This window comes from Triticum aestivum, chromosome 6D (assembly GCF_018294505.1).
Source record: "Triticum aestivum cultivar Chinese Spring chromosome 6D, IWGSC CS RefSeq v2.1, whole genome shotgun sequence".
In the NCBI taxonomy this organism is placed as follows: domain Eukaryota; kingdom Viridiplantae; phylum Streptophyta; class Magnoliopsida; order Poales; family Poaceae; genus Triticum; species Triticum aestivum.
In genome coordinates, this window is record NC_057811.1 from 108,129,024 (window position 1) to 108,201,112 (window position 72,089).

At 45.8% G+C, this 72,089-nt stretch overlaps 2 pseudogenes across 1 annotated transcript; one reads left to right on the plus strand and one right to left on the minus strand.

The window, feature by feature from the left end:
* Positions 1–3,391: 3,391 nt before the first annotated feature.
* On the minus strand, positions 3,392–14,391 carry LOC123143906 (protein PECTIC ARABINOGALACTAN SYNTHESIS-RELATED-like; annotated as a pseudogene).
* Positions 14,392–21,011: 6,620 nt separating this feature from the next.
* On the plus strand, positions 21,012–25,307 carry LOC123143907 (putative linoleate 9S-lipoxygenase 3; annotated as a pseudogene). The gene is made up of 3 exons (XR_006471135.1): positions 21,012–21,252; positions 22,162–22,463; positions 22,888–25,307. The product of XR_006471135.1 is annotated as a putative linoleate 9S-lipoxygenase 3 (transcript).
* Positions 25,308–72,089: the final 46,782 nt, after the last annotated feature.

A 72,089-nucleotide genomic window follows, 5' to 3' on the forward strand; every position in this document is an offset into this window, starting at 1 on the left:
TCACCGGCATGACACCATGATCTCCATCATCATGATCTCCATCATTGTGTCTTCATGAAGTTGTCACGCCAACGATTACTTCTACTTCTATGGCTAACGCGCTTAGCAATAAAGTAAAGTAATTTACATGGCGTTATTCAATGACACGCAGGTCATACAAAAAATAAAGACAACTCCTATGGCTCCTGCCGATTGTCATACTCATCGACATGCAAGTCGTGATTCCTATTACAAGAATATGATCAATCTCATACATCACATATATCATTCATCACATCTTCTGGCCATATCACATCACATAGCACATGCTGCACAAACAAGTTAGACGTCCTCTAATTGTTGTTGCAAGTTTTTACGTGGCTTGTATAGGTTTCTAGCAAGAACGTTTCTTACCTACGTAAAACCACAACGTGATATGCCAATTTCTATTTACCTTTCATAAGGACCCTTTTCATCGAATCCGTTCCGACTAAAGTGGGAGAGACAGACACCCGCTAGCCACCTTATGCAACTAGTGCATGTCAGTCGGTGGAACCTGTCTCACGTAAGCGTACGTGTAAGGTCGGTCCGGGCCGCTTCATCCCACAATGCCGCCGAAACAAGATAAGACTAGTAGCGGCAAGAAGAATTGGCAACATCTACGCCCACAACTACTTTGTGTTCTACTCGTGCATAGAAACTACGCATAGACCTAGCTCATGATGCCACTGATGGGGAACGTAGCAGAAATTCAAAATTTTCTACGCATCACCAAGATCAATCTATGGAGTAACCTAGCAACGAGGGGAAGGGGAGTGCATCTACATACCCTTGTAGATCGCGATGCGGAAGCGTTGCAAGAATGCGGATGAGGGAGTCGTACTCGTAGCGATTCAGATCGCGGTTGATTCCGATCTAAGCGCCGAACCACGGCGCCTCCGCGTTCAACACACGTGCAGCCCGGTGACGTCTCCCACGCCTTGATCCAGCAAGGAGAGAGGGAGAGGTTGGGGAAGACTCCATCCAGCAGCAACACGACGGCGTGGTGGTGATGGAGGAGCGTGGCAATCCCGCAGGGCTTCGCCAAGCACCGCGGGAGAGGAGGAGGAGGGAGAGGGGTATGGCTGCGCCGAAAGAGAGACGTTCTCATGTGTCTTGGGCAGCCCAAACCTCAACTATATATAGGGGGGGAGGGGGCTGCGCCCCCCTCTAGGGTTCCCACCCCAAGAGGAGGCGGCCAGCCCTAGATCCCATCCAAGGGGGGCGGCCAAGGGGAGGAGAGGGGGGGCGCCACTAGGGTGGGCCTTAAGGCCCATCTGGACCTAGGGTTTGCCCCCTCCCACTCTCCCATGCGCCTTGGGCCTTGGTGGGGGGGCGCACCAGCCCACCTGGGGCTGGTCCCCTCCCACACTTGGCCCACGCAGCCTCCTGGGGCTGGTGGCCCCACTTGGTGGACCCCCGGGACCCTCCCGGTGGTCCCGGTACATTACCGATATCACCCGAAACTTTTCCGGTGACCAAAACAGGACTTCCCATATATAAATCTTTACCTCCGGACCATTCCGGAACTCCTCGTGACGTCCAGGATCTCATCCGGGACTCCGAACAACATTCGGTAACCACGTACATGCTTTCCCTATAACCCTAGCGTCATCGAACCTTAAGCGTGTAGACCCTACGGGTTCGGGAACCATGCAGACATGACCGAGACGTTCTCCGGTCAATAACCAACAGCGGGATCTGGATACCCATGTTGGCTCCCACATGTTCCACGATGATCTCATCGGATGAACCACGATGTCGGGGATTCAATCAATCCCGTATACAATTCCCTTTGTCTATCGGTATGTTACTTGCCCGAGATTCGATCGTCGGTATCCCTATACCTTGTTCAATCTCGTTACCGGCAAGTCTCTTTACTCGTTCCGTAACTCACATCATCCTGTGATCAACTCCTTGGTCACACTGTGCACATTATGATGATGTCCTATCGAGTGGGCCCAGAGATATCTCTCCGTTTACACGGAGTGACAAATCCCAGTCTCGATTCGCGCCAACCCAACAGACACTTTCGGAGATACCTGTAGTGCACCTTTATAGCCACCCAGTTACGTTGTGACGTTTGGTACACCCAAAGCATTCCTACGGTATCCGGGAGTTGCACAATCTCATGGTCTAAGGAAATGATACTTGACATTAGAAAAGCTCTTAGCAAACGAACTACACGATCTTGTGCTAGGCTTAGGATTGGGTCTTGTCCATCACATCATTCTCCTAATGATGTGATCCCGTTATCAACGACATCCAATGTCCATGGTCAGGAAACCGTAACCATCTATTGATCAACGAGCTAGTCAACTAGAGGCTTACTAGGGACATGGTGTTGTCTATGTATCCACACGTGTATCTGAGTTTCCTATCAATACAATTCTAGCATGGATAATAAACGATTATCATGAACAAGGAAATATAATAATAACCAATTTATTATTGCCTCTAGGGCATATTTCCAACACGATCATCATAAGACGCAAAGATCGTCTCACCACCATTCTCAACGATTTCGCACTGGGATAGCGCCAGGGCCTTCCGCCGACGCCTGTCCAACCACTCCGCGCGACGCCTTTGCGTCTCCTCCTTGCGGCGCCTAGCCCAGTAGGCTTGCTCGTAGGTGACGTCCTCCGGGTGGCGCTGGCGCCACTCCGCCATGACCCGCTCGCCCTCATGGGCGACGAGGAGGCGGTTCTGCCGCTCAGCGTGATACGTACGGTCTTGTGCCGTGCGAAGACGAGGCGGCGGGGCGACGTCCAGCGCCTGCTGCAGCGTGTGGACGTCGTGGAAGTTCATCTGCTGCCGCGGCCTGCCTAGGCGCCACGCCGCCGCGTCGTACGCGCGAGCGGCCTCGTGCGCCGTCTCGAAGGTGCCGAGGCCGAGCCGGAGTTGGCCGGACCGTATCTCGGAGTAGAACCCGCCGTTGGGGCGCTGGTGGACGCCGCGGTAGCCCGACGCTCCTCGGCGGCGCGGCGACATGGTGGCGGGGCGCTGGAGCGGTGGCGCGCGTGGCAGCGGAAGCAACCGAGGAAGCGGTGGAGGCGCGCGTGGCAGCGGAAGAGGAAGAGAAGGATATGGAATAGGCGCGTGGCGAGCGCCGCATTTTATAGGCGCGCCGGAAGCGGTGCGCCAAAAAAAGCGCGCGACCTGCCGCCTTTTCTCGCGCGCGCGCAAACCGTTCCCCCGCGCGCGACTTTCCCGCCACCGCTGGAGCGCGCCGAAACGCCCCGCGCGCGCAAAAGACTCGGTTTACGGCGCGTGCACCTTTTGGCGCGGCTGTTGGAGATGCTCTAACTACCACTAAACACAATCAAAAGGAAATGAAGGAAAAATGAGAGCTAGCTAGCTCAATAATGCGACAACTGATCAATCAGCCAAGATGAAATATCTGTTTCGACAAATCGTGCCTCTGCGCCGTGCGTGAAAGCACCAATCTAGCCGGTGAACCAATACTGAATTCTGATCATCTATAACACACCAAAAACCTTAGATAGCCAAGGCCGCATGAGCACTTACTGCTAGTAGTATGTCACATCAACAAAATCGGGAGGACATCAAGGGAAGCAGTTAGCAGTGGCTGTCACACGTCAGCCGCTACTCGGTCTGTCTCATGCTCTGCACATGCAGGGGGTGAGGGGGTTCTCCCAGAGGTCGTAGTCGGGGAAGGTAGGCTCAGGGAGGCCGGCGCAGGCCTGGTGCCAGATGACGACGTCCTCAGCGAAGGAGGCCCAGGCCAGGTACGGGTCGCCGAGGGGCCTGGACATGAGCCCCTTGTCGGGCTTGATGGACTTGAGCCGGTGGCGCAAGCTGGCACACCAGGAAGTCCAGCGCCGCCAGGCTCGTCACGTGCTTCCGGAAGTGCTCCATCTCCGCCATGCTCGGCAGCTCCTACTTGGTCACCTGCAAACAGTATATATGCAAAGTTTATGTCTATCGCGGCAAATGCATTCAGGGAGAAGAAGAACAGGAAATGAATAAGTCTGTTTTGCCCCTCCTCGTGTCCAGAAGTGGATCCCCGCTTCGAAACCGGGCATTTAGCACAGCTAGACTCTTGATTTCTAGACTCGGGCAATAACTGTAGGACAATAGTCGGGCAATACTCACCGAGTTGGGGAGCATGTTCCTGAGCGGAGCCATCCTGTTTTTGCCGCCGTACACTTGCCCTGATGCAACGTATATCTGGGTTTCCCTTGTGTATCCCAGTGCTCGCAGGGTCACAGCTATCTCACCAGGCTCAAGGGGGCAACACGTTCTTTTCTCTTTTGCAGTGCTAATGGCCACAGGTGAGATCCATTCTGTGTGCGCATAACAACATTGAAAACTGTTAGAAAGCTATGTTGTGGGCATCACTTCGAAGTTCGATGAGATAACTGCAATTTCATAACTGTTTAAAAAACAAAAATTGAGATGACCTTAAAGCGCCGTGGCCATTCTTTCTGTCTATAAGCTGCCATCATCACTTTCTCATCACGTGTTCCAGCAAAATCACAAAAGGACAAGCCCACCATTCCTTTCTCATATCTCAGATGAAGGGCCCTTTAGAAGAAGTGGCAATTACTTGATCATGCATCAAATAAGCATTCCCTAAGCAATGAACTCCAAAGAGACTGAACAGAAGATATTCACTGTAGCTTACATGTATGGATTCCCGCTGCTAGTTCGGTTCCTCATCTTTGTTGCCAGCTTATCAGCCATTTCTTCAATATCAGGTAAGAACTTTAAGGTGTGATAATTAACTCTGCATCTTAGTCAGTTAATCTCCATCGGAACATTGTCATACCTGAAATTGAAGGTTTGCATTATATTTATTTCTACTGCTCCATGCACATTAGAGATTTTGTACAACGTAACTTTTACAGCACAAACTAAAAAAACAACAACATTGTTCTCCATACTGTAGCATGGAAGCAGATTGGGCATTTTAGTTAAGACAACAAATGTATAAATAATACCACAATATAGTTGCATTCAACTGTTGACTTACCCCAACCTCTCGACAAATGGCTTAGTAGACATTATTGTCTTCTCTTTAATCCTTGGAAGTACATTATCAATGTAAAACTGTGCAGATGAATACTTTGGGATGTTCTTTACAGTACGCTGTCATAGACCACATTGCAATACTGTTATATGCAGAACATATTAACACAATGTAGTAGTCATTTGATCCCTAACACATGCCATAAGCAGAAGAGATATTTATATTGAGACAAGAAAGAAAACGAAAAGACAGGTTTACCATGGTGAACATAAGATAAGGTGAGACTGCAGGTAGTGAAAAGAAGTAACAGTGACAAGGTGAGACTGCAGGTAGCAATCCCTGAATCTACATTTAACTTCATAAGGAAACCCCAAAAATAGTGTATTTCAAGTATCTCTCATCGAAAAGCAAAAAAGGAAATGTATGTACACCTGATTCAATTTAATAGGCTTTAAAACTTCCATTCTATGCGGATAGTGGTTAATTTAAGCATTTAATCTCTCAGTCCAGTTGTATTAATTTTGAGACAGAAGCAAGGATGGCCTTCAGGATAAACTGCTTCAGATCAGCAGTATACCTATGATGATGGACCTCAGTCTAAGGGCGGGCGTCAGCCTACTTTCTAACAAAAAAGTATAGCTATGAAGACAACACACAAGATTTACAGTACATCAAGATGGATGTAATTTTAGACTTCCCCATACCCATTGAGATAAATTCAACGGAATTTAAAAAAATGCCACTGATGACAGAAAATACCAAAATTTTCAATGCCACTAGTATATGCGAGTTGCTGTAACGTCAATTTCAGAAAGGTAGTTGTAGTGGCCACTTTGATTCACAAGATTCCAAAACACACACGGATAGGAAATTTTAGGATTGCAATGTCACGCCTTGAATCCTCTAGGATTGATTGCACCAAAGGAAACCATATGTTTTTTTTTTGGAAGAAGTACGTACTACTCAAGGAAATAATCCTATGAAATAGACTCTGAAATGAGTTCATAGGAAAAAATCATATGGATTACAAACCTAAAATCAAACAACCCACATAGGAAAAATCTAAAGATTGCAATCCTCCAAAATTCATACAAAAATCCTTCGAATCATATATGCCCTAAGACTTAAGGCGGGGAGTAAAAGAAAATGCATAACCTACTTTATACTGGTGAAGAGTTCATCTTTTCCTGTGAACCAGTCAGGGATGTCTCGGACAATTCATGCGTCGTCCTTCAGATAGTTTATAAAATGATCCACATCAAAGATATCTTCAAATTTACTGCAGAGAAAATAAATGTCGTTAACAATTTAAATACAATGGCAAACATCATTTAAACATAGTTGAATCAGGTGATGCTGCAACTAAGAGAATTATGACTGCATTATATCCAATATCAATTAGTTCATTATTCGAAACCAAGTATGGGAGTAAGACACTTTAAACCTACAAAACATGATATTGTAAATTTTCCAGTTTATAGAATTCGTATTGAAACTCCACCCAAATAGTATATTCTGTTTCTACTCCCTCTGTCCCGAATTAGTTGACTCAGATTTGTCTAGATACGGATGTATCTAGACATTGTAGTCACTAATTCACCAGTGTAGCATCAAGGAGGATTTGCCCCTGATTAGGATATCCTATAACAATACAATCATAGTTAAGCATGAAGAAGAACAGTGACTTCTGTGAGCAGGTATTTTGATCATTCCAGGAGTAGTATAAGAAGAAAATTATCCTTAAGATGAACCCGATACTCAGACCAGAAGCATATTGGTGTCACATGCCTGCAGAAAAACTGACTGGTTCTGCTAGAATAACCATAGTCCATTTTCGAAAAATTCTAGTAGGACACTATCCTCAGTTAACTGACAATTTCATTAGAATATCTTTGAAGCGAATTTTGCAAGTAGGACTATCAATTAAAGAACAATATACCAGCAGGGGAATAGACAAGTAGAAGAAGTAACAAGAGAAAGTAGCACTTACGTCTGGTCATTCCATATTTGGTCTTGCTTCAGAACTGGCAAAATAAGTGTTGCTTCCATTGTCTTAGCAATTGCAACAGCATTACATATCTGCAGAAACACCAAAGGTTCGAAAGTAACAGATGGGCCTATGTTATAACTGAAACTCAATGTCAGCTTAGGAAATTTGTTACCACTGCCTACTGCTTAAGAAAATGGCATGATCTTCTTAGGCAGGTACTCCCTCTGTAAAGAAATATAGTGATCTAAACGCTCTTATATTTCTTTACAGAGGGAGTAATAAATAAGTATTAAACAAAAGGAGGATCTAATTTTATTTCTTAAATAAGCAACAGAAGATCATTGCAGAAACATGCTATAAAAAGGAATTATGACAAATATATTGAATGTATAGGCTGATTACGTTTAAGCAACAACCACCATCATAGGAAAAACAATTCTCATGTAACAGCGAGATTCGGAGACTCGGAAGTCGGAACTATGCTTAAGCAGAGAAAACCATTGCACCACTGAAACAAATATTTAACAATCACACAAAATAAGGTGAGGAAGGCTGAAATAAAAGGAGTGCATACATACAGCTATTCGTTGCTGGTTCAGTCCACCCTCAGCATGAATAAAAAAATACCCAGAGGTTTTGTTCTCACTTCTCAGGTGGGACGTCTGCGCTATATACAATGATATAATTATTATCACTTATCACTTATCAGAGCCAAATCATGAAAGGAAACAAATGATTGATGTAAAAGGCAGAAGTTGATTTTTTTTTACCAAAAAGTTGACATATATAACAGAGGGTGCACATCTCTCCACTGACTGAGGTATACTTTCTTGCAGCGAAACACTATGGTTCTACGGGGAAATATCACAAAAACATGGCTAGAATATGTCATAAGAACTTGCATTGCACCTTACATAGAAAGTATTCCTGCTCTGACTCACATTGCTAACAGAAGTATATGAATGAGAAGTGCATTACAATTTTAACCCCACATTAATGTTGGCAATATTTCATAGCATTAAGATGGATTCAGTTCCCATATGTAAGTCATAAATCTGCAACCTTATATGGAAACGGAAGTATGGAACTATGGGACACAATTCGACTCTCAAAGAACACCGTAGTTCAGGTTTAAGCCACCCCAACAAAGTTCACACATCACAGTAATCACTAAACATACCAAGAGTTAAAATAATTGCCATAAATCTAGGTTATATGGTAAGGAATAAGTGACCTCGCAGTGACTGAGTACAGCAAGGCTAAAAGTGAATGGTGCAGCATATGCTACATTTTTTGTCTTTCAAGTAATGTCAATGCTGGACTTGCCAGAGGGCTCATCGCTTGGACGCTCAGCGCAGGGCTTCCAGGACGCGGTGACAACACGTGGGTTCTCCCACAGTGAGAGAGGCTCCTTCATCTGTGCCCAATACAATTGAATTCATCAGAACAGTGTTGTATTCTCTGGATCGGTTAGGGTTAAGGATTCACGGTGGTCTTTACCTTCTCCTTAGATCAATGAGCTCGATGGGGTGGTCATGGTGGATGGCGGCGGTGGTGATGACAGATCATGGGCGAAGTGGTGGCGGCGCTTCCCATCAGCACTGCACTAACCCTAGATCGGTAGGGGTGTAGGTGGGTTGTACGACGTCGTGACGAACCTCGTGATGCGAGCCGCCGGCCCCCACTTCTTTATATATAGTGCAGGTGACAGGGGCCCGTCACCCATAGTGGGTCGAGCGCCCCCGATCAGGGCGCGGATCTAAGGGCCCGGTGGGCCGTTGGGCCCACACGGTGGAGATCATCCTAACATTCTCCCCCTTGATCTCAACTTTTACTTTTGACCTTATACTTTTATTTTACTCGTTTCATAACAGATCAATACATAGAACATGTTTCATCGTCACAGCTCAATTGCCGATAGAATCAGACAGCCACAATGTACCTCTCTGTTTTGAAACAAATTCTTTAACCTTGGGCCCTTTTATTGTCCGGAAATGTTAGACTATACCATAAAACCCATGTCGACTGTGTGTTGTCCGAACACACTGGGCGGTAAGCCTTTAATAAGCAGATCTGCAAACACTTGTCTGTTGCTTTTATGCTTCAAGCATTTCTACATAATTCCGGACTTTCTCCTTTACAACGCTTAACTCTGTGTCAGTGTGTTTGGCATCAACACTTGACTCGTTGTCATAGGAGCGAAAAACTTAAAATGGTTATCGTCGTTGTCAACCATTACCAACTCCGGATACAGGTCTCCTTAACCATTTTGCCTGTCCCTCAGCCTCATATCAAGCTATAACATATCTTTGCATCACATTGATGATAATTGTTTCTTTCTTTGGAGCTTTTCCACACAAAAACCTCCAAGTATGAAAGTTAGCGACAATTGTGGATTTCGCTATACATTTCACAAGTCCTGTCTTTGTACTCACAATCTTTTGAGAGCACTTATTTCTTTCAGCATGAGGCCGATATCTTTGACTCCATTCCAGTGATCTATATATGGACTGGACATTGCCAAAACAACCCAGATACGTGAACTGTGTCAGGGTAATGTATTGAGCTTCCAACAACTGAAGCATATGGTACAATATCCGTTTTCAATCTTTTCTCATCAACTCTTGGAACACCATAGTTTTTAGTTCCATTACCCTTGACTATAAGAACAAGCGTAGGTTTTCTCGCATGCATACTTTAGAGACCTTTCTTAGCATGTCCATTCGACATCCCTAATACCCCCTTTTATTCCTTTCTTCGTGAATCTCGATACTTATAACGAGAGACACTCTACCGAGAACATTCTTTTGAACTTTGAGGACAAGAACTTCTTTTCTCCTCCTGCAGTAGGTTGACATCACCACTAGCAAGTAGGATGTCATCCACATGCACAGGATTAGGAAATGAATTTCCCATTCTATAACTTTGCACGAATACAATTGTCCTCTCATTTTCTTTAACCCAAAATAACATATGATTCTTTTAACTTTAAATGCCACTGTCTAGAGACTTGCTCTAGTCCATAAAAGACTTCTTGAAGCAGTATCCCTTGTGTTCTTTACTTTCATCTGATGTAACTCAGATCATGCACAAAACTTTCGATTTAAGTCGTGCTTTACACCTTTACATATTTTCTTTGGAGTCACATTGACCTTGTAGACCCTTTACAGCCTACTGTTTTGGCTCCATTGGAAATTACTTATGAGTCTCAAAACTCGATTGAGCGCTTTAAATGAGGTGGGATCAACCTCCATTTGAATTTCACTAACATAGACTTTATAGTAATCAGAAGTATCTGATTTTCTCATTCCTTAAGACCATCTGTGTCTCAGGTACTAGCACTTCTTTCATATGGGGCTGTTGTTGCTCTGTCATTGCCAAGAGGCAAATTAATTCTATAGTCTTTGGTATTTTCATACCATGCTCCCCCAGATTTACTCCATCTTCACTAAAATGGGGTATCTTTAAACTTTATTATTTGGGTTTATTCTGTTAAAACTTTCTTCTTTATGGCACTTTTAAGCACCGTCTTAGTATTCCTTAGTCTACTGTTGAAACTATAAAAGATCCAGGAATACGACTATTTCTGTTCTTTAGGGGTATTATTATGACTGTCGTACTCCCCCAGACGATCACATTCTTCATTAATGGATCACTTTAGATGCATAATATGCATCACATTATCTAAAGTATAGGGGAGTTTCATCATTCTTAATTTGTCTAATATTTCTTTCTCCCCCTCGAAATGTGGCAAGAAATTTTCTGCCACAATTTCGAAAACCATTCATGACTTTTGTGAATTGAGGAAACTCAATTATCTATTTCATTCATCTGATTACTTCATGCGAAATGAAGTTACCTGTTAACTGGTATGTGAGTACTTTTTCCTCATTCCATTTCAGAAACTCAAAAGAGTTCTTTATTATTAGTACTTTTGCAAGTCACACTTGCATATCAATCTTATCTTTAGGTTCATCTCTCACTTTTATTCTCTTTGGATTTATTGAATGCTTAATGACCGTTACACATAAGGTGTATGGTCGATACTAGGAAAGCATAATAGCTACTCCATACTTTTCTCCCAGAGTGGGACACATTAAACGCACATGAGTCGTCATATCTTTGTCCTGTCATACAGGATAAGTTCTTTGCCAAAATTTCTCCTGCCATATAGGATTTTTGACATAATACTATGTCAACTTTACCCAGCGACGCAGGTATTTCCCAGACTTTTCCCGCCATGCGGGTTTTATCATAATCATCTTTTCCGCTATGCGGGTAATTCCCTGTAAGGAACATAAATGCCAGAATTGGCTCTTTTGACTGCATATTCAATCATCAAATTCAGAAATAGATCCGAATGCTCTTTGACACACATGCTTGATCCGACGTTGGCCAAATATTAAACACGCATGTTGATTGTTTTATCTCAAATCATGTTGACTGAAATCTTCTTCATATAGAATACATGAAAGCCATTCGTCAACCAAGACTCTCAATGATCTATCTGTTTTCTTTTCTTGGATTAATATCCAAGAATTCTTTTCTTTTGAAGCCATTCTTTAGAGAGAACATACTCCCTCACGTTATGACCTTTCTTGGTCATCTTTCGGGTCACAAGTACCCAGCCATTGGCTTTCACGAATGAAAGCATGTAAAACTTTTAGTCTGAGAAAACTTAGCCAATATTCAACAATAATGAGCATAAAAAATAACCCCATGTTGGTCTGGTTAAAAAAAATGCACATTAGACTTTGAAAAACTTTCTTTTATATTCTAAATCACCGTTGGGCAGAATTAGAATAAAACATCATCCTTCTACATTAATTCCATATCACCGTTGGGCGGAAATGGAAATAATGCATATAACTCATAAATAATGTGATGATAAAATTTCTATTAAGCGACTTTGCTAAGAAAATAATCATCATTATCAACTTTATTGCAGCGGAAAACTTTTAATATACATTTCTCAATCTTTATCAAATGCTCTGAAAATTGGTCACTTTGATACAAAAATTATCAGAGATTTGAACTTTTAACTATAAGACTCATTGAATTATAATATTGTCATCATCAACGTTGGTCAGAAAATAGCAATACCATAATTAAACTTTAATCAAATATCTTTCTACTGTCATAGCAGAAGCTATCTGAATCTGATTTCACCCACAAGTGAAAAAACTTCTCTCAAAAAACTGTTCATCCAATTAAATTTTCCCGTTGGTTCCAATTTAATTGGAGGATAATACTTTTTCTTTCTTTGTAAAAGAGTACTATTAATTATTTACGCAGCGGAAAAACATGAATAAAAAAATCATGAACTTTTTACTTTTTACAGAAACTTTTCTTTCACCGAATAAAAAATCATGAACTTGTTTAGTTCTACTGAAACTTTTACTTTATATAATACATGAACTTTTCTTTTTCTGAAAATTTTCTATTTTCATTTTCAGAACTTTTTCTGTTTACTTTTTTTAATTTCTAAACAAAAAAATTCTCTGAATAATTTGAATAGAAAAACTGTATTATATTTGTCCAAAAAACTGGACAAAATAAAGAAAAAACAAGGGATACTGAAAATGCTGTGCGCGTGCCGTTCGGGTCACTTCTGACCGAAAACGGCCCAAAGGCCCGCAGCGAGCCGTCCGAGCTGCGGCCTGTTCGACGGACCAAAAGGCCCATCAGTGCTTTCGGCCCACTGGCCCAGAGGCTGAGCTAGGGTTTTGCTCGTGGCCGTTCGATCTGATCGGACGGTCCGGCGCCCTTTTAGCTCGATCAAAACAGCCTACGCCACACAGATCTGGGAAAAACCTAATCCTTTCGTCTCTCCCCGTTCCCCTTGTCATCTCCGTCCCTCGCACGGGCTGCGCCCGGCCACCGGTGAGGCTTCTGCCGGCCGCCGGCGACGGCGTCCAAAGCCACTGCACCACGCAAGCCACCTCTTTTCCTTGCCTTTCCTTTTCATTTTCTCCACCTACTGTGGCAGAAAGAACGAGGCCCAGCTGCGCCCGCTCTCCCTGCGCCGTCTCTGTCCCGCAGCAGGGTTTCGGGCTTCGCCGGCCGCCGGCGACGGCGACGAACCGCCGCTGCGCGCGAGCCCCTTTCCTTTCCCCCTTTTCTCCTTCCACCTCACGCCTCCTGTTAGAGAGAGAGAGCCGCGAGCAGAGTCAAACTCTGCTCCCCCTGTGCGTTCGACGGTGGAGCACCCGTTGCGGCGGCGTCCGTTGCCATCCCCTTCGCCGGTGGCGCGTTCCCCTCGTGGTGAGCGCGCCGCCGTCGAGCGGTTTGGCGAGCGGCGCCCTTTGCCCCTCTCGGGGTGGTGTTCTTCTTCCCGAATCCTCGGCATGCCGATGCGACTCGGGATCGAGAGGAATGGCGCGGCCTTGCGGCGGCGCTTCTTTGTCCGTTGAGGAATTTTTCTTTGCCCTGTCTAGGGTTCTTGGGAGGAGGGAGGGATCTTTCTTTCTCTGTTTGTTCTTTGTACCGAAAATCTTAGCCTAGCATGGCCTGATACCATTGTTGTATTCTCTGGATCGGTTAGGGTTAAGGATTCACGGTGGTTTTTACCTTCTCCTTAGATCAATGAACCCGATGGGGTGGTCATGGTGGATGGCGGCGGTGGTGATGACAGATCGTGGGCGAAGTGGTGGCGGCGCTTCCCATCAGCACTGCACTAACCCTAGATCGGTAGGGGTGTAGGTGGGTTGTACGGCGTCGTGGCGAACCTCGTGATGCGAGCCGCCGGCCCCCACTTCTTTATATATAGTGCAGGTGACAGGGGCCCGTCACCCATAGTGGGTCGAGCGCCCCCGATCAGGGCGCGGATCTAAGGGCCCGGTGGGCCGTTGGGCCCACACGGTGGAGATCATCCTAACAAACAGAAGTTTCTCACGTGAACACGAATCGCCGAGATCAGGAGCACTTCACCTGAGGGCAATGCAGCGTGATCCCCTCCTTCTGGCACAAGAAGGGCACGTTCTAGGATAAACAAACAAAAATGTAAGTGCTAGGTTGGGATTCTGAAGAAACCGAGTGTAGAGGGAGGAGCAGGAACTCACGAAGCGGGACCAGAGGGAGGGCGCGGAGAAGAGGGCCGCGAGCAGGAGGAGCGCGAGGACGGCGAGCAAGATCCGGTAGGAGAGGGAGGCGGTGGGGGGCCTGGGGTCCTCGAGGGCGAGGAGGGAGCGGAGGGGAGACGGAAGGAGCTGCTTGTGGTGATGGTGGTGCGGGAGGAGAGGTGAGGAGCGGTGGGCGCCCTTGCCGTCGTCGTTGTCGTCGCGGCCGCGGGCGGCGGAGGTGGAAGCGAATGGGGAGGATGCGGCGGACGCGTCGGAGTCGCGCTTTGCTGGGGAGTTGGATGCGCCGTCGATTGCCGAAGCTCCGCCATCGCTTCCGCCGGCGGCGCGGTGCGAGACGAGAGTGGGAGTGTAGCACCTGTTTCACCGTGCAGTCTCAGGACGTCGCTTTCGGTGCGGGACGGTTTGTGCGAATGCATCTGAGTCGATCTCGTCCTTCGATTCTCGATCCGACGGCGACTTGGGCACACATCGTGGAAACCTTCGCTTCCGTTTGCATATAAAAAGAAATCCCCTTGGATTTTGAGTCCAATTTTTGTGTTTGGTCTAAGAAATCCCTTGTATGGGATGTGGAGTATCTGCTCGTAAGCTCATATGCTTTTTGATAAACAGTAATTTTAGAAAGAAAAAACTGGCGAACATTAACAAATGTTTCGGGTGCTTGCAAAGTTTCACCAGGAAATCACATTCTTGAAAGTCATGGCTGAAAAAGCAAAATAAATGCTCTGAAAATGAAAACTCTCAACGCATTTTGGAGCCTCGATTTTATTATGCCACGACTTCCACAAATGCAATTCCATAATGAAACCTTACAAGCATTCCAAAATTTTCTTAATATTTGTCCCAAAAATCCTTTTTTTTCTTCTAATGTTTTCTTTTTATTTTACTATCCATATCAGGAGCATTTGAGCTCGAGCTGAGAAAGGGATTTTGTCGTATTCTATATCACATAAGAAGTTCATCCTCATTATCTTATTTATCTTAACATACAACCTATCCACTTCATCATATATGTCTCATACTCCCTTTGGTCCTTTTTACTCCGCGTATTAGATTTGTGTCAAGTCAAACTTTACAAAGTGTGACCAAATATAAATTAAAAAATATCAACATCTACAATACCAAATATATAATCTATAAAACTACATTTCGTAATGAGTCTAACAATATTGATTGACTTTTGTGGATGTTGATACTTTTCTGTACAAGTTTGGTCAAAGTACACATACTTTGATTTCGGACAAAACTTATATGCAAACTAAAAATGACCGGAGGGAGTACGAGATATATATGATGAAGTGGATAGGCTTTGTGAATCGCCCAGGTTTTTTTAGACCTCCGGTTTTGGACGCCAAATCTCCACCCTTGAGAAGCCCGATATATTTCTGTGACACCCCAAAATTTTGACCTTGATTTATTGATTTAAATTTTTTGCCAGAAAATAAAACTTTTCCATTTGTCAAGATTTACCTTTTTGTTATGGTGGATTTTTACCTCTAGTGGGAAAACCTTCAAAAAAGGTAGTGTTGGACTTTATGCCCTCTTTATAAAACAATTCTTTAACAGTGGGTTTAATTGCAAGATTTGTTTTCTCAGAGCTTTATTCTTTTAAAATGATTTCTTTTGAATTTGGAGCCTGTTTTGCACTACAACCATTTGACAAATGCTTTTAAAATTTCCACCAAAATTTGGGGATGTCATGTGATGTTTCCACATCACTTTTATGCAAAAATACCTTTTGACCATTGGAGATTTTGAGCTCTACACCAACTTTTCCAATCTGGTCCAGTAGGCACTTTTGCACTACAACCCATTTAAATATTTCTTTAAAAATTCTTCCAAGTGTTTGGAGATGTCAGTGGATGCATACAATTCATCTTCATGCAAAAGCCCAGTGTTGTTCTTTGAAAAATTTGAGTGAATCAACCTCTTTTTCATTCTGGTCCAGTTTGGTGTTTTGTACTGCAACCCTATTTTATTTTGCTCTGGTGCCCATGACCCTTTTTCCTACTTGTAGCCCTCCCTTCAAAACCCTTAAGTCCAGGAGAGTGGACTCATTGGAGGTTTTTAAGTGCATGCAATAAACCCTTTTCTTTCTGTCCAAAACTGGAGTTTTGCAAAACTTGCACTAACAAGTTTCTGGTTTTGCACATATGATCTTGCCTTCATCATCTGCATCTAAAGAGACCTTGATCTGGAGATTTTGGCCACTCCAAGAGTTGCCTAAGTGCACTTGGCATTCTGTCGAGCAATTGGTGTGCACAGTCAGCTTTGGGCATGTTTCCTAGTTTGCACTGTGAACTTGCTCCAATGACCCAGCAACCATGTCCACTAAACTCCTAGCTGCCTCTATCCTAGTCCTGTTATTTGCCAGCCCCACCCTCGCGCTCTAGACCGCCCTGGCATTTCGTCGAGCGGGTTCCGTGCGTGCTCTGGGCGCGCCCAGAGCGCACGTTTTGCACGCGCGCGCACTGAGCCGCCGTGCCGCACTGCCGCACTCGACGCGGCCCGTCCCTGGCCCCTGCTCCACCGCTGAACCGCGCACTAGCTCGCCCCCTCTCCACGCCATCTCTGGCGCCCTGCAGCGCCGCTGGCAGAGCCCTTGGCGGCACGCCGGCGTCGGCAGCGGCCTCTGCCATGTTCGGCACCGCCCAAACCACACCAGCGCGCCAGCTGCCCCTGTGAATAGCTCGATCTTATCCCGAAGCTCGTCGGCACGCGCTCGTCGCCGCCACGTCGCCCTGCAGCTACAGCACGGCTGTCGCCGGCGATCTTATCTTCAGCCGCCGCGGTCCAACCTCGAGCTCCTATTTAAAGGGTCCCCGAACTCGTTCAAGACCTCAGGCGACCTCAGACCCTCCCCGTAGAGCTTCCCTAGCAGTGGATTGACGGGAGAAGACCGTCTTCACCAACTCCGGCCAGTTCGGCCGCCGCCAAACTCTGGTGCAATACGTCGCAGCCAGCCACTCTTTCGCTCAACCAACGCCACCAGTAACTTCCCCTGGTCCTTGCGAAGCTGCCCATCTGCCCAACCTCGATCGGAGACCACCGGAGCCCAAAGACCACTTCACCACCGTAGCCCTCTCCGCCGCGGAGCTCGCCGCCGGCGACTCCTCCCACCTCCGACGACCCAGCGACCACCAAGAGGACCGCCTCGGTCTGGCTGTTCCATCCCCGCCCTTGGATGCCCGTGAGGCGCTGCCGTTCGTCGACGGCGATCGCCGGAGCCCCGCTCCCGTCGGGTAGAAGAGAGGAGGGGGAGGGAAGAACGGTCAAACCTGACCAGTGGGCCCTCTGGACCCACTGTCAGTGACCCGCACGCCGCCTTCTCTGTTTTAAGTGAAGACGCAGACGTCCTGAGTACGTTTCCTTTGCTGCGAAAGCGTATTCCTCCCGAAACGTTTTCTTTTCTGGTTTTATTTAAAAACATAAGTTTGACTGATCTTTGACTGGCTATAACTTTTAAAATAAAACTCCAAATGAGTTGATTCTTTTTCCTACCTCTCTCAAATTCCACCTAGTTTATTTTAAGATTTATTTAAAAAATATTTGAGACAACTTTTTGTACTGTGTTTGAAATATTTGTTATTTGAATATTTTCCAAAATAGGAATTTGGAGGGGGGAGAAAGCTTTCAAAAAGTGCATCCTTTGCATACTCTTGAAGGCAAGCATTTCTAAACTCTGGCATAATATTCTGTTGTGGTGTTCTGATACGATTACAACACCTTTTGGCTTGGAGTGTGCGTTATCTTTATGTAACGATAAAGTCTCGTGCATGAGTGCTTTTTGGAGATATTTTGTGGTCATCAATGGATACACTAGTGATTTGGATCACCCTCGTGAGCTCCTCATGCATACCGGAAGGAAGCCGGGAAAGTCGTGGTCTTGGGTAGACACGAGCTTGTCCCTAGTCCCTCGTCGAGACGAGTATGTCCGGTATGGCATGGTGAGGCTTGATGAGTGGTGATTTATTCCACTAATGGTAATTTTGTTGGAGGATTCTTGGACCACCTGAGTCGGTCGCAGGTCGAGTCTTGGTCAGTAGCTTCCCTATTTGTTGGTACCACCACTTGTCCCTGTCGCAGACGGGGTATGGTTCAGTAAGTTGTCAACCCCTTACCAAAGCACACATCGTACAGAGAGGCCATAGTGGAAGATATCGGAGGCCTCCGGTAGGCATGCCACTTGGTCCAGGGGCATGGGTGTTTCCGGTTGGGACCGAGAGGGGGGCACCCCTTAGAGCGCGCGTATAGAAGTTTGATCCCATGCTACGTCGAGGTTGTAGCCTCCCCACTTAGAGTTTTGCTCGGCAGGTGTCGTGGGTGATTCCAGACATCGGTGAGTTAAGCTGGTGTGTGCAGGTCAGGCGTGTTTTCAATTAAAAGGCCGTAGGCGGAATTAGTCCCGATGGACTAAGTAAATCCGTTACTCGTGGGAAAATAGTACTCCCTCTGCAGAGGATATATCCTGTTGGATAGCCATGTTCTTGAGTAAGGACCACAGTCTGAGTTAGATCTAGTAACGGTATTCGGATGGAGAACGATTTAACTAGAACTCAGTGATGGTTTTCGGATGGAGACACGGCTAACTGGATCATAGTAACGGTATTTGGATGGAGAACGAATTAGATAGAGCTCAGTGACGGTCTTCGGATGGAGAAACGGCTAGACTAGATTTGTGTTTATGACCTGTGACATCTAAGGATCATGTTTTAATTTTGTTATTATTATGGACTAACCATTTACATTACGTATTTTATTGAGTATCCCTGGGATGGTTCTACCTCCTGGACACTCACTGTGATTACTCTTTTATAAGCCCTTTATGTGGTGTCGCTCAGACCCCCGACTGCGGCATGCTTGTCGTTTATTTATCTTTTATAAGCCCTTTATGTGGTGTCGCTCAGACACCCGACTGCGGCATGCTTGTCGTTATTTATCTTTTATAAGCCCTTTATGTGGTGTCGCTCAGACGCCCGACTGCGGCATGGTTACTCTTGCATTTTTTCCTCTCGAGGAGTCATTCAGACACTTGTTTGGTCCTCAGTATTTTACTTTGGGATTTCGGGAGGACTACCGCCCGACTTCTCTTTTGTTTCCCATGCATCATTATCTCTATGTCTGATTGCACTTGTTAATCTGTTCTCATGCATCGTGTTTACTTTTGTTATATCTTATGTTCGAACTATCTTGCGAGTACTTTCATAGTACTCACCCACGTACTGCATGTTCATATTATCTCTGCTTGCGAGCAACGCAGACTTTCGTTGGAGACGTTGTGATTATCATTATTTTGGAGCATGATTGTCCCTTACTATATTGTCCCCGTGTTCTTAATGTTTGCGAGTACATTCAAGCGTACTCACTGGCTTGTCCCTGGCTATTGTCTTGGCCAGATTTTCGCGCATGGAGATAAGCATCACGGTGACAACCTCGGAACCTGCGTGTTGGCGATAGCAGCCTCGCAAAGATATGAGTTATCCTGGTCAGCTGCTTTTGTGGGAAATGGAGTCCCATAGACGCAGATGGATCCAACCGCTTCCGCCCTCAACCATTAGAAACCAAGTGTTGTACTCCTAGGCCACAATGGTCTTGTACTACATATTTTTGTACCTTGCTTGAAATTCTTGTATCAAGTTGGTGCCTCATCAGCTAACAGTAATCCTGGGGCTGGTGAGCACAAAGGCCGTTTTTCTGGGAAATTATATCCCGAAAATCCGGTCGTGACAATTTCACTTGCTACCTGCTCTATTAGCCTTGCCCCCAGCATCAACAGTTTTTCCCCTGGGTCCTTTATCTGCAACACAGCCCAATCCAAAATCCAGTTGCACGTCAGTTTAATCAATCCCAGAGGATCATTCATGTTTTTTCCTATCAAAGATAATAACATTACCAGATCTCCAAATTGTCCATAGCAAGGCAGAAATTGCCCACCGGAACTATTTTTTTGTCATTCTTAGAGAAGCTTTTTATCCACCCCCAAAGCAATCATTGAGATTAGCTGGAACTGGTCGCAAATCAAAGGCACATCTAATTAGGTTCCAAATGAGTTTAGCAACAGAGCAAGAAACGAAAAGATCAATGGTTCATCCTTTCCACAGAAAAACATAGTTTTTGTCACCTTTCCACCCCTTTTTAAAAGATTGTCTCTGGTCAAAATACTTTTTCTGCTGAGAAGCCACAGAAAAAAATTAATTTTAGCTGGAGCCTTGACATTCCATAGGAACTTCCGAAGTCAATACTAGCACAAGTCGAGATCGGAAGCGTGTATCACGAGAGACGAGACGACAGTGCCAGCTAGCTAGCCAGGGTTCGGACGACGAATGCGCCGGCCATTAGACAGCGATGACGAGTAGCATCGAGTAGCATGCACGTACATAACATGTATCAATGTATGGTTCTCCTGCTCTCCCTCCTCCTCCCATCGTTCCCGAGCCTTTGTACGTCCGGTCCTGCGTTTTCAGACATTCCAGTAGAAGCTATAACCACTAGATTAATCAAGTAACTACTGGCAGGACTCTACGTACTTAAGAGTGCCATAAACAGTGTATGTACGGTGGATGCATTTTCTTCAACTCCGTCGCCTTGTGATCACTTAATAGGTCTACCATGTTCACACATACGCACATGCAAATTCACATGGGTTATTTGCATGGCATCGACTGAATCGTCCGCATGCAGCGACGCGATAACGCGCGACCGGTGGAGGCCGGCCGGCGCCACACGTCGCTGCGAGAACCGGACGCCAGGAAGGAAGACGACGCGGGCCTGCCAGGGTACGTAGAGAACGACGGCAGCCATAGGCGTGTAACACGCACACGCGCGTACGTGCAGGGTGCAGCTAGCCTGCCTTGCTAGCTCCGGCACACGGTCCTCCGATCCGACCTCCGGTTCCTATAAAAGGGCACTCGTGAGCTTCCTCGTCCCAAAGCAAGCAAGCAGCCTGAGCGCTAGTTGATCGATCAACTAGCCAGCCAAGGAGCGGAGTGAGAGTGTGAGGAAGATGTTCGGGTGGATGACGCCGCCGCAGCTCAAGGGGAAGGTGGTGCTCATGCGCAGGAACCTTCTCGACTTGAACCACTGGCAGCAACCCGTGAGCCACGACACCTGGGACGAGGTCACCACCAAAGGCGTCACCTGCCAGCTCATCAGCTCCACCGTCGCCGACCCGAGTAAGGAGCATCTAAGCGCATCCGTCCATATCCTATGTGTTTATATTTACGGGATTCTTAAATCTCCGACCGCGACCTAATTAACCAAGTCATAGTCGATGCTACATTCACAAGATCTTACGTGGAGATTCGTGCAAAAAAATTAATTTCTTTTTTTCTTTTCTATATGCTCGGTCACTTGACCGAGACATTGGTTAAATCTTAGTCGACTAAGATCTAGCGACACTCTTATACTTAAGAAGAGGCAAATGCATATTATTTTCTTTTTCAAAATAGAGGGAAAAAAGACGTCAATACACATCTTACGTTCCCTCATGGGGCGGCCCGAACGAACAATCGTTCCCCGACCAGTTAGGAAGGAATTAACATTTTAGTTTGCTAAAGAGAACACTCCAATCGAACGCTTCGGAATTGTCATGCGAAAACAGATAAAATGGCCATGCCGTTGTATAAGGATTGCCATGTTTCAAAGTAAAAATTGTCATGTTGTATAAAAGGATTGTCAGCAAATTGCTTATGCTATGGAAGAGTAATTTCCATAAGTTTTCAGGGGTTTGTCATAATTGCAACATGCAGAATTTCAGTCTAAAAAGAATGCTCCGAATTTGCCATGCTGGCTGCAGGGAAATTGCCATGCTACATCAACAACAACAAATAAAAATTGCAATGATGTAAACATACAAATTGGCATCCCTAATGTACGCTTAGAAGGATGCGTGAGAGTGAATGGTTCGCACAAGGGATGCAAAGTGCCTGGGGTCTTTCGTTCAGACGTCAAATTTTTAACATTCCCAGGAAAAAAAAAACTTGGTCTCTCCATCGATTGATACACACCTCCTTCATTTATGTATAGCTAGTAACCCCCCGCAAAGTGATTAAGCAAGCTATCGATCGCATATATGGATGCAGATGATGAGAGTGGCACCCGGGGTCTCTTGGGCGAAGAGGAGCGGGTTGAGCACTGGGTGCTCCACTTGCCCCCGATCAACCACGGCGATACCACCTACGATGTCACCTTCGACTGGGACGTGAAGAAGCAAGGCATTCCTGGCGCCGTCATCGTTCGGAACTACCATGCCACCCAGTTCCTCCTCAAGACCATCACCATCGACGACATCCCCGGCCACGCCGGCCCCATCGTCTTCGTCGCAAATTCATGGGTCTATAACACCAACAAGTACCACTACGACCGAGTCTTCTTCACCAACGACGTAAGTGTGCTCGCCTAGCTCTAGTTGGACATATTCATGTATCAGTTTCATGAACATTTAACCTTTCTCATTTATATAAAATAAAGTACTCCGCTACATGCAAATCTAACGTTAGGTTTTTTGACATGACAAATCGAACGTTTTTCATGGCAAATTATGTTAAGCGAGGATGACAAGTTTAGTTGACGAGCATGGCAAATCTGTTTCAATTCATTTTTTGTCATCAAATTGTCATGCTTAACAACTAAATTTATCGTCATCGCACCAATATAAATTGCCATAAAACATCAAATTTGTTATGCCTAAAAATTTGACGTTAGATTTTTAGTGTTTCTCTGAAAATAAAAGGAGGATAAACACCGACTTCCTCATCGGACCATGAACAATTAATAAGTGAACTGAACAATCATGACATGCAATGCAGACGTACCTGCCAAGCGAGATGCCGACGTTGTTGCAGCCGTTCCGAGAGGACGAGCTCCGGATCCTGCGAGGGGACGACCCCAGGCAGAAGAACGGCGCCTATGAGGAGCACGACCGCGTCTACCGCTACGACCTCTACAACGACCTCGGCGATCCAGACCACAAGAACCCTCGCCCCACCCTCGGCGGCCCGGACAGCTTGTACCCATACCCGCGCCGAGGCCGCACCGGCAGGAAGCCCATGGTGACCGACCCCACGTGCGAGAGCAGGAACGTCTTACCCGTGCTCCAACAGTTCTATGTCCCCCGCGACGAGAACTTCAACCATGTCAAGAAAGCCGACTTCACGGCCTACCTCATCAAGGCCATCTCCGGCGGCATCCTCCCCCTCCTCCGCCAGCAGTTCGACTCCGTCTCGCCGCGCGAGTTCGACGACTTCGAGGACATGTACAAGCTCTACGAAGGCGGGCTTAAGATCCCCGACATCCCCGCCCTGGACGAGCTGTTCAAATCGTTCCCGCCGCTGAGGAGCATCATGCCGGCCGGCGGGGACTTCCTCCTCAAGATGCCCATGCCGCATGTCATCAAGGAGGACAAGCTCGCGTGGCGGACGGACGAGGAGTTCGCCCGGGAGATGCTCGCCGGCCTCAACCCACACATCATCACCCGCCTGAAGGTGTTCCCTCCGAGGAGCACGCTTGAAGGGTACGGTGACCAGACGAGCAAGATCACGGTGGAGCACATCCAACACAACCTCGGCAAGCTCAGCGTCGACAAGGCAATCGACGCCAAGAGGCTCTTCATCCTAGACCACCACGACAACTTCATGCCTCACCTGCTAAAGATCAACAGTCTTCCAAACACATTCGTCTAGGCCACCAGGACGCTTCTTTTCCTGCAAGACGACGGCACTCTCAAGCCAATCGCCATCGAGCTCAGCAAGCCCCTACTTAACGACCTCGGCACCAAAGTGGTCGGCGCCGACAGCAAGGTCTACACGCCCCCCTCCTGTGGCTCGGAGTCGGAGAGGGCTGTCCAAGACACCATCTGGCAGCTGGCCAAGGCCTACGCCGCCGTGAACGATTCCGCGTGGCACGGCCTCATCAGCCACTGGCTCCATACGCACGCAGTCATCGAGCCGTTCGTGATCGCCACCAACCGGCAGCTCAGCGTCACGCATCCCATCCACAAGCTCCTGCAGCCACACTACCGCGACACCATGACCATCAACGCCCTGGCACGCCAAGTCCTCATTAGCGCTGGTGGCTTCTTCGAGATGACCGTCTGTCCAGGTGAGCACGCACTGAGAATCTCCTCTGAAGTCTATAGGAACTGGAACTTCACCGAGCAGGCACTGCCGGTAGACCTGATCAAGAGAGGTGTGGCGAAGGAGGACACGGAGAGCCCGTGCGGAGTGTCGCTGCACATCAAGGACTATCCGTACGCGGTGGATGGGTTGGCCGTCTGGTCGGCCATCGAGACTTGGGTCGACGAGTACTGCAGGATCTACTACCCCTGTGATGACGTGCTTCGGTCCGACGTCGAGCTACAGGCATGGTGGAAGGAGGTGCGTGAGGTCGGCCATGGCGACATCAAAGACCAGCCCTGGTGGCCCAAGATGACAACCGTGAACGAGCTCGTCAGGTCATGTGCCACCATCATCTGGATCGCCTCTGCGCTGCATGCGGCCGTCAACTTTGGCCAGTACTCATACGCCGGCTACCTCCCCAACCGTCCGACGGTGAGCCGACGGCAGATGCCGGAGCCGGGCACCAAGGAGTACAAGGAGGTGGAGACTGACCCGGACCTGGCCTTCATCCACACCATCACGAGCCAGCTCCAAAGCATCATTGGAGTGTCGGTGATCGAGGTCCTGTCCAACCACTCCTCCGACGAAGTCTACCTGGGGCAGCGCGATGAGCCAAAGTGGACATCAGATGTGAAGGCGAAAAAGGCGTTCGAGGACTTCAGCCAGAAGTTGATCGACATCGAGAAGAGAATCATGAATATGAACGCGAATCGCCAACTCAAGAACCGGAATGGGCCAGCAAAATTCCCCTACATGCTTCTCTACCCCAACACATCTGACATCGATGGTGAGAGCGCCACCGGGATCACAGCCAAGGGCATCCCCAACAGCATCTCCATCTGATGAATGTTATGGCGTTATGTTATTGTTGTATATTTCCCATTTCAAATAAGGAACGCTGCATGTGCACGTTCATGAGTGGCCAGAAGCGTGCTCGTTCACGTTGAGGCGAGTTGTGTTTATTTTCCTGTTGATGAAGCTGTTTTGGCCGCAATGCAAAGCCCGTGGGATGGCACGGATGAAGGGTTGTGGTCGGCCAGTGTGTTGAGCTGGACCGTATATATGTTGAATAAAGCAAGCGAGTGTCTATTTGCATGTCTACTGATTTTGAATTTGACATTAGTCAGATTTTCTTCATAACGACACATGTTGATGGTTTTGCTGATGTCGACCACTTTTTCCTCCGAAGTGTTTTGTTTTCTCTTTTCTCTCTGTTTTTAGATGTTTTCATGCAAAAAACTTGTTCATGGCAACCATAATTTTTGTTCATTCTTTTCTCCTGAGATGGTAACTTTTGCTCATATTACTTTCCTTCTTCGGTTCACCACCGCTTCATGGTATTACGATTTTCCATGTGATATTTTTGTCCATGCTAGTTGTTTCTTGTTCTATAAATTTTGTTCACGGTTGTGATGATTTTGGCTCAAATTAATTTACGAAAAGTGTAACGCCCACACGTGTGGGCGTTAGCCAACTCACCCACACGCCTCCATCACCGTCCAGTAACTTCTGCACGAATCTTGGCACGAATTAACTGATTTGTATGTCACGTAGGACAACTCGCGTGTGTGGTGTCTGAGAGAGGTCGCCCACACATCCGTTTTACCACACGGAGGGGCCGGTGTGTGGGTGTTTAGCAGTTCGCCCACACACCAGTTTTCAGTCACGCACAAGGGCTGGTGTGTGGGCGTTTGCCATCTCGCCCACACACCCGCCTCCTCTCCCACACTCAAGCTGCCAGTTGCCATGCGTTTTGCAGTGTACATGGCAACTGCCCTAGTGTGTTTGCAAGCAGATGGCAACTCTCTTTTTTTTACCCGAACATGTCAGTTGCCATATGTTTTGCATGGTACATGGCAAATTGCCCTAGCGTGCACGTAAGCAGATGGCTCTTTCTTTTTAAATGGCAACTGCCCTAGCGTGCTTGCACTAGTAGAAAAAGGGCCTTTAGTCCCGGTTCATAAGGGCCTTTAGTCCCGGTTCTTACACGAACCGGGACTAAAGGCCCTCCACGTGGCCGCTGCCTGGAGGTCCACCTTTAGTCCCGGTTGGTAACACCAACCGGTACTAAAGGAAATTTTATGATTTTTTTTGATTTTTTTATTTTCAAATTTCTGAATTATTTTAACCTGTAATCTCTAGTCACCCTCATCACTGCTCAATTTAACCTCTAATCTCTAATCACCCCTCATCATTCCAAATCATCTAACTTCCCGGACAGTCACCCATCCTCTCACTACTCCAGCCTGAGCACGCTTAACTTCCGGGTTCTATTCTCCCTCGTTTCCAAGTCTGCACTTGTTGTTTTCCTGACAATAATAAGATGTCAATCCTATTAACCCTCAGGAATTTAGCTTGAGCATGAAGTCACACATTTCACTGTTTGAGTTTGAAACTATTGTTCTAAAAAACAATAATTATTTAGTAACACTAATATTTTTTGAATAAGTAGTTTGACCATAGTTTGACCACAGTTTGACCAGATTTGACCAAAATTAAAAAAAACTGAAATAATTATTTAGTAACACTAATATTTCTTGAATAATTAGTTTGACCATTGTTTGACCACAGTTTGACCAGATTTGACCAAAATTCAAAAAAACTGAAATAATTATTTAGTAACACTAATATTCTTGAATAATTATTTAGTAACACTAATACTTCTTGAATAAGTAGTTTGACCATAGTTTAACCAGATTTAACCAAAATTCAAAAAAAAACAGAAATTTGAGCATAACTTTTTTTCTTTTTAGAATTTGAGAATTCTAAAAATTTGCAAACAGGCCGTAGGCAATCAAAATCGGATGCGGATTTTTGTGCTGAACATTTTGATATATTATACGTTTTTTCTGACATCGTATGCAAAAGTTATAGCCGTTTTACATTTTCCCTACACTTTTTGCAAAACATGTCCAAATTTAAGTTTTTAAATTTTCCTAACTAGTACATGTAGTAACATAACTACATGTGGAAGGATTTTAATTTTTGAAGTTTTTATCATTTTCTTTTGCTTTTTACATGAAAAGGCGATCCACGGGGGGGGGGGGGATAGAGTTTGAAAATGGGACCTTTAGTACTGGTTCGTGCCATGAACCGGTACTAATGCCTCAAACCCCATTAGTACCGGTTGGTGGCTCGAACCGGGACTAAAGGTCTAAACTTTAGTACCGGTTTGCCTCAAACCCCATTAGTACCGGTTGGTGGCTCGAACCGGGACTAAAGGTCTAAACTTTAGTACCGGTTGGTGCCACGAACCGGTACTAATGGACATCGCACCCTTTAGTCCCGGTTCGTGGCACCAACCGGGACTAAAGGTCCCATTTGAACCGGGACTAATGCCTGTACGGTGCCCTAGCTGCTCGAACCGGGACTAATGCTCACATTAGTCCCGGTGCATTAGTCCCGGTTCGTAATGCAACCGGGATTAATGCTCTTTTCTGGCCGAACCAAAGCCCTGTTTTCTACTAGTGTTGTGAGCACATGGCAACTCTCTCTTTTACCCGAACATGTTTTTTGCCATGCCTTTTTTTGTAGCGCTACATGGCAACTGCCTAGTGTTAGTAGGTGGCAACTCCTAAAGTTTTGAAATCATGGCAACTGCAGTAGACCAGACCACACATGGCAGCAGCTGTAGTTGTCCAAAAAATGGCAATCTGGAACTGTGACTTGAGATGGCAACTGCAGTTGAGCAAACATGGCAACTGTAGTTGTCCGACATGGCAACCGTAGTTCCGCGACATGGCAACTGCACTTAAACGAACATGGACGAGGGTCCGGCCCATGGCAACTGCGGGGCGCGCGGTAAAGTGTCACGTGGGGCATGCGGGACCACGAGGTACGAGGCCTGACGTACCGGGCGTGTGGGCGTTATCTATTTCGCCCACAGGCACACGTGTAAGAGGGACCGAGAGGGAAAAAAGAGGCGTGTGGGCGCTAGTTGTTTTGCCCACACACAGACGTGTGGGCTGGTCCTCTTAGGCACCACACAGAACGTGTGGGCAGATTCCTTAACGCCCACACGTGTGGCAGTTATCGGCGTCCTTAATTTAATGTTTGAAAAAAAATCTAAACTTGGCACATGCCCAATTTAGTCTTCCCAGGCAACGAGTTTTAGTGGGGCGCTCCTCCCATATAGGAACAAAGATGTACATATCTGGGTGTTGGAAATATGCCCTAGAGGCAATAACAAAATGGTTATTATTATATTTCCTTGTTCATGATAATTGTCTATTGTTCATGCTATAATTGTGTTATGCGGGAATCGTAATACATGTGTGAACACATAGACCATAACATGTCCCTAGTGAGCCTCTAGTTGACTAGCTCGTTGATCAATAGATGGTTACGGTTTCCTGACCATGGACATTGGATGTCATTGATAACGGGATCACATCATTAGGAGAATGATGTGATGGACAAGACCCAATCCTAAGCATAGCACTAGATCGTGTAGTTCGTTTGCTAAAGCTTTTCTAGTGCCAAGTATCATTTCCTTAGACCATGAGATCGTGCAACTCCCGGATACCGTAGGAATGCTTTAAGTGTACCAAATGTCACAATGTAACTGGGTGGCTATAAAGGTGCACTGTAGGTATCTCCGAAAGTGTGTTGGGTTGGCACGGATCGAGACTAGGATTTGTCACTCCGTATGACGGAGAGGTATCTCTGGGCCCACTCGGTAATGCATCATCATAATGAGCTCAATGTGATTAAGTATTTAGTCACGGGATCATGCATTACGGAACGAGTAAAGTGACTTGCCGGTAACGAGATTGAACGAGGTATTGGGATACCGACGATCGAATCTCGGGCAAGTAACGTACCGATTGACAAAGGGAATTGTATACGGGATTGCTTGAATCCTCGACATCGTGGTTCATCCGATGAGATCATCATGGAACATGTGGGAGCCAACATGGGTATCCAGATCCCACTGTTGGTTATTGGCTAGAGAGCGGTCTCGGTCATGTCTGCATGATTCCCGAACCCGTAGGGTCTACACACTTAAGGTTCGATGATGCTAGGGTTATAAGGAAGATTTGTATGTGGTTACCGAATGTTGTTCGGAGTCCCGGATGAGATCCCGGACGTCGCAAGGAGTTCCGGAATGGTCCGGAGGTGAAGATTTATATATGGGAAGTCATCATACGGTCACCGGAAATATTCGGGGGTATACCGGTATTGTACCGGGACCACCGGAGGGGTTCCAGGGGTCCACCGGGAGGGTCCATCTACCCTGGAGGGCCTTATGGGCTGTAGGTGGAAGGGAACCAGCCCCTAAGTGGGCTGGGCGCCATCCCCCCTAGGGCCCATGCGCCTAGGGTTGGGGGGGGGGAGAACACTAAAGGGGGCGCCCCCTTGCTTGGGGGGCAAGCCCCCTTCCCCTTGGCCGCCCCCCTCTAGATCTCATCTAGAGGGGCCGGGCCCCTCCCCCCTTCTCCCTATAAATAGAGGGGTAGAGGGAGGGCTACAGCACCACATCCAAGGTGCAGCCCCTCCCCTCCCCAACACCTCTCCTCCTCCGCGTGAGCTTGGCGAAGCCCTGCCGGAGAACTGCCACTCCATCACCACCACGCCGTCGTGCTGCTGTTGGAGCCCTCTTCCTCAACCTCTCCCTCCTCCTTGCTGGATCAAGGTGCGGGAGACGTCACCGGGCTGCACGTGTGTTGAACGCGGAGGCGCCGTTGTTCGGCGCTTGGATCGGAATCAACCGCGATCTGAATCACTACGAGTACGACTCCCTCATCCGCGTTCTCGTAACGCTTCCATCTCACGATCTTCAACGGTATGAAGATGCACTTCCCTCTCTCTCGTTGCTAGTTACTCCATAGATTGATCTTGGTGATGCGTAGAATTTTTTTAATTTCTGCAACGATCCCCAACAGTGGCATCATGAGCTAGGTCTATGCGTAGTTTCTATGCACGAGTAGAACACAAGTTGTTGTGGGCGTCGATTTTGTCAATTTACTTGCCGTTACTAGTCTTATCTTGATTCGGCGGCATCGTGGGATGAAGCGGCCCGGACCGACCTTACACGTACGCTTACGTGAGACAGGTTCCACCGACTGACATGCACTAGTTGCATAAGGTGGCTATCGGGTGTCTGTCTCTCCCACTTTAGTCGGATCGGATTCGATGAAAAGGGTCCTTATGAAGGGTAAATAGAAATTGGCATATCACGTTGTGGTTTTGGCGTAGGTAAGAAACGTTCTTGCTAGAAACCTATAGCAGCCACGTAAAAGTTTGCAACAACAATTAGAGGACGTCTAACTTGTTTTTGCAGCATGTGTCATGTGATGTGATATGGCCAGAAGAATGTGATGAATGATATATGTGATGTATGAGATTGATCATGTTCTTGTAATAGGAATCACGACTTGCATGTCGATGAGTATGACAACCGACAGGAGCCATAGGAGTTGTCTTAATTTATTTATGACCTGCGTGTCAACTGAAACGTCATGTAATTACTTTACTTTATTGCTAACTGTTAGCCATAGTAGTAGAAGTAATAGTTGGCGAGACAACTTCATGAAGACACGATGATGGAGATCATGGTGTCATGCCGGTGACGATGATGAACATGGCGCCCCGAAGATGGAGATCAAAAGGAGCAAAATGATATTGGCCATATCATGTCACTATTTGATTGCATGTGATGTTTATCATGTTTTACATCTTATTTGCTTAGAACGACGGTAGCATAAATAAGATGATCCCTCGCTAAAATTTCAAGAAAGTGTTTCCCCTAACTGTGCACCGTTGCGAAGGTTCGTTGTTCCGAAGCACCACGTGATGATCGGGTGCGGCATGCTTTACAGCTTAGAACCGGGGCTCCAAAAGCGTTTCGAGCAGCACGGAGCATATGAGATGTTCCAAGAGCTGAAAATGGTTTTCCAAGCTCATGCCTGGGTCGAGAGATATGAAGTCTCCGACAAGTTCTATAGTTCTAAGATGGAGGAGAATAGTTCCGTCAGCGAACACATACTCAAAATGTCTGGGTTGCACAACCGCTTGTCTCAGCTAGGAGTTAATCTCCCGGATGACGCGGTCGTTGACAGAATCCTTGAGTCACTTCCACCTAGCTACAAAAGCTTTGTGATGAACTTCAATATGCAGGGGATGGAGAAAACCATTCCTGAGGTATATTCGATGCTGAAATCAGCGGAGGTGGAGATCAAAAAGAAACATCAAGTGTTGATGGTGAATAAGACCACTAAGTTCAAGAAAGGCAAGGGTAAGAAGAACTTCAAGAAATACGGCAAGGGAGTTGCCGCGCCCGGTAAGCAAGCTGCCGGGAAGAAGACAAAGAATGGACCCAAACCTGAGACTGAGTGCTTTTATTGGAAGGGAAACGGTCACTGGAAGCTGAACTGCCCCAAGTACTTAGCGGATAAGAAGGCCGGCAATACCAAAGGTATATGTGATATACATGTTATTGATGAAGGAAATATGCCCTAGAGGCAATAATAAAGTATTATTTATTTCCTTATATCATGATAAATGTTTATTATTCATGCTAGAATTGTATTAACCGGAAACATAATACATGTGTGAATACATAGACAAACAGAGTGTCACTAGTATGCCTCTACTTGACTAGCTCGTTAATCAAAGATGGTTATGTTTCCTAGCCATAGACATGAGTTGTCATTTGATTAACGGGATCACCTCATTAGGAGAATGACGTGATTGACTTGACCCATTCCGTTAGCTTAGCACTCGATCGTTTAGTATGTTGATATTGCTTTCTTCATGACTTATACATGTTCCTATGACTATGAGATTATGCAACTCCCGTTTACCGGAGGAACACTTTGTGTGCTACCAAACGTCACAACGTAACTGAGTGATTATAAAGGTGCTCTACAGGTGCTTCCGAAGGTACTTGTTGGGTTGGCGTATTTCGAGATTAGGATTTGTCACTCCGATTGTGGGAGAGGTATCTCTGGGCCCACTCAGTAATGCACATCACTATAAGCCTTGCAAGCATTGTAACTAATGAGTTAGTTGCGGGATGATGTATTACGGAACGAGTAAAGAGACTTGCCGGTAACGAGATTGAACTAGGTATTGAGATACCGACGATCGAATCTCGGGCAAGTAACATACCGATGACAAAGGGAACAACGTATGTTGTTATGCGGTTTGACCGATAAAGATCTTCGTAGAATATGTGGGAGCCAATATGAGCATCCAGGTTCCGCTATTGGTTATTGACCGGAGAGGTGTCTCGGTCATGTCTACATAGTTCTCGAACCCGTAGGGTCCGCACGCTTAACGTTACGATGATGGTTATATTATGAGTTTATGTGTTTTGATGTACCGAAGGAGTTCGGAGTCCCGGATGAGATCGGGGACATGACGACGAGTCTCGAAATGGCTGAGACGTAAAGATCGATATATTGGACGACTATATTCGGACTTCGGAAAGGTTCCGAGTGATTCGGGTATTTTTCGGAGTACCGGAGAGTTACGGGAATTCGTATTGGGCCTTAATGGGCCATACGGGAAAGGAGAGAAAGACCTCAAAAGGTGGCCGCACCCCTCCCCATGGTCTGGTCCGAATTGGACTAGGGAAGGGGGGCGCCCCCTTCTTTCCTTCTCCTTTTCCCTTCCCTTTTTCCTATTCCATGTGGGAGGAGGAATCCTACTAGGACTAGGGAGTCCTAGTAGGACTCCACACTTCTGGCGCGCCCTAAGGGCTGGCCGACCTCCCCTCCTCCATCCTTTATATACGGGGGCAGGGGGCACCCTATAGACACACAATTGATATACGATATTTTAGCCGTGTGCGGTGCCCCCCTCCACCATATTACACCTCGATTATATCGTTGCGGAGCTTAGGCGAAGCCCTGCGTAGGTAGAACATCATCATGGTCACCACGCCGTCGTGCTGACGGAACTCTCCCTCAACACTCGGCTGGATCGGAGTTCGAGGGACGTCATCGAGCTGAACGTGTGCTGAACTCGGAGGTGCCGTGCGTTCGGTACTTGATCGGTCGGATCGTGAAGACGTACGACTACATCAACCGCGTTGTGTTAACGCTTCCGCTTTCGGTCTACGAGGGTACGTGGACACACTCTCCCCTCTCGTTGCTATGCATCACCATGATCTTGCGTGTTCGTAGGAATTTTTTTGAAATTACTACGTTACCCAACAGTGGCATCCGAGCTTGGTTTTATGCGTTGATGCTATGCACGAGTAGAACACAAGTGAGTTGTGGGCGATATAAGTCATACTGCTTACCAGCATGTCATACTTTGGTTCAGCGGTATTGTGAGATGAAGCGGCCCGGACCGACATTACGCGTACGCTTACGCGAGACTGGTTTCACCGTTATGAGCACTCGTTGCTTAAAGGTGACCGACGGGTGTCTGTCTCTCTCACTTTAGTTGAACCGAGTGTGGCTACGCCCGGTCCTTGCGAAGGTTAAAACAACACCAACTTGACAAACTATCGTTGTGGTTTTGATGCGTAGGTAAGAACGGTTCTTGCTAAGCCCGTAGCAGCCACGTAAAACTTGCAACAACAAAGTAGAGGACGTCTAACTTGTTTTTGCAGGGCATGATGTGATGTGATATGGTCAAGACATGATGCTGAATTTTATTGTATGAGATGATCATGTTTTGTAACCGAGTTATCCGCAACTGGCAGGAGCCATATGGTTGTCGCTTTATTGTATGCAATGCAATCGCCCTGTAATGGTTTACTTTATCACTAAGCGGCAGCGATAGTCGTAGAAGCATAAGTTTGGCGAGACGATAACGATGCTACGATGGAGATCAAGGTGTCGCGCCGGTGACGATGGTGATCATGACGGTGCTTCGGAGATGGAGATCACAAGCACAAGATGATGATGGCCATATCATATCACTTATATTGATTGCATGTGATGTTTATCTTTTATGCATCTTATCTTGCTTTGATTGACGGTAGCATTATAAGATGATCCCTCACTAAATTATCAAAGTATAAGTGTTCTCCCTGAGTATCCACTGTTGCGAAAGTTCTTCGTGCTGAGACACCACGTGATGATCGGGTGTGATAGGCTCTACGTTCAAATACAACGGGTGCAAAACAGTTGCACACGCGGAATACTCAGGTTAAACTTGACGAGCCTAGCATATGCAGATATGGCCTCGGAACACGGAGACCGAAAGGTCGAGCGTGAATCATATAGTAGATATGATCAACATAGTGATGTTCACCATTGAAACTACTCCATCTCACGCGATGATCGGACATGGTTTAGTTGATTTGGATCACGTAATCACTTAAAGGATTAGAGGGATGTCTATCTAAGTGGGAGTTCTTAAGTAATATGATTAATTGAACTTAAATTTATCTTGAACTTAGTCCTGATAGTATTGTGCAAATTATTTTGTAGATCAATAGCTCGCGTTGTTGCTTCCCTGTGTTTATTTTTGATATGTTCCTAGAGAAAAATTATGTTGAAAGATGTTAGTAGCAAAGATGCGGATTGGATCCGTGATCTGAGGATTATCCTCATTGCTGCACAGAAGAATTATGTCCTTGATGCACCGCTAGGTGACAGACCTATTGCAGGAGCAGATGCAGACGTTATGAACGTTTGACAAAAGCTCGGTATGATGACTACTTGATAGTTTAGTGCACCACGCTTAACGGCTTAGAATCAGGACTTCAAAGACGTTTTGAACGTCATGGACCATATGAGATGTTCCAGGAGTTGAAGTTAATATTTCAAGCAAATACCCGAGTTGAGAGATATGAAGTCTCCAACAAGTTCTATAGCTAAAAGATGGAGGAGAATGGCTCAAGCAGCGAGCATGTGCTCAGATTGTCTGGGTACTACAATCGCTTGAATCAAGTGGGAGTTAATCTTCCAGATAAAATAGGGATTGACAGAATTCTCTAGTCACCATCACCAAGTTAGTAGAACTTCGTGATGAACTATAGTATGCAAGGGATGACGAAAGTAATTCCCGAGCTCTTCGTGATGCTGAAATCGACGAAGGTAGAAATCAAGAAAAACATCAAGTGTTGATGGTTGACGAGACCACTAGTTTCAAGAAAAGGGCAAAGGGAAGAAGGGGAACTTCAAGAAGAACGGCAAGCAAGTTGCTGCTCAAGTGAAGAAGCCTAAGTCTGGTCCTAAGCCTGAGACTAGGTGCTTCTACTGCAAAGGGACTGGTCACTGGAAGCGGAACTACCCCAAGTATTTGGTGGATAAGAAGGATGGCAAAGTGAACAAAGGTATATTTGATATACAGATTATTGATGTGTATTTTACTAGTGTTCGTAGCAACCCCTCGGTATTAGGTACTGGTTCAGTTGCTAAAGAGTAGTAACTCGAAACGGGAGTTGCATAATGAACAGAAACTAGTTAAGGATGAAGTGACGATGTGTATTGGAAGTGGTTCCAAGATTGATATGATCATCATCGCACACTCCCTATACTTTCGGGATTAGTGTTGAACCTAAATAAATGTTATTTGGTGTTTGCGTTGAGCATGAATATGATTTGATCATGTTTATTGCAATACGGTTATTCATTTAAGTTAGAGAATAATTGTTGTTCTGTTTACATGAATAAAACCTTATATGGTTACACACCCAATGAAAATGGTTCGTTGGATCTCGATCGTAGTGATACACATATTCATAATATTGAAGCCAAAAGATGCAAAGTTAATAATGATAGTGCAACTTATTTGTGGCACTGCCGTTTAGGTCATATCGGTGTAAAGCGCATGAAGAAACTCCATACTGATGGACTTTTGGAATCACTTGATTATGAATCACTTGGTACTTGCGAACCGTGCCTCATGGGCAAGATGACTAAAACACCGTTCTCCGAAACTATGGAGAGAGCAACAGATTTATTGGAAATCATACATACAGATGTATGTGGTCCGATGAATATTGAAGCTCGTGGCGGATATCGTTATTTTCTCACCTTCACAGATGATTTGAGCAGATATGGGTATATCTAATTAATGAAACATAAGTCTGAAACATTTGAAAAGTTCAAAGAATTTCAGAGCGAAGTTGAAAATCATCGTAACAAGAAAAAGTTTCTACGATCAGATCGTGGAGGAGAATATTTGAGTTACGAGTTTGGCCTACATTTGAAACAATGCGGAATAGTTTCGCAACTCACGCCACCCGGAACACCACGACGTAATGGTGTGTCCGAAAGTCGGAATCGTACTTTACTAGATATGGTGCGATCTATGATGTTTCTTACCGATTTACCACTATAGTTTTGGGGTTATGCATTAGAGACAGCTGCATTCACGTAAAAAAAAGGGCACCATCTAAATCCGTTTGAGACGACACCATATGAACTGTGGTTTGGCAAGAAACCAAAGTTGTCATTTCTTAAAGTTTGAAGTTGCGATGCTTATGTGAAAAAGTTTCAACATGATAAGCTTGAACCCAAACCGGAGAAATGCGTCTTCATAGGATACCCAAAGGTGACTATTGGGTATATCTTCTATCACAGATCCGAAGGCAAATTCGTTGCTAAGAATGGATCCTTTCTAGAGAAGGAGTTTCTCTCGAAAGAAGTGAGTGGCAGGAAAGTAGAACTTGATGAGGTAACTGTACCTACTCCCTTATTGGAAAGTAGTTCATCATAGAAATCTGTTCCTGTGATTCCTACACCAATTAGTGAGGAAGCTAATGATGATGATCATGTAACTTCAGATCAAGTTACTATCGAACCTCGTAGGTCAATCAGAGTAAGATCCGCACCAGAGTGGTACGGTAATCCTGTTCTGGAGGTCATGTTACTTGACCATGGCGAACCTACGAACTATGAGGAAGCGATGATGAGCCCAGATTCCGTGAAATGGCTTGAGGCCATGAAATCTGAGATGGGATCCATGTATGAGAACAAAGTATGGACTTTGATTGACTTGCCCAATGATCGACAAGCCATTGAGAATAAATGGATCTTCAAGAGGAAGACGGACGCTGATAGTAGTGTTACTATCTACAAAGCTAGAATTGTCGCAAAAGGTTTTCGACAAGTTTAAGGTGTTGACTACGATGAGAGTTTCTCACTCGTATCTATGCTTAAGTCTATCCGAATCATGTTAGCAATTGCCGCATTTTATGAAATCTGGCAAATGGATAAACAAAACTACATTTCTTAATGGATTTATTAAAGAAGAGTTGTATATGATACAACCAGAAGGTTTTGTCAATCCTAAAGGTGCTAACAAAATTTGTAAGCTCCAGCGATCCATCTATGGACTGGTGCAAGCATCTCGGAGTTGGAATATACGCTTTGATAAGTTGATCAAAGGATATAGTTTTATACAGACTTGCGGTGAAGCCTCTATTTACAAGAAAGTGAGTGGGAGCACTACAGCATTTCTGATAAGTATATGTGAATGACATATTGTTGATCGGAAATAATGTAGAATTATTCTGCAAAGCATGAAGGAGTGTTTGAAAGGAGTTTTTCAAAGAAAGACCTCAGTGAAGCTGCTTACATATTGAGCATCAAGATCTATAGAGATAGATCAAGACGCTTGATAAGTTTTTTCAATGAGTACATACCTTAACAAGATTTTGAAGTGGTTCAAAATGGAACAGTCAAAGAAAGAGTTTCTTGCCTGTGTTACAAGGTGTGAAATTGAGTAAGACTCAAAGCCTGACCACGGCAGAAGATAGAAAGAGAATGAAAGTTATTCCCTATGCCTCGGCCATAGGTTCTATAAAGTATGCCATGCTGTGTACCAGATCTATTGTATACCCTACACTGGCAAGGGAGTACAATAGTGATCTAGGAGTAGATCACTGGACATCGGTCAAAATTATCCTTAGTGGAATAAGGATATGTTTCTCGATTATGGAAGTGACAAAAGGTTCGTCGTAAAGGGTTACGTCGATGCAAGTTTTGACACAGATCTGGATGAGTCTAAATCTCGGTCTAGATACATATTGAAAGTGGGAGCAATTAGCTAGAGTAGCTCCGTGCAGAGCATTGTAGACATAGAAATTTGCAAAATACTTACGGATCTGAATGTGACAGACCCGTTGACTAAAATTATCTCACAATCAAAACATGATCACACCTTAGTACTCTTTGGGTGTTAATCACATAGCGATGTGAACTAGATTATTGACTCTAGTAAACCCTTTGGGTGTTGGTCACATGGTGATGTGAATTATTGATGTTAAATCACATGGCGATGTGAACTAGATTATTGACTCTAGTGCAAGTGGGAGACTGAAGGAAATATGCCCTAGAGGCAATAATAAAGTATTATTTATTTCCTTATATCATGATAAATGTTTATTATTCATGCTAGAATTGTATTAACCGGAAACATAATACATGTGTGAATACATAGACAAACAGAGTGTCACTAGTATGCCTCTACTTGACTAGCTCGTTAATCAAAGATGATTAACGGGATCACCTCATTAGGAGAATGACGTGATTGACTTGACCCATTCCGTTAGCTTAGCACTCGATCGTTTAGTATGTTGCTATTGCTTTCTTCATGACTTATACATGTTCCTATGACTATGAGATTATGCAACTCCCGTTTACCGGAGGAACACTTTGCGTGCTACCAAACGTCACAACGTAACTGGGTGATTATAAAGGTGCTCTACAGATGCTTCCGAAGGTACTTGTTGGGTTGGCGTATTTCGAGATTAGGATTTGTCACTCCGATTGTGGGAGAGGTATCTCTGGGCCCACTCAGTAATGCACATCACTATAAGCCTTGCAAGCATTGTAACTAATGAGTTAGTTGCGGGATGATGTATTACGGAACGAGTAAAGAGACTTGCCGGTAACGAGATTGAACTAGGTATTGAGATACCGACGATCGAATATCGGGCAAGTAACATACCGATGACAAAGGGAACAACGTATGTTGTTATGCGGTCTGACCGATAAAGATCTTCGTAGAATATGTGGGAGCCAATATGAGCATCCAGGTTCCGCTATTGGTTATTGACCAGAGAGGTGTCTCGGTCATGTCTACATAGTTCTCGAACCCGTAGGGTCCGCACGCTTAACGTTACGATGACGGTTATATTATGAGTTTATGTGTTTTGATGTACCGAAGGAGTTCGGAGTCCCGGATGAGATCGGGGACATTTCGAGGAGTCTCGAAATGGCCGAGACGTAAAGATCGATATATTGGACGACTATATTCGGACTTCGGAAAGGTTCCGAGTGATTCGGGTATTTTTCGGAGTACCGGAGAGTTACGGGAATTCGTATTGGGCCTTAATGGTGTTGGGGAACGTAGCAGAAATTCAAAATTTTCTACGCATCGCCAAGATCAATCTATGGAGTTTACTAGCAACAAGAGGGAAGGAGTGCATCTACATACCCTTGTAGATCGGGAGCGGAAGCGTTCAAGAGAACGGGGTTGATGGAGTCGTACTCGTCGTGATCCAAATCACCGATGATCCTAGCGCCGAACGGACGGCACCTCCGCGTTCAACACACGTACGGAGCAGCGACGTCTCCTCCTTCTTGATCCAGCAAGGGGGGAGGAGAGGTTGATGGAGATCCAGCAGCACGACGGCGTGGTGGTGGAAGTAGCGGGATTCCGACAAGGCTTCGCCAAGCGCTGCGGGAGGAGGGAGATGTGTCACGGGAGGGAGAGGGAGGCGCCAGGGCTTAGGTGTTGCTGCCCTCCTTCCCCCCACTATATATAGGGCCAAGGGAGAGGGGGGCGCAACCTTGGCCTTCCTCCAAGGAAGGGTGCGGCCAGGGAGGAGTCCATCCTCCCCAATGCACCTCGGAGGTGCCTTCCCCTTTTAGGACTCTTCCTTTCCCTTATCTCCTGGCGCATGGGCCTCTTGGGGCTGGTGCCCTTGGCCCATATAGGCCAAGGCGCACACCCCTACAGCCCATGTGGCCCCCCGGGGCAGGTGGACCCCCTTGGTGGACCCTCGGACCCCTTTCGGCACTTCCGGTACAATACCGATAAAGTGCGAAACTTTTCCGGCGACCAAAATAAGACTTCCCATATATAAATCTTTACCTCCGGACCATTCCGGAACTCCTCGTGACATCCGGGATCTCATCCGGGACTCCGAACAACTTTCGGGTTACCGCATACTAATATCTCTATGACCCTAGCGTCATCGAACCTTAAGTGTGTAGACCCTACGGGTTCGGGAACCATGCAGACATGACCGAGACGTTCTGTAGCGACCAGACCTCAAATGGCCTGTGCTGCTGTGCACCGGTGTCATCCCTGGATCAGTAATGCTGACACGCACAGTACAAATGGAGGATTTATAACAGAGTAGCAATCACACACTTATTACATCGAATATCTCCGAAGAGATTAAGTATGATAAATATTGCTTAAGGCCATCTAATAACGATAACAGCGGAAGACTTGGAAGATAAGTGAGTCAATCAACTCCAGCGGCATCACTGAGTATAAGACCACGACCTAAGGCACCTTACTCGTCGTCTGAAAAGTCTGCAACATGAAACGTTGCAGCCCGGAAACGGGTCAGCACATGGAATATGCTGGCAAAATAACACATAGAGAGCAATGAACAATGATAATGCTATACTATATGCATATATGGCTGGTGGAAAGGCTCTATGGTTACAGTTTTGCGAAAAGCCAATTTTATCCTACTGCAAAAGGAATAAATTTTATTTAACTATCATGGTGGTTGAAACATTGAGAAGGTACCTCCAACTCAATCCCAATTAAGTGTCATCATTAACCCAACAAAATTAATTAAAAGTATCACGGTGATTAGATTCAAATGAAAATCCAGGTACTAGATACTCAAGTTGTCCATAACCGGGGACACGGCTAATCATGATCAGTTTGTACACTCTGCAGAGGTTTGTGCACTTTTCCCCACAAGGCTCGATCGCCTCCGCTTGATTCTCGCACTGCATGATGTTTGAGAAACGGATGACCGAGACACAGTCTTTCAGAAACAATCACTCTTTACTCTGGATGGACCGGTACACCTACTTTCCCCTACATCTGCTAGTCCACCTCTTCAAGAGATCCTGTAACCTACTCAGCTATGCTAGAGCCCATAATAGCTTGCGGCTGCACACGGAAGTTTCTAGCATGAATAATCTTATGATCCCTTTGAGCCTGGGTGGCGGACCTTATACATACAGACAACACTGGGTTCTCCAGGTGCCTCAATCCACCCAGATGTGAGTTTTAGTTGCCACCTTAAGTTGAACCATTATTAAACATCTCACATCTGTCATGAATATCTCTCAAACCCAATCCACGTCTACGAGCATAGCATGGCAATAATAAAAGCAACGTAGAAGTAACTCCCAAGGGTTTGATAAAGAAACAGGTAATAGGTACTACCTCAACTACTTCCCAATACCCACAGTTTAATTAGATCCTAATCATGCAATGTGTTTGAGGAAATAGATCTAATGCAATAAAACTGGGTATGAACGGGGTATGATCAAAGTGTTACTTGCCTTGCTGATGATCCGCAAAACCTAGCGAGTCGAAGTAACAAGCGGCACACTCCGGGTACTCTATCGCAAACAAACAAGCATACAATCAGTACTCATCTAATGCACAGGTAAAACTCGAATGAAAGATCCAACCAGAAAGTTCAACTTAAGAACTCCGGTTTGCAAAAAGAATCAACTCGAAAGAAGCAACGAAAGTCAAACGGCGAAAGAAAGAAACTTCGTTTGCTAATCTGGATCTAGGTCAAATTTTACTGTAGCAAAAACTTGTTTGAGTAGGTTAAACGGAAAGAGAATTTCGAGACGAAACTCTAGGCGCTTGAATCACCTGATTCCGATAAACGAGCGAGAAGTTAAACAGATTCGAAATTCGATCAGAAATCGAATCTGAGAAAATAACGAGAAAATCCGACGAAAAAGAAAAACGGACGAACGGTTAAATAACGGACGTTCGTTAACAGAGAAAAACCGACGAACGCGTTCGTTAAAACGAACGGTTCGGTGAACGCTCGCAAAATAAGAAAACCGAAAAAAAACCGATCTAGGGTTTTTTTTAAACAAAGGTTTTTTTTACAGAAAACCGGTCAACGACGAACGGCGGCGGCAGCAGTACCTCGACGGGGCCTCGCTCCGGCGAGGGCTCCGGCGGGCGGGGTCGGCGGCGGGGTGCGGGGCTCGGGGGCGGCGGCTCCGGCGGCGAGGGGGCGGGGCTCGGGCGCGGCTCTCGGCGACGGGCGGCGAGGCAAAACGGCGGCCGGCGGCGGCTAGATGCGGGGCGGCGGGCGGCTTCTCCGGCGGGCGGTGGTGGCGAAAACGGAGGGGGGCTATATATAGGATGGGGGGCTAGGGGGCTTGGGGAAGGGGGCACCGAGGCGGCGGCGGGCTCCCGTGGCCGTGGCCGGACTCCGGCGGCGTGGGGAAGAAGGAGAGGTCGCGGCGGGGCTGGGCCGTCGGCTGGGCCTTCGGCCCAGTCGGCGTGGCGCGCGTGTTTTTTTTAATAAGTTCCGCGAAGAAAATTGCGTAGAAAACTAAATAAAAATGAGAAAAATATGAAATAAATTTTCCCCGTCTAGTTAGAAAATCTAGAATAGGGGTGAACATTTTTAAAACAAAAATAAATATTTTGAAAACATGCCATATTTTTAAATGCAATAAAAATTGCAAATAAAATCCAATAAATCCCAAAATAATGATTTTAACATTTTTCCTCCAGTATTTCAATTGTTTTGGAGAAGTCATATTCTCTCCTCTCGTTTATTTATAAATGAAATATTTTTCCGGAGAGAAAAATAATTAAAATCCCAATCCTCGTTTGAAAAACCAAATAAGAAAATTCGAGAAAATCCCCAACTCTCTCCGAGGGTCCTTGAGTTGCTTAGAATTTATCGAGGATTTGTCAAAATGCAATAAAACATGATATGCAATGATGATCTATGTATAACATTCCAAATTGAAAATTTGGGATGTTACAAACCTACCCCCCTTAAGATGAATCTCGCCCTCGAGATTCGGGTTGGCTAGAAAACAGGTGGGAGTGGTTTTTCCGTAGATCTTCCTCTCGCTCCCAGGTGGCCTCATCTTCTGTGTGGTGACTCCACTGAACTTTGCAAAACTTGATAACCTTGCTGCGGGTAACTCGGCTGGCATACTCGAGAATCTTAACTGGTTTCTCCTCATAGGTCAAATCACTTTCCAACTGAATTGCTTCCAGTGGCACAGTATCTCTCAATGGTATCTCAGCCATCTCTGCGTGGCACTTCTTCAACTGTGAAACATGAAATACATCATGTACTCCAGACAATCCTTCGGGCAATTCGAGCTTGTAGGCAACTTCTCCCATACGTTCCAACACTCGGTATGGTCCGATAAAACGGGGCGCTAACTTTCCCTTAACTCCAAAGCGCTTCACTCCTCGAAGGGGTGATACTCGAAGATACACTCTGTCTCCGACTTCATGAACGGTCTCCTTGCGTTTAGAATCAGCATAACTCTTCTGCCTGGACTGGGCTACCTTGAGCCTATCGCGAATCAACCTTCACTTTCTGTTCAGACTCCTTAATCAAATCTGGTCCAAACAACTGACGGTCTCCAACTTCGTCCCATAACAACGGTGTTCTACATCTTCTTCCGTACAAAGCTTCGAAAGGGGCCATCTTCAAACTGGTTTGATAACTGTTGTTATATGAAAACTCCGCATATGGCAAACTGTCGTCCCAACTTGATCCATAATCTAGCGCACATGCTCTCAACATGTCCTCCAAAATCTGGTTGACTCTCTCGGTCTGTCCATCTGTCTGTGGGTGAAATGCTGTACTAAATTCCAGCCTGGTTCCCAATGTTTCATGTAACTGCTTCCAAAACTTCGAGGTAAATTGGGTTCCTCTGTCTGATACAATGGTCCTCGGAACTCCATGCAAACATACTATCCTGGTCATGTATATCTTTGCCAACTTAGCACTGGTGTAAGTGGTCTTCACTGGAATGAAATGAGCCACTTTCGTCAAACGGTCGACTACAACCCATATCGAGTCATAGCCTGAACGAGTCCTGGGTAATCCTGTGATAAAATCCATGCCTATTTTATCCCACTTCCATTCGGGTATTGGCAATGGCTGCAGCAATCCTGCTGGCTTCTGATGCTCTGCCTTCACTCTCTGACATACATCACAAACTGCTACATACTCCGCAATATCCTTCTTCATTCCGGTCCACCAGAAAGTATTCTTCAAATCCAAATACATCTTGGTATTCCCTGGGTGAATCGAGTACGGTGAATCATGGGCTTCTTGCAAAATCAACTTCCTGATCTCCGGATCATTTGGCACATATACGCGGTCCTCGAACCATAAGGTATCGTGCTCATCCTCACGAAATCCCTTGGCTTTTCCTTTGCTCATCTTCTCCTTTATCTCTTCAATCTCCTTGTCTGTCTTCTGAGCTTCTCTGATCCTTTCCATCAAGGTAGACTGAATCTCCAATGTCGCTAAATAGCCTCTTGGGACTATCTCCAAACATAGCTCGCGAAGGTCCTCGGCTAACTCCTGAGGTAACTCTCCTGTCATGAGGGTGTTGACATGACTCTTGCGGCTCAACGCGTCTGCTACTACGTTAGCCTTTCCGGGGTGATAATGCAATCTCATATCATAATCTTTGATGAGCTCCAACCATCTCCTCTGTCTGAGATTTAACTCCTTCTGCGTGAAAATGTACTTCAAACTCTTGTGATCCGTGTACACCTCACAATGGTTTCCGATGAGAAAATGTCTCCATGTCTTCAATGCATGCACCACGGCTGCTAATTCCAAATCATGCGTAGCATAATTCTTCTCATGGGGTTTAAGTTGTCGTGAAGCATACGACACAACTCTTCCTTCCTGCATAAGCACTGCTCCAAGTCCTCGACGAGAAGCGTCGCAATAAACTTCATAGTCCTTGCGTTGATCTGGCAGAATCAACACTGGTGATGTAACCAATCGTTTCTTCAACTCTTGGAAACTAGCTTCACATTCCTCAGTCCAATTGAATTTGGTGTCCTTCTTCAATAGCTCAGTCATGGGCTTAGCAATCCTTGAGAAATTCTCGATAAATCTCCGGTAGTATCCTGCAAGTCCAAGAAAACTCCGGATTTCTCCAACTGTCGTGGGTGATTCCCAACTTGTCACTGTGTCAACCTTGGCAGGGTCTACTGCTATTCCTTCTCCAGAAATAACATGTCCAAGGAATCCAACTTCCTTCAACCAAAACTCACATTTGCTGAACTTGGCATATAACTGATGTTCTCTGAGCTTCTCAAGTACCAATCGCAAATGCTCCTCATGCTCTTCTTCATCCTTGGAAAAGATTAAAATATCATCAATGAACACCACGACGAACTTATCCAAAAACTCCATAAACACTTTGTTCATCAGGTTCATGAAATAGGCAGGTGCGTTAGTCAGTCCAAATGACATAACGGTATACTCATACAATCCATATCTGGTGGTAAATGCCGTCTTGGGTATATCCTGCTCTCGAATCTTTAACTGATGGTATCCTGATCGTAGATCGATCTTGGAAAATACTTTAGCTCCTTGCAAGCGGTCAAACAAATCATTGATCATCGGCAGTGGGTACTTGTTTTTGATGGTCACTTCATTCAATCCTCGGTAATCAACAACCATCCTTAGTGATCCATCTTTCTTCTCCACTAGAAGTACTGGTGATCCCCAAGGTGACGAACTTGGGCGAATATAGCCTTTATCCAGTAACTCCTTGATCTGCTTCTTAATTTCCTCCAAATCCTTTGCGGGCATCCTGTACGGTCTCTTAGATATTGGCCCTGTGCCTGGCAAAAGTTCAATCAAGAACTCAATGTCTCTATCTGGTGGCATGCCTGGCAACTCTTCTGGAAATACATCCGGATAATCCTTCACCACTGGTACTTCCTCCTGTACAACTCCTGATAAGGAATTCACTTGAGTCCTCTTCGGCATATGCCGGGATACATACTTGATCCTTTTTCCTTCCGGGGTGGTAAGCAAAATCGTCTTGCTGGCACAATCGATGTTTCCTCCATACAACGATAGCCAATCCATTCCCAAATCACATCCAAACCTTGCGATTCCAAAACAATGAGGTCTGAGGGGAAAACATGCCTACCAATGGCCAACGGTATCTGAAAACATCCTTGGGTGGCCATATACTCTGCTCCTGGCGAGGTTACTAACATGGGGCTTTTGAGAACTTGGGTGGACATCTTAAACTTGTTTACGAATCCCCTTGATATGTATGAATGCGATGCACCAGTATCGAAAAGAACGGTTGCAGTAAATGACTTAACCAAAAACTTACCTATTACTGCATCAGGCTGAGCTTCAACCTCCTCCACGCTCACGTGGTTCACATGTCCTTTGTTGAACGGGTTCGGCTTCTTCCCAGAGCTTCCATTGCCATTTCCATTTTGGGCTTCGGGACAATCAGTAGCATAATGTCCCGTCTTCTGGCACTTGAAACAAGTAATGTGACTTAGATCTCTCTTGGTTGGGGTAGATGGGTTGGTGCGGTTCTGTCCGTTTCCTCCTCCATTCCCATTACCATTCTTGGAGCCATTATGGTTGTGCGAACTACCTCCTCCATGGGTATGCTGAAACTGTCCTCCCGGCTTCGGGGTAAATCGTGGCTTCTGCTGGGCTCCAGAATTGTACTTCCCTTGTCCATACTTCCTCTTGCGGTTTTCAATCTGCTGTTGCTTCCCTTCAATCATGAGAGCTCTATCTACCAGCTCCTGGTAGTTGTTGAAGGTTGCTACCATCAACTGCATACTCAGCTCATCATTCAATCCTTCCAGAAATTTCTCCTGCTTGGCAGCATCTGTAGCAACGTCATCTGGTGCATAACGTGCTAACTTACTGAAATCCTCCACATACTGGCCTACGGTGCGTCCTCCTTGGCGTAGGTTGCGAAACTCACGCTTCTTCATAGCCATAGCTCCTGCTGAAACATGAGCTGTACGGAAAGCTTGCTGAAACTGGTCCCATGTGACAGTGTCAATAGGGTGCGTGGCTGTATAATTCTCCCACCATGATGCTGCGGGTCCATCAAGCTGATGTGCGGCAAAACGCACTCTTTCCGCATCTGTGCATCCTGCAGTGGTCAACTCCCTTCCAACTTTGCGGAGCCAATCATCTGCTACAATCGGCTCGGTGCTACTGGAAAACACCGGCGGGTTTAGCCTTAAGAAACGGGCTAAGTGATCAACAGGTGGTGGTGGCGGTGGGTTGTTGTTGTTGTTGTTGCCTTGGTTCTGAACTAACACTTGCATCAGGGCATTCTGTTGCTGAATCAACTGGGTGATCTCTGGCGGGAAAACAAATCCGGTGTCGCGTCTCGGAGGCATCTGATAGGTTTAGAAAAGATGAGAGTTAGAATAGAATGAGGTCTAGAGAGAAAACACTACCCATATGCTCATGAGACAAATTCAATCAATATCACTCAATCAATCCAAACAAGGCAAAACAATCGATCTAACTAGCGTTACAAAGTGCTTGAACTATACTATTAAATGGGGGAAAACTACTACTGATATGGTGGTCTACTAGAAATTCTGATCCGTTGAAGACTCCATGATGTCTGCTCCAGCTTCATCAATCCATTCGTCTTCACTTGGTTCCGAGTCGGTGTCGTCGATGATGATGTAGTTATCCGGACAAGTGCATTCGTCGACTTCTGCTTTTGGCACTGGATTTCCCACGAATGCTCCAATCTTATTCTCCAGGTCGTCAATCTTCCCTACTAGTGCGTTGATTTCCTCCAAATAATCTTCGCGTGTAGCCTTGAGTTCTTCTTGGAGTTCCTTGATCTTCGTGAATGCCTTCTTCAGTTCTTCCTTGTCCGTGCACATCTGGTTCTCCTGGCGTCGAATATGTTGGTTCTGCTCCTGGATGAAAGCTGCAATTGATCCATCCTTCTTGGTCTTGATCATCTCCCATTGCGCGTCTCGACGTCCACAAATTTGGTAAATTGTATCCTTAAGCTCCTGGTGATAGACTTCTCCAATGCGTCCCATGGCGATGTGTGCGGCCATGCTCTTCCCTAAACTCCAAGTTGGTGCTTCGAAAACCAATCTTATGGGTTCCGTAATTGGCACAAACGTCCTTCCTGGAATGATAACTTGAATCTTCCAGCTCTCCTCTTCAGGTAATGTGGCGTTGTAGGTTCCGGTGACGCTTGGTATTCCTATGTTCAAGTACTTGGTGACTTCCTTCAAATGTCGTCCAAACGGCGTGTCTTCATCTGGTTGCATGAACTTGCTCCTTGCATTCGCCATTCCTAAAAGAGTAGAAAGTGGAGAGGGGTCAGAAATGAGAAGAGAGAAGCTTTCTAGGGCTTAAGCTTAGTGGTCGTGTCCTACAGTCAGCGTGTGCTCTGATACCAACTTTGTAGCGACCAGACCTCAAATGGCCTGTGCTGCTGTGCACCAGTGTCATCCCTGGATCAGTAATGCTGACACGCACAGTACAAATGGAGGATTTATAACAGAGTAGCAATCACACACTTATTACATCGAATATCTCCGAAGAGATTAAGTATGATAAACATGGCTTAAGGCCATCTAATAACGATAACAGCGGAAGACTTGGAAGATAAGTGAGTCCATCAACTCCAGCGGCATCACTGAGTATAAGACCACGACCTAAGGCACCTTACTCGTCGTCTGAAAAGTCTGCAACATGAAACGTTGCAGCCCGAAAACGGGTCAGCACATAGAATATGCTGGCAAAGTAACACATAGAGAGCAATGAACAATGATAATGCTATACTATATGCATATATGGCTGGTGGAAAGCTCTATGGTTACAGTTTTGCGAAAAGCCAATTTTATCCTACTGCAAAGGAATAAATTTTATTTAACTATCATGGTGGTTTGAAACATTGAGAAGGTACCTCCAACTCAATCCCAATTAAGTGTCATCATTAACCCAACAAAATTAATTATAAGTATCACGGTGATGAGATTCAAATGATAATCCAGGTACTAGATACTCAAGTTGTCCATAACCGGGGACACGGCTAATCATGATCAGTTTGTACACTCTGCAGAGGTTTGCGCACTTTTCCCCACAAGACTCGATCGCCTCCGCTTGATTCTCGCACTGCATGATGTTTGAGAAACGGATGACCGAGACACAGTCTTTCAGAAACAATCACTCTTTACTCTGGATGGACCGGTACACCTACTTTCCCCTACATCTGCTAGTCCACCTCTTCAAGAGATCCTGTAACCTACTCAGCTATGCTAGAGCCCATAATAGCTTGTGGCTGCACACGGAAGTTTCTAGCATGAATAATCTTATGATCCCTTTGAGCCTGGGTGGCGGACCTTATACATACAGACAACACTGGGTTCTCCAGGTGCCTCAATCCACCCAGATGTGAGTTTTAGTTGCCACCTTAAGTTGAACCATTATTAAACATCTCACATCTGTCATGAATATCTCTCAAACCCAATCCACGTCTACGAGCATAGCATGGCAATAATAAAAGCAACGTAGAAGTAACTCCCAAGGGTTTGATAAAGAAACAGGTAATAGGTACTACCTCAACTACTTCCCAATACCCACAGTTTAATTAGATCCTAATCATGCAATGTGTTGAGGAAAAGATCTAATGCAATAAAACTGGGTATGAACGGGGTATGATCAAAGTGTTACTTGCCTTGCTGATGATCCGCAAAACCTAGCGAGTCGAAGTAACAAGCGGCACACTCCGGGTACTCTATCGCAAACAAACAAGCATACAATCAGTACTCATCTAATGCACAGGTAAAACTCGAATGAAAGATCCAACCAGAAAGTTCAACTTAAGAACTCCGGTTTGCAAAAAGAATCAACTCGAAAGAAGCAACGAAAGTCAAACGGCGAAAGAAAGAAACTTCGTTTGCTAATCTGGATCTAGGTCAAATTTTACTGTAGCAAAATCTTGTTTGAGTAGGTTAAACGGAAAGAGAATTTCGAGACGAAACTCTAGGCGCTTGAATCACCTGATTCCGATAAACGAGCGAGAAGTTATACAGATTCGACAATTCGATCAGAAATCGAATCTGAGAAAATAACGAGAAAATCCCGAGAAAAAGAAAAACGGACGAACGGTTAAATAACGGACGTTCGTTAACAGAGAAAAACCGACGAACGCGTTCGTTAAAACGAACGGTTCGGTGAACGCTCGTGAAATAAGAAAACCGAAAAAAAACCGATCTAGGGTTTTTTTTTAACAAAAGGTTTTTTTTCAGAAAAACCGGTCAACGCGAAACGAGGCAGCGGCAGCAGTACCTCGACGGGGCTCGCTCCGGCGAGGGCACCGGCGGGCGGGGTCGGCGGCGGGGTGCGGGGCTCGGGGGCGGCGGCTCCGGCGGCGAGGGGGCGGGGCTCGGGCGCGGCTCTCGGCGACGGGCGGCGAGGCAAAACGGCGGCCGGCGGCGGCTAGATGCGGGGCGGCGGTGGCGGCTTCTCCGGCGGGCGGTGGTGGCGAAAACGGAGGGGGGGCTATATATAGGATGGGGGGCTAGGGGGCTTGGGGAAGGGGGCACCGAGGCGGCGGCGGGCTCCCGTGGCGTGGCCGGACTCCGGCGGCGTGGGGAAGAAGGAGAGGTCACGGCGGGGCTGGGCCGTCGGCTGGGCTCGGCCCAGTCGGCGTGGCGCGCGTGTTTTTTTTTAAATAAGTTCCGCGAAGAAAATTGCGTAGAAAACTAAATAAAAATCAGAAAAATATGAAATAAATTTTCCCCGTCTAGTTAGAAAATCTAGAATAGGGTGAACATTTTTAGAATCAAAAATAAATATTTTGAAAACATGCATATTTTTAAATGCAATAAAAATTGCAAATAAAATCCAATAAATTCTGAAATAATGATTTTAACATTTTTCCTCCAGTATTTCAATATTTTTGGAGAAGTCATATTTTCTCCTCTCGTTTATTTATAAATGAAATATTTTTCCGGAGAGAAAAATAATTAAAATCCCAATCCTCGTTTGAAAAACCAAATAAGAAAATTCGAGAAAATCCCCAACTCTCTCCGAGGGTCCTTGAGTTGCTTAGAATTTATCGAGGATTTGTCAAAATGCAATAAAACATGATATGCAATGATGATCTATGTATAACATTCCAAATTGAAAATTTGGGATGTTACACGTTCTCCGGTCAATAACCAACAGCGGGATCTGGATACCCATGTTGGCTCCCACATGTTCTAGGATGATCTCATCGGATGAACCACGATGTCGGGGATTCAATCAATCCCGTATTCAATTCCCTTTCTCTATCGGTATGCTACTTGCCCGAGATTCGATCGTCGGTATCCCGATACCTTGTTCAATCTCGTTACCGGCAAGTCTCTTTACTCGTTCCGTAACTCACATCATCCCGTGATCAACTCCTTGGTCACATTGTGCACATTATGATGATGTCCTACCGAGTGGGCCCAGAGATACCTCTCCGTTTACACGGAGTGACAAATCCCAGTCTCGATTCGTGCCAACCCAACAGACACTTTCGGAGATACCTGTAGTGCACCTTTATAGTCACCCAGTTACGTTGTGACGTTTGATACACCCAAAGCATTCCTACGGTATCCGGGAGTTGCACAATCTCATGGTCTAAGGAAATGATACTTGACATTAGAAAAGCTCTTAGCAAACGAACTACACGATCTTGTGCTAGGCTTAGGATTGGGTCTTGTCCATCACATCATTCTCCTAATGATGTGATCCCGTTATCAACGACATCCAATGTCCATGGTCAGGAAACCGTAACCATCTATTGATCAACGAGCTAGTTAACTAGAGGCTTACTAGGGACATGGTGTTGTCTATGTATCCACACATGTATCTGAGTTTCCTATCAATACAATTCTAGCATGGATAATAAACGATTATTATGAACAAGGAAATATAATAATAACCTATTTATTATTGCCTCTAGGGCATATTTACAACAGTCTCCCACTTGCACTAGAGTCAATAATCTAGTTCACATCACCATGTGATTAACACTCACAGGTCACATCACCATGTGACCAACATCCAAAGAGTTTACTAGAGTCAACAATCTAGTTCACATCACTATGTGATTAACACTCAATGAGTTCTGGTTTGATCATGTTATGCTTGTGAGAGAGGTTATTAGTCAACGGGTCTGAACCTTTCAGATCCGTGTGTGCTTTACGAATATCTATGTCATCTTGTGGATGCTACCACGCGCTATTTGGAGCCATTTCAAATAACTGCTCTACTATACGAATCCGGTTTACTACTCAGAGTCATCCGGATTAGTGTCAAAGTTCGCATCGACGTAACCCTTTACGACGAACTCCTTTTCACCTCCATAATCGAGAAAATTCCTTAGTCCACTAGATACTAAGGATAAGTTCGACCGCTGTCATGTGATCCATTCCCGGATCACTATTGTACCCCTTGACCAACTCATGGCAAGGCACACTTCATGTGCGGTACACAGCATAGCATACTGTAGAGCCTACGTCTAAAGCATAGGGGACGACCTTCGTCCTTTCTCTCTCTTCTGCTGTGGTCAGGTCTTGAGTCTTACTCAATACTCACACCTTGTAACACAGCCAAGAACTCCTTCTTTGCTGATCTATTTTGAACTCTTTCAAAATCATGTCAAGGTGTGCGTTCTTTGAAAGTATCATCAGGCGTCTTGATCTATCTCTATAGATCTTGATGCCCAATATGTAAGCAGCTTTATCCAGGTCTTCCTTTGAAAAACTCCTTTCAAACAACCCTTTATGCTTTCCAGAAATTTTACATCATTTCGGATCAACAATATGTCATTCACATATACTTATCAGAAATGTTGTAGCGCTCCCACTCACTTTATTGTAAATACAAGTTTCTAACAAACTTTGTATAAACCCAAAAACTTTGATCACTCCATCAAAGCGTATATTCTGACTCCGAGATGCTTGCTCTAGTCCATGGAAGGATCGCTGGAGCTAGCATACCTTTTAGCATCCTTAGGATCGACAAAACCTTTCTGATTGTATCACATACAACCTTTCCTTACGAAAACTGGTAAGGAAACTTGTTTTGACATCCATCTGCCAGATTTCATAAATGCAGCTAATGCTAACATGATTCCGACGGACTTAAGCATCGCTATGGATGAGAAAATCTCATTGTAGTCAACTCCTTGAACTTGTGAAAATACTCTTTGCCACAAGTCGAGCTTCATAGACGGTAACATTACCGTCCATGTCTGTCTTCTTCTTAAAGATCCATTTATCTCAATGGCTTGCCGATCATCGGGCAAGTTCACCAAAGTCCATGCTTTGTTCTGATACATGGATCCTAGCTCGGATTTCATGGCTTCTAACCATTTGTCGGAATATGGGCCCACCATCGCTTCTCCATAGCTCGTAGGTTCATTGTTGTCTAGCAACATGACTTCCAAGACAGGATCACGTACTACTCTGAAGTAGCACGCATCCTCGTCGTCCTACGAGGTTTGGTAGGGACTTGATCCGAAGTTTCATGATCACTATCATAAGCTTCCACTTCAATTGGTGTAGGTGCCATAGGAACAACTTCCTGTGCCCTGCTACACACTAGTTGAAGTGACGGTTCAATAACCTTATCAAGTCTCCACCATCCTCCCACTCAATTCTTTTCGAGAGAAACTTTTCCTCGAGAAAGGACCCGTTTCTAGAAGCAATTACTTTCGCTTCCAGATCTGAAATAGGAGGTATACCCAACTGTTTTGGGTATTCTATGAAGACGTATTTATCCGCTTTGGGTTCGAGCTTATCAGCCTGAAACTTCTTCACATAAGCGTCGCAGCCCCAAACTTTTAAGAAATGACAACTTAGGTTTCTCTAAACGGTGTCGTCTCAACGGAATTGCATGGTGCCCTATTTAAAGTGAATGCGGTTGTCTCTAATGCCTAACCCATAAATGATAGTGGTAATTCGATAAGAGACATCATGGTATGCACCATATCCAATAGGGTGCAGTTATGATGTTCGGACACACCATCACACTATCGTGTTCCAGGCGGTATTAATTGTGAAACACTTTCCACAATGTCTTAATTGTGTGCCAAACTCGTAACTCAGATATCTCTATGATCATATCAGAGACATTTTATCCTCTTGTCACGACGATCTTCAACTTCACTCTGAAATTACTTGAACCTTTCAATAATTCAGACTTGTGTTTCATCAAGTAAATACACTCAGCATCTACTCAAATCATCTGTGAAGTAAGAACATAACGATATCCACTGCATGCCTCAGCACTCATTGGACTGCATACATCAAATGTATTACTTCCAACAAGTTGCTCTCTTGTTCCATCTTACTGAAAACGAGGCCTTTCAGTCATCTTGCCCATGTGGTATGATTTGCATGTCTCAAGTGATTCAAAATCAAGTGAGTCCAAACGATCCATCTGCATGGAGTTTCTTCATGCATATATACCAATAGACATGGTTCGCATGTCTCAATCCTTTTCAAAAACGAGTGAGTCCAAAGATCCATCTACATGGAGCTTCTTCATGCGTTCTATACCAATATGACTCAAATGGCAGTGCCACAAGTATGTGGTACTATCATTACTATTTTATATCTTTTGGCACGAACATGTGTATCACTACGATCGAGATTCATTTTAGGTGCAAGACCATTGAAGGTATTATTCAAATAAACAGAGTAACCATTATTCTCCTTAAATGAATAACCGTATTGCGATAAACATAATCCAATCATGCTCAACGCAAACACCAAATCTCGATGGTAGAGGGAGCATGCGATGCTTGATCACATCAACCTTGGAAACACTTCCAACACATATCGTCATCTCACCTTTAGCTAGTCTCCGTTTATTCCGCAGCTTTTATTTCGAGTTACTAACACTTAGCAACCGAACCGGTATCTAATACCCTGGTGCTGCTAGGAGTACTAGTAAAGTACACATTCATATAACGTATATCCAATATACTTCTGTCGACCTTGCCTGCCTTCTCATCTACCAAGTATCTAGGGTAGTACTGCTTCAGTGACCGTTCCCCTCATTACAGAAGCACTTAGTCTCGGGTTTGGGTTCAACCTTGGGATTCTTCACTAGAGCAGCAAACGATTTGCTGTTTCATGAAGTATCCCTTTTGCCCTTGCCCTTCTAGAAACTAGTGGTTTACTAACCATCAACAATTGATGCTCCTTCTTGATTTCTACTTTCACGGTGTCAAACATCGCGAGTTGCTCAAGGATCATCATAACTATCCCTGATATGTTATAGTTCATCACGAAGCTCTACTAGCTTGGTGGCAGTGACTATGGAGAACTATCACTATCTCATCTGGGAGATTAACTCCCACTCGATTCAAGCGATTGTAGTACTCAGACAATCTGAGCACATGCTCAACGATTGAGCTTTTCTCCCTTAGTTTGCAGGCTTAAGAAACTTGTCAGAGGTCTCATACCTCTTGACGTGGGCACTAGTCTGAAATCCCAATTTCAGTCTTCGGAACACCTCACATGTTCTGCGACGTTTCAAAAACCGTCTTTGGTGCCACAATTCTAAACCGTTAGCATTACGCACTGAACTATCACGTAGTCATCAAAACGTGTATGTCAGATGTTTCCGCAACATCTACAGACGACGCTGAGGTTCAGCACACCGAGCGGTGCATTAAGGACATAAGCCTTCTGTGCAGCAATGAGGACAATCCTCAGTTTACGGACCCAGTCCGCATAATTGCTACTACCAACTTTCAACTAAATTTTCTCTAGGAACATATCTTAAACAGTAGAACTAAAGCGAGCTATGACATAATTTGCAAAGACCTTTTGACTATGTTCATGATAATGAAGTTCATCTGATTATTGAACTCCCACTCAGATAGACATCCCTCTAGTCATCTAAGTGATACATGATCCGAGTCAAACTAGGCCGTGTCCGATCATCACGTGAGACGGACTAGTCATCATCGGTGAACATCTCCATGTTGATCGTATCTGCTATACGACTCATGTTCGACCTTTCGGTCTCTTGTGTTCCGAGGCCATGTCTGTACATGCTAGGCTCGTCAAGTCAACCTAAGTGTTTCGCATGTGTTCCGAGGCCATGTCTGTACATGCTAGGCTCGTCAACACCCGTTGTATTCAAACGTTAGAATCTATCACACCCGATCATCACGTGGTGCTTCGAAACAACGAACCTTCGCAACGGTTCACAGTTAGGGGGAACACGTCTCTTGAAATTTTTAGTGAGGGATCATCTTATTTATGCTACCGTCGTTCTAAGCAAATAAGATGCATAACATGATAAACATCACATGTAATCAAATAGTGACATGATATGGCCAATATCATTTTGCTCCTTTGATCTCCATCTTCGGGGCACCATGATCATCTTTGTCACCGGCATGACACCATGATCTCCATCATCGTGTCTTCATGAAGTTGTCTCGCCAACTATTACTTATATTACTATGGCTAACGGTTAGCAATAAAGTAAAGTAATTACATGGCGTCTTCATTGACACGCAGGTCATACAATAAATTAAGACAACTCCTATGGCTCCTGCCGGTTGTCATACTCATCGACATGCAAGTCGTGATTCCTATTACAAGAACATGATCAATCTCATACATCACATATATCATTCATCACATCCTTTTGGCCATATCACATCACATAGCATACCCTGCAAAAACAAGTTAGACGTCCTCTAATTGTTGTTGCATGTTTTACGTGGCTGCTATGGGTTTCTAGCAAGAACGTTTCTTACCTACGCAAAAGCCACAACGTGATATGCCAATTTCTATTTACCCTTCATAAGGACCCTTTTCATCGAATCCGATCCGACTAAAGTGGGAGAGACAGACACCCGCTAGCCACCTTATGCAACTAGTGCATGTCAGTCGGTGGAACCTGTCTCACGTAAGCGTACGTGTAAGGTCGGTCCGGGCCGCTTCATCCCACAATGCCGCCGAAACAAGATAATACTAGTAGCGGCAAGAAGAATTGGCAACATCTACGCCCACAACTACTTTGTGTTCTACTCGTGCATAGAAACTACGCATAGACCTAGCTCATGATGCCACTGTTGGGGAACGTAGCAGAAATTCAAAATTTTCTACGCATCACCAAGATCAATCTATGGAGTTACTAGCAACGAGGGGAAGGGAGTGCATCTACATACCCTTGTAGATCACGAGCGGAAGCGTTCAAGAGAACGGGGTTGATGGAGTCGTACTCGTCGTGATCCAAATCACCGATGATCCTAGCGCCGAACGGACGGCACCTCCGCGTTCAACACACGTACGGTGCAGCGACGTCTCCTCCTTCTTGATCCAGCAAGGGGGGAGGAGAGGTTGATGGAGATCCAGCAGCACGACGGCGTGGTGGTGGAAGTAGCGGGATTCCAACAGGGCTTCGCCAAGCGCTGCGGGAGGAGGGAGATGTGTCACGGGAGGGAGAGGGAGGCGCCAGGGCCTAGGTGTTGCTGCCCTCCCTTCCCCCCACTATATATAGGGCCAAGGGAGAGGGGGGCGCAGCCTTGGCCCTTCCTCCAAGGAAGGGTGCGGCCAGGGAGGAGTCCATCCTCCCCAATGCACCTCGGAGGTGCCTTCCCCTTTTAGGACTCTTCCTTCACTTATCTCCTGGCGCATGGGCCTCTTGGGGCTGGTGCCCTTGGCCCATATAGGCCAAGGCGCACACCCCTACAGCCCATGTAGCCCCTCGGGGCAGGTGGACCCCCTTGGTGGACCCCCGGACCCCTTTCGGCACTCCCGGTACAATACCGATAAAGTGCGAAACTTTTCCGGCGACCAAAATAAGACTTCCCATATATAAATCTTTACCTCCGGACCATTCCGGAACTCCTCGTGACGTCCGGGATCTCATCCGGGACTCCGAAAAACTTTCGGGTTACCGCATACTAATATCTCTATAACCCTAGCGTCATCGAACCTTAAGTGTGTAGACCCTACGGGTTCGGGAACCATGCAGACATGACCGAGACGTTCTCCGGTCAATAACCAACAGCGGGATCTGGATACCCATGTTGGCTCCCACATGTTCTACGATGATCTCATCGGATGAACCACGATGTCGGGGATTCAATCAATCCCGTATTCAATTCCCTTTGTCTATCGGTATGCTACTTGCCCGAGATTCGATCGTCGGTATCCCGATACCTTGTTCAATCTCGTTACCGGCAAGTCTCTTTACTCGTTCTGTAACTCACATCATCCCGTGATCAACTCCTTGGTCACATTGTGCACATTATGATGATGTCCTACCGAGTGGGCCCAGAGATACCTCTCCGTTTACACGGAGTGACAAATCCCAGTCTCGATTCGTGCCAACCCAACAGACACTTTCGGAGATACCTGTAGTGCACCTTTATAGTCACCCAGTTACGTTGTGACGTTTGGTACACCCAAAGCATTCTTACGGTATTCGGGAGTTGCACAATCTCATGGTCTAAGGAAATGATACTTGACATTAGAAAAGCTCTTAGCAAACGAACTACACGATCTTGTGCTAGGCTTAGGATTGGGTCTTGTCCATCACATCATTCTCCTAATGATGTGATCCCGTTATCAACGACATCCAATGTCCATGGTCAGGAAACCGTAACCATCTATTGATCAACGAGCTAGTTAACTAGAGGCTTACTAGGGACATGGTGTTGTCTATGTATCCACACATGTATCTGAGTTTCCTATCAATACAATTCTAGCATGGATAATAAACGATTATTATGAACAAGGAAATATAATAATAACCTATTTATTATTGCCTCTAGGGCATATTTCCAACAAATGGGCCATACGGGAAAGGAGAGAAAGACCTCAAAAGGTGGCCGCACCCCTCCCCATGGTCTGGTCCGAATTGGACTAGGGAAGGGGGGCGCCCCCTTCTTTCCTTCTCCTTTTCCCTTCCTTTTTTCCTATTCCATGTGGGAGGAGGAATCCTACTAGGACTAGGGAGTCCTAGTAAGACTCCACACTTCTGGCGCACCCTAAGGGCTGGCCGGCCTCCCCTCCTCCATCCTTTATATACGGGGGCAGGGGGGCACCCCATAGACACACAATTGATATACGATATTTTAGCCGTGTGCGGTGCCCCCCTCCACCATATTACACCTCGATTATATCGTTGCGGAGCTTAGGCGAAGCCCTGCGTCGGTAGAACATCATCATGGTCACCACGCCGTCGTGCTGACGAAACTCTCCCTCAACACTCGGCTGGATCGGAGTTCAAGGGACGTCATCGAGCTGAACGTGTGCTGAACTCGGAGGTGCCGTGCGTTCGGTACTTGACGGTCGGATCGTGAAGACGTACGACTACATCAACCGCGTTGTGTTAACGCTTCCGCTTTCGGTCTACGAGGGTACGTGGACAACACTCTCCCCTCTCGTTGCTATGCATCACCATGATCTTGCGTGTTCGTAGGAAATTTTTTGAAATTACTACGTTACCCAACTATTGATGTGTACCTAACCAGCGCTCGTAGTAGCTCCTGGGTATTTGATACCGGTGCGGTTGCTCATATTTGTAACTCAAAGTAGGAGCTGCGGAATAAGCGGAGACTGGCGAAGGACGAGGTGACGATGCGCGTCGAGAATGGTTCCAAGGTTGATGTGATCGCCGTCTGCACGCTACCTCTACATTTACCTACGTGATTAGTTTTAAACCTCAGTAATTGTTATTTAGTGCCAGCTTTGAGCATGAACATTGTATCTGGATCTCGTTTGATGCGGGATGGCTACTCATTTAAATCCGAGAATAATGGTTGTTCTATTTATATGAGAGATATGTTTTATGGTCATGCCCCGCTAGTCAATGGTTTATTCTTAATAAATCTCAAACGTAATGTTACACATATTCATAGTGTGAATGCCAAGAAATGTAAGGTTGATAATGATAGTCCCACATACTTGTGGCACTGCCGCCTTGGTCACATTGGTGTCAAATGCATGAAGAAACTCCATGCAGATGGACTTTTGGAGTCTCTTGATTATGAATCATTTGACACGTGCGAACCATGCCTCATGGGCAAAATGACCAAGACTCCGTTCTCCGGAACAATGGAGCGAGCAACCAACTTATTGGAAAATCATACATACTGATGTGTGCGGTCCAATGAGCGTTGAGGCTCGCGGTGGCTATCGTTATGTTCTCACCCTCACTGATGACTTGAGTAGATATGGGTATGTCTACTTAATGAAACACAAGTCTGAGACCTTTGAAAAGTTCAAGGAATTTCAGAGTGAGGTTGAGAATCAACATGACAGGAAAATAAAGTTCTTACGATCAGATCGTGGAGGGGAATATTTGAGTCACGAATTTGGCACACACTTAAGGAAATGTGGAATTGTTTCACAACTCACGCCGCCTGGAACACCTCAGCGTAATGGTGTGTCCGAACGTCGTAATCGCACTCTATTGGATATGGTGCGATCTATGATGTCTCTTACCGATCTACCGCTATCATTTTGGGGTTATGCTTTAAAGACTGCCACATTCACTTTAAATAGGGCTCCGTCGAAATCTGTTGAGACGACACCGTATGAATTATGGTTTGGGAAGAAACCTAAGCTGTCGTTTCTGTAAGTTTGGGGATGCGATGCTTATGTCAAGAAACTTCAACCTGAAAAGCTCGAACCCAAGTCGGAAAAATGCGTCTTCATAGGATACCCGAAGGAAACCATTGGGTATACCTTCTACCTCAGATCCGAAGGCAAGATCTTCGTTGCCAAGAACGGGCCCTTTTTGGAGAAAGAGTTTCTCTCGAAAGAAGTAAGTGGGAGGAAAGTGGAACTTGATGAGATGACCCCTCTCGAACCAGAAAGTAGTGCAGCACAAGAAAATGTTTCTGTGGTGCCTGCACCGACTAGAGAGGAAGTTAATGATGACGATAATGATCAAGTTACCACTAAACTTCGTAGGTCCACAAGGACACGTTCCGCACCAGAGTGGTACGGCAACCCTGTCCTGGAAATCATGTTGTTGGACAACGGTGAACCTTCTGTTGGGGATCGTAGCAGAATTTTAAAATTTCCTACGCATCACCAAGATCCATCTATGGAGTATACTAGCAACAAGGGGAAAGGAGTGCATCTACATGTTGGAAATATGCCCTAGAGGCAATAATAAATAGGTTATTATTATATTTCCTTGTTCATGATAATCGTTTATTATCCATGCTAGAATTGTATTGATAGGAAACTCAGATACATGTGTGGATACATAGACAACACCATGTCCCTAGTAAGCCTCTAGGAGACTAGCTCGTTGATCAATAGATGGTTACGGTTTCCTGACCATGGACATTGGATGTCGTTGATAACGGGATCACATCATTAGGAGAATGATGTGATGGACAAGACCCAATCCTAAGCCTAGCACAATATCGTGTAGTTCGTTTGCTCAGAGCTTTTCTAATGTCAAGTATCACTTCCTTAGACCATGAGATTGTGCAACTCCCGGATACCGTAGGAATGCTTTGGGTGTGCCAAACGTCACAATGTAACTGGGTGGCTATAAAGGTGCACTACGGGTATCTCCGAAAGTGTCTGTTGGGTTGGCACGAATCGAGACTGGGATTTGTCACTCCGTGTAAACGGAGAGGTATCTCTGGGCCCACTCGGTAGGACATCATCATAATGTGCACAATGTGACCAAGGAGTTGGTCACGGGATGATGTGAGTTACGGAACGAGTAAAGAGACTTGCCGGTAACGAGATTGAACAAGGTATAGGGATACCGACGATCGAATCTCGGGCAAGTAACATACCGTTAGACAAAGGGAATTGAATACGGGATTGATTGAATCCCCGACATCGTGGTTCATCCGATGAGATCATCGTGGAACATGTGGGAGCCAACATGGGTATCCAGATCCCGCTGTTGGTTATTGACCGGAGAACGTCTCGGTCATGTCTGCATGGTTCCCGAACCCGTAGGGTCTACACGCTTAAGGTTCGATGACGCTAGGGTTATAGGGAAAGTATGTACGTGGTTACCGAATGTTTTTCAGAGTCCCGGATGAGATCCCGGACGTCACGAGGAGTTCCGGAATGGTCCGGAGGTAAAGATTTATATATGGGAAGTCCTGTTTTGGTCACCGGAAAAGTTTCGGGTGAAATCGGTAATGTACCGGGACCACCGGGAGGGTCCCGGGGGTCCACCAAGTGGGGCCACCAGCCCCAGAAGGCTGCGTGGGCCAAGTGTGGGAGGGGACCAGCCCCAGGTGGGCTGGTGCGCCCCCCCCCCCACCAAGGCCCAGGCGCATGGGAGAGTGGGAGGGGGCAAACCCTAGGTCCAGATGGGCCTTAGGGCCCATCTAGTGGGGCGCCCACCCTCTCCTCCCCTTGGCCGCCCCCCCTTGATGGGATCTAGGGCTGGCCGCCTCCTCTTGGGGTGGGAAACCCTAAAGGGGGCGCAGCCCCCTCCCCCCTATATATAGTTGAGGTTTGGGCTGCCCAAGAGACATGAGAACGTCTCCTTTTGGCGCAGCCCTACCCCTCTTCCTCCTCCTCCTCTCCCGCAGTGCTTGGCGAAGCCCTGCGGGATTGCCACGCTCCTCCACCACCACCATGCCGTCGTGTTGCTGCTGGATGGAGTCTTCCCCAACCTCTCCCTCTCTCCTTGCTGGATCAAGGCGTGGGAGACGTCACCGGGCTGCACGTGTGTTGAACGCGGAGGCACCGTTCTTTCGGTGCTTAGATCGGAATCAACCGCGATCTGAATCGCTACGAGTACGACTCCCTCATCCGCGTTCTTGCAACGCTTCCGCATCGCGATCTACAAGGGTATGTAGATTCACTCCCCTTCCCCTCGTTGCTAGATTACTCCATAGATTGATCTTGGTGATGCGTAGAAAATTTTGAATTTCTGCTACGTTCCCCAACAGTGGCATCATGAGCTAGGTCTATGCGTAGTTTCTATGCACGAGTAGAACACAAAGTAGTTGTGGGCGTCGATGTTGTCAATTCTTCTTGCCGCTACTAGTCTTATCTTGTTTCGGCGGCATTGTGGGATGAAGCGGCCCGGACCGACCTTACACGTACACTTACGTGAGACAGGTTCCACCGACTGACATGCACTAGTTGCATAAGGTGGCTAGCGGGTGTCTGTCTCTCCCACTTTAGTCGGAACGGATTCGATGAAAAGGGTCCTTATGAAGGGTAAATAGAAATTGGCATATCACGTTGTGGTTTAACGTAGGTAAGAAACGTTCTTGCTAGAAACCTATACAAGCCACGTAAAAACTTGCAACAACAATTAGAGGACGTCTAACTTGTTTTTGCAGCATGTGCTATGTGATGTGATATGGCCAGAAGATATGATGAATGATATATGTGATGTATGAGATTGATCATATTCTTGTAATAGGAATCACGACTTGCATGTCGATGAGTATGACAACCGGCAGGAGCCATAGGAGTTGTCTTTAATTTTGTATGACCTGCGTGTCATTGAATAACGCCATGCAAGTTACTTTACTTTATTGCCAAGCGCGTTAGCCATAGAAGTAGAAGTAACCGTTGGCGTGACAACTTCAAGAAGACACAATGATGGAGATCATGATGATGGAGATCATGGTGTCATGCCGGTGACAAAGATGATCATGGTGCCCCGAAGATGGAGATCAAAGGAGCAAAATGATATTGGCCATATCATGTCACTATTTGATTGCATGTGATGTTTATCATGTTTTGCATCTTATTTGCTTAGAACGACGGTAGCAAGTAGGATGATCCCTTATAATAATTTCAAGAAAGTGTTCACCCTAACTGTGCACCGTTGCGAAGGTTCGTCGTTTCGAAGCACCACGTGATGATCGGGTGTGATAGATTCTTACGTTCGAATACAACGGGTGTTGACGAGCCTAGCATGTACAGACATGGCCTCGGCACACACGCAATACACTTAGGTTGACTTGACGAGCCTAGCATGTACAGACATGGCCTCGGAACACAAGAGACCGAAAGGTCGAACATGAGTCGTATAGGAGATACGATCAACATGGAGATGTTCACCGATGATGACTAGTCCGTCTCACGTGATGATCGGACACGGCCTAGTTTGACTCGGATCATGAATCACTTAGATGACAAGAGGGATGTCTATCTGAGTGGGAGTTCAATAATCATATGAACTTCATTATCATGAACATAGTCAAAAGATCTTTGCAAAATATGTCATACGCTTTTAGTTCTACTGTTTAAGACACGTTCCTAGAGAAAATTTAGTTGAAAGTTGGTAGTAGCAATTATGCGGACTGGGTCCGTAAACTGAGGATTGTCCTCATTGCTGCACAGAAGGCTTATGTCCTTAATGCACCGCTTGGTGTGCTGGACCTCAACGTCGTCTGTAGATGTTACGAAACATCTGACATACACGGTTTTTGATGACTACGTGATAGTTCAGTGCGTAATGCTAACGGTTTAGAATTGTGGCACCAGAGACGTTTTTGAAACGTCGCAGAACATATGAGATGTTCCGAAGACTGAAATTGGGATTTCAGACTAGTGCCCACGTCAAGAGGTATGAGACCTCTGACAAGTTTCTTAAGCCTGCAAACTAGGGGAGAAAAGCTCAATCGTTGAGCATGTGCTCAAATTGTCTGAGTACCACAATCGCTTGAATCGAGTGGGAGTTAATTTCCCAGATGAGATAGTGATAGTTCTCCATAGTCACTGCCACCAAGCTAGTAGAGCTTCGTGATGAACTATAACATATCAAGGATAGTTATGATGATCCTTGAGCTATTCGCGATGTTTGACACCGCGAGAGTAGAAATCAAGAAGGAGCATCAATTGTTGATGGTTAGTAGAACCACTAGTTTAAGAAGGGCAAGGGCAAAAGGGATACTTCATGAAACAGCAAGTCGTTTGCTGCTCTAGTGAAGAATCCCAAGGTTGAACCCAAACCCGAGACTAAGTGCTTCTGTAATGAGAGGAACGGTCACTGAAGCAGTACTACCCTAGATACTTGGTAGATGAGAAGGCAGGCAAGGTCGACAGAAGTATATTGGATATACGTTATATGAATGTGTACTTTACTAGTACTCCTAGTAGCACCAGGGTATTAGATACCGGTTCGGTTGCTAAGTGTTAGTAACTCGAAATAAAAGCTGCGAAATAAACGGAGACTAGCTAAAGGTGAGATGACGATATGTGTTGGAAGTGTTTCCAAGGTTGATGTGATCAAGCATCGCATGCTCCCTCTACCATCGAGATTTGGTGTTTGCGTTAAGCATGATTGGATTATGTTTATCGCAATACGGTTATTCATTTAAGGAGAATAATGGTTACTCTGTTTATTTGAATAATACCTTCAATGGTCTTGCACCTAAAATAAATCTCGATCGTATTGATACACATGTTCGTGCTAAAAGATATCAAAATAGTAATGATAGTACCACATACTTGTGGCACTACTATTTGAGTCATAATGGGATAAAACGCATGAAGAAGCTCCATGTAGATGGATCTTTGAACTCACTCGTTTTTGAAAAGATTGAGACATGCGAACCATGTCTATTGGTATATATGCATGAAGAAACTCCATGCAGATGGATTGTTTGGACTCACTTGATTTCGAATCACTTGAGACATGCAAATCGTACCACATGGGCAAGATGACTGAAAGTCCTCGTATCAATAAGATGGAACAAGAGAGCAACTTATTGGAAGTAATACATTTTGATGTATGCAGTCCAATGAGTGCTGAGGCATGCAGTGGATATCGTTATGTTCTTACTTCACAGATGATTTGAGTAGATGCTGAGTGTATTTACTTGATGAAACACAAGTCTGAATTATTGAAAGGTTCAAGTAATTTCAGAGTGAAGTTGAAGATCGTCGTGACAAGAGGATAAAATGTCTGTGATATGATCATAGAGATGAGTATCTGAGTTACGAGTTTGGCACACAATTAAGACATTGTGGAAAGTGTTTCACAATTAATACCGCCTGGAACACCATAGGGTGATGGTGTGTCCGGACATCATAGCTGCACCCTATTGGATATGGTGCATACCATGATGTCTCTTATCGAATTACCACTATCGTTGATGGGTTAGGCATTAGAGACAACCGCATTCACTTTAAAAGGGGCACCACGCAATTACGTTGAGACGACACCGTTTAGAGAAACCTAAGTTGTCGTTTCTTAAAAGTTTGGGGCTGCGATGCTTATGTGAAAAAGTTTCAGGCTGATAAGCTCGAACCCAAAGCGGATAAATGCATCTTCATAGAAAACCCAAAACAGTTGGGTATACCTCCTATTTCAGATCTGGAAGCAAAAGTAATTGCTTCTAGAAACGGGTCCTTTCTCGAGGAAAAGTTTCTCTCGAAAGAATTGAGTGGGAGGATGGTGGAGACTTGATAAGGTTATTGAACCGTCACTTCAACTAGTGTGTAGCAGGGCACAGGAAGTTGTTCCTGTGGCACCTACACCAATTGAAGTGGAAGCTTATGATAGTGATCATGAAACTTCGGATCAAGTCACTACCAAACCTCGTAGGACGACGAGGATGCGTGCTACTTCAGAGTGGTACGTGATCCTGTCTGAGATATCATGTTGTTGGACAATACTGAACCTACGAGCTATGGAGAAGTGATGGTGGGCCCATATTCCGACAAATGGTTAGAAGCCATAAAATCAGAGAGGATCCATGTATGAAAACAAAGTATAGACTTTGAGAGTACTACTTGATGGTCGTAAGGCTGTTGAGGTAAATGGATCTTTAAGAAGAAGACGGACATGGACGGTAATGTTACCGTCTATGAAGCTCGACTTGTGGCAAAGAGTATTTCCACAAGTTCAAGGAGTTGACTACGATGAGATTTGCTCATCCGTAGCGATGCTTAGGTCCGTCGGAATCATGTTGGCATTAGCTGCATTTATGAAATCTGGCAGATGGATGTCAAATCAAGTTTCCTTGCCAGTTTTCGTAAGGAAAGGTTGTATGTGATACAATCAGAAAGGTTTTGTCGATCCTGAGGATGCTAAAAGGTATGCTAGCTCCAGCGATCCTTCTAAGGACTGGAGTAAGCATCTCGGAGTTGGAATGTACGCTTTGATGAGATGATCAAAGATTTTGGATTTATACAAAGTTTATTAGAAACTTGTATTTACAATAAAGTGAGTGGGAGCGCTACAACATTTCTGATAAGTATATGTGAATGACATATTGTTGATCCGAAATGATGTAAAATTTCTGGAAAGCATAAAGGGTTGTTTGAAAGGAGTTTTTCAAAGGAAGACCTGGATAAAGCTGCTTACATATTGGGCATCAAGATCTATAGAGATAGATCAAGACGCCCGATGATACTTTCAAAAGAACGCACACCTTGACATGATTTTGAAAGAGTTCAAAATAGATCAGCAAAGAAGGAGTTCTTGGCTGTGTTACAAGGTGTGAGTATTGAGTAAGACTCAAGACCTGACCACAGCAGAAGAGAGAGAAAGGACGAAGGTCGTCCCCTATGCTTTAGACATAGGCTCTACAGTATGCTATGTTGTGTACCGCACATGAAGTGTGCCTTGCCATGAGTTGGTCAAGGGGTACAATAGTGATCCGGGAATGGATCACATGACAGCGGTCGAACTTATCTTTAGTATCTAGTGGACTAAGGAATTTTCTCGATTATGGAGGTGAAAAGGAGTTCGTCGTAAAGGGTTACGTCGATGCGAACTTTGACACTAATCCGGATGACTCTGAGTAGTAAACCGGATTCGTATAGTAGAGCAATGACTTGAAATGGCTCCAAGTAGCGCGTGGTAGCATCCACAAAGATGACATAGATATTCGTAAAGCACACACGGACCTGAAAGGTTCAGACCCGTTGACTAATAACCTCTCTCACAAGCATAACATGATCAAACCAGAACTCATTGAGTGTTAATCACATAGAGATGTGAACTAGATTGTTGACTCTAGTAAACTCTTGGGTGTTGGTCACATGGTGATGTGACCTGTCAGTGTTAATCACATGGTGATGTGAACTAGATTATTGACTCTAGTGCAAGTGGGAGACTGTTGGAAATATGCCCTAGAGGCAATAATAAATAGGTTATTATTATATTTCCTTGTTCATGATAATCGTTTATTATCCATGCTAGAATTGTATTGATAGGAAACTCAGATACATGTGTGGATACATAGACAACACCATGTCCCTAGTAAGCCTCTAGGAGACTAGCTCGTTGATCAATAGATGGTTACGGTTTCCTGACCATGGACATTGGATGTCGTTGATAACGGGATCACATCATTAGGAGAATGATGTGATGGACAAGACCCAATCCTAAGCCTAGCACAAGATCGTGTAGTTCGTTTGCTCAGAGCTTTTCTAATGTCAAGTATCACTTCCTTAGACCATGAGATTGTGCAACTCCCGGATACCGTAGGAATGCTTTGGGTGTGCCAAACGTCACAACGTAACTGGGTGGCTATAAAGGTGCACTACGGGTATCTCCGAAAGTGTCTGTTGGGTTGGCACGAATCGAGACTGGGATTTGTCACTCCGTGTAAACGGAGAGGTATCTCTGGGCCCACTCGGTAGGACATCATCATAATGTGCACAATGTGACCAAGGAGTTGGTCACGGGATGATGTGAGTTACGGAACGAGTAAAGAGACTTGCCGGTAACGAGATTGAACAAGGTATAGGGATACCGACGATCGAATCTCGGGCAAGTAACATACCGTTAGACAAAGGGAATTGAATACGGGATTGATTGAATCCCCGACATCGTGGTTCATCCGATGAGATCATCGTGGAACATGTGGGAGCCAACATGGTTATCCAGATCCCGTTGTTGGTTATTGACCGGAGAACGTCTCGGTCATGTCTGCATGGTTCCCGAACCCGTAGGGTCTACACGCTTAAGGTTCGATAACGCTAGGGTTATAGGGAAAGTATGTACGTGGTTACCGAATGTTGTTCGGAGTCCCGGATGAGATCCCGGACGTCACGAGGAGTTCCGGAATGGTCCGGAGGTAAAGATTTATATATGGGAAGTCCTGTTTTGGTCACCGGAAAAGTTTCGGGTGAAATCGATAATGTACCGGGACCACCGGGAGGGTCCCGGGGGTCCACCAAGTGGGGCCACCAGCCCCAGAAGGCTGCGTGGGCCAAGTGTGGGAGGGGACCAGCCCCAGGTGGGCTGGTGCGCCCCCCCCCCCACCAAGGCCCAGGCGCATGGGAGAGTGGGAGGGGGCAAACCCTAGGTCCAGATGGGCCTTAGGGCCCATCTAGTGGGGCGCCCACCCTCTCCTCCCCTTGGCCGCCCCCCTTGATGGGATCTAGGGCTGGCCGCCTCCTCTTGGGGTGGGAAACCCTAAAGGGGGCGCAGCCCCCTCCCCCCCCTATATATAGTTGAGGTTTGGGCTGCCCAAGAGACATGAGAACGTCTCCTTTTGGCGCAGCCCTACCCCTCTTCCTCCTCCTCCTCTCCCGGGGTGCTTGGCGAAGCCCTGCGGGATTGCCACGCTCCTCCACCACCACCATGCCGTCGTGTTCCTGCTGGATGGAGTCTTCCCCAACCTCTCCCTCTCTCCTTGCTGGATCAAGGCGTGGGAGACGTCACCGGGCTGCACGTGTGTTGAACGCGGAGGCACCGTTCTTTCGGTGCTTAGATCAGAATCAACCGCGATCTGAATCGCTACGAGTACGACTCCCTCATCCGCGTTCTTGCAACGCTTCCGCATCGCGATCTACAAGGGTATGTAGATTCACTCCCCTTCCCCTCGTTGCTAGATTACTCCATAGATTGATCTTGGTGATGCGTAGAAAATTTTGAATTTCTGCTACGTTCCCCAACACTACATACCCTTGTAGATCGCGAGCGGAAGCGTTCAAGTGAATGGGGTTGATGGAGTCGTACTCGCCGTGATCCAAATCACCGATGACCGAGTGCCGAACGGACGGCACCTCCGCGTTCAACACACGTACGGAGCAGCGACGTCTCCTCCTTCTTGATCCAGCAAGGGGGAAGGAGAGGTTGATGGAGATCCAGCAGCACGACGGTGTGGTGGTGGATGTAGCGGGATCTCGGCAGGGCTTCGCCAAGCTTCTGCGAGGGGGAGAGGTGTTGCAGGGGGAGAGGGAGGCGCCAGGGGCTGTGGTGTTGCTGCCCTCCCTCCCCCCCCCCACTATATATAGGGACCCCTGGGGGGCGCCGGCCCTGGGAGATGAGATCTCCAAGGGGGGCGGCGGCCAAGGGGGAAGGGGGTGGCTTCCCCCCCATGCCAAGTGGGGCGCCCCCCACCCCTAGGGTTTCCAACCCTAGGCGCAGGGGGAGGCCCAAGGGGGGGCGCCCCAGCCCACTAAGGGCTGGTTCCCTTCCCACTTCAGCCCATGGGGCCCTCCGGGATAGGTGGCCCTGCCCGGTGGACCCCCGGGACCCTTCCGGTGGTCCCGGTACAATACCGATAACCCCCGAAACTTTCCCGGTGGCTGAAACTGGACTTCCTATATATAATTCTTCACCTCCGGACCATTCCGGAACCCCTCGTGACGTTCGGGATCTCATCCGGGACTCCGAACAACTTTCGGGTTTCCGCATACTAATATCTCTACAACCCTAGCGTCACCGAACCTTAAGTGTGTAGACCCCACGGGTTCGGGAGACATGCAGACATGACCGAGACACCTCTCCAGTCAATAACCAACAGCGGGATCTGGATACCCATGTTGGCTCCCACATGTTCCACGATGATCTCATCGGATGAACCACGACGTCGAGGATTCAATCAATCCCGTATACAATTCCCTTTGTCAATCGGTATGTTACTTGCCCGAGATTCGATCGTCGGTATCCCAATACCTTGTTGAATCTCGTTACCGGCAAGTCTCTTTACTCGTACCGTAATGCATGATCCCGTTACTAACTCCTTAGTCACATTGAGCTCATTATGATGATGCATTACCGAGTGGGCCCAGAGATACCTCTCCGTCATACGGAGTGACAAATCCCAGTCTCGATCCGTGTCAACCGAACGGACACTTTCAGAGATACCCGTAGTGTACCTTTATAGTCACCCAGTTACGTTGTGACGTTTGGTACACCCAAAGCACTCCTACGGCATCCGGGAGTTACACGATCTCATGGTCTAAGGAAAAGATACTTGACATTGGAAAAGCTCTAGCAAACGAACTACACGATCTTTGAGCTATGCTTAGGATTGGGTCTTGTCCATCACATCATTCTCCTAATGATGTGATCCCATTATCAATGACATCCAATGTCCATAGTCAAGAAACCATGACTATCTGTTGATCAACGAGCTAGTCAACTAGAGGCTTACTAGGGACACGTTGTGGTCTATGTATTCACACATGTATTACGATTTCCGGATAACACAATTATAGCATGAACAATAGACAATTATCATGAACAAAGAAATATAATAATAACCATTTATTATTGCCTCTAGGGCATATTTCCAACACCTTCGAACTATGAAGAAGCAATGGCGGGCCCAGATTCCAACAAATGGCTTGAAGCCATGCAATCCGAGATAGGATCCATATATGAAAACAAAGTATGGACTTTGACAGACTTGCCCGATGATCGGCGAGCGATAGAAAATAAATGGATCTTTAAGAAGAAGACGGACGCGGATGGAAATGTTACCATCTATAAAGCTCGACTTGTCGCTAAGGGTTATCGACAAGTTCAAGGAGTTGACTACGATGAGACCTTCTCACCCGTAGCGAAGCTGAAGTCCGTCCGAATCATGTTAGCAATTGCCGCATTCTACGATTATGAGATATGGCAAATGGATGTCAAAACGGCATTCCTTAACGGCTTCCTTAAGGAAGAATTGTATATGATGCAGCCGGAAGGTTTTGTCGATCCTAAGAATGCTGAAAAGGTATGCAAGCTCCAGCGCTCAATCTATGGGCTGGTGCAGGCA